At 46.9% G+C, this 71,582-nt stretch overlaps 3 protein-coding genes and 1 pseudogene across 4 annotated transcripts; 2 read left to right on the top strand and 2 right to left on the bottom strand.

The window, feature by feature from the left end:
• The first annotated feature begins 11,446 nt into the window (after positions 1-11,446).
• Positions 11,447-13,551, top strand: LOC120668585 (putative FBD-associated F-box protein At5g50270). Its single transcript, XM_039948331.1, has 3 exons — positions 11,447-12,431; positions 12,535-12,669; positions 12,907-13,551. The coding sequence occupies exons 1-3, from the start codon at positions 11,484-11,486 to the stop codon at positions 13,294-13,296; spliced, it is 1,473 nt and encodes a 490-aa protein (XP_039804265.1). The 5' UTR covers positions 11,447-11,483; the 3' UTR covers positions 13,297-13,551.
• A 20,287-nt stretch (positions 13,552-33,838) lies between these two features.
• LOC120695937 (F-box/LRR-repeat protein At2g29930-like) lies at positions 33,839-35,145 on the top strand. The gene has a single exon (XM_039979133.1). The coding sequence runs from the start codon at positions 33,864-33,866 to the stop codon at positions 35,043-35,045; it is 1,182 nt and encodes a 393-aa protein (XP_039835067.1). The 5' UTR covers positions 33,839-33,863; the 3' UTR covers positions 35,046-35,145.
• A 1,814-nt stretch (positions 35,146-36,959) lies between these two features.
• LOC120668572 lies at positions 36,960-41,040 on the bottom strand. 2 transcript variants are annotated; one of them, XM_039948323.1, is made up of 11 exons: positions 40,887-41,040; positions 40,421-40,462; positions 40,233-40,307; positions 39,612-39,656; positions 39,243-39,377; positions 38,996-39,107; positions 38,831-38,919; positions 38,583-38,710; positions 37,766-38,501; positions 37,559-37,693; positions 36,960-37,433 (listed from the first exon to the last, which is right to left on the bottom strand). In XM_039948323.1, the coding sequence occupies exons 1-11, from the start codon at positions 40,974-40,976 to the stop codon at positions 37,086-37,088; spliced, it is 1,935 nt and encodes a 644-aa protein (XP_039804257.1). In that variant the 5' UTR covers positions 40,977-41,040; the 3' UTR covers positions 36,960-37,085. The 2 variants fall into 2 exon arrangements, with proteins under 2 accessions (XP_039804257.1, XP_039804249.1); XM_039948315.1 differs by having other exon boundaries at positions 39,510-39,656; positions 40,887-41,039.
• A 1,665-nt stretch (positions 41,041-42,705) lies between these two features.
• On the bottom strand, positions 42,706-61,373 carry LOC120668561 (annotated as a pseudogene).
• Positions 61,374-71,582: the final 10,209 nt, after the last annotated feature.

Genomic DNA, 71,582 nt, shown 5'->3' with positions numbered 1-71,582 from the left:
TCTCGTATGCGACTTTGGTAAACTTCTGCGAGGAATTTCGCGTTCATAAGTGACTTAGGCGTGGGGTGGTGAGGGGGGTGCCTTATCCCGGGGGCGTAGGCGGCCCCACGACTCGGCCGGCCCCGTACCGTAGTTGCTTATGCCTCGCGTTCGTTTTTTCCAAGTGTACCAGAAACTTAGAGACGGAAATTTTTCGAAAAAACGTTGGCGATTTTTGGGGACGCTCGGGGGTTCCCCCCGTTGTAGCCCCCGAGGGAGGCTTGGCTTTGCCGAGGGTAAAGCCAGGCATACCTCAGTGTTCATGCGCATCCAAGCCCCCGAGGGTCCGGAAGGTTCCCAAAAAATAAACAAGTAAAGAATACTCCTTTATTGTTTCGGGAAATCGAAAATGCGAGTACAAATGATGTACAAATAGCTCGGAACTCTAAGGATAGAAGCGACGTAGCTGCTGTATGTTCCAAGCATTGGTGAAGACTTCGCCGTTTTCGTTCGCCAGCTTGTACGTGCCGGGCTTGAGCACCTCGGCGATGATGTATGGGCCTTCCCACGGTGGTGAGAGCTTATGGCGGCCCCTGTTGTCCTGTCGAAGTCTCAGCACCAAGTCCCCTTTGTTGAGGTCTCGGCGCCGAACTCTCTGTGCTTGATATCTTCGCAAAGACTGCTGGTAGCATGCAGAGTGTAGGAGCGCCATGACTCAAGCCTCGTCCACTTGATCCAGCGAGTCTTCGCGGGCTCGCTGGTTCTGCTGCTCTTGATAGGCCTTGAGCCTTGGTGACCCGTACTCCTGGTCCGTGGGGAGTATGGCCTCGGCGCCATAGATGAGGAAGAACGGGGTAAAGCCCGTGGCTCTGCTTGGGGTCGTCCTCAGGCTCCAAATAATCGAGGGTAGCTCTGTGAGCCATCTCCGGCCAAACTTGTTCAGCTTGTTGAAGATCCTTGGTTTCAGTCCTTGGAGGATCATGCCATTAGCACGCTCCACTTGCCCGTTCGTCTGTGGGTGCGCCACAGCCGACCAGTCCACACATATGTGCTAGCTGTCGCAGAACGCCAAGAACTTCTTGCCTGTGAACTGGGTGCCGTTGTCGGTGATGATCGAGTTCGGGACCCCGAACCTGAAGACAATGTCAGTAAAGAACAGAACGGCTTGCTCGGATTTAATCTTGCCGATGGGTCGAGCCTCGATCCACTTGGAGAATTTGTCGATTGCTACCAACAAGTGGGTGAAGCCCCCGGGCGCCTTCTGCAGCGGGCCAACGAGGTCCAGCCCCCACACGGCAAATGGCCATGTGATGGGGATGGTCTGCAGAGCATGGGCCGGGAGGTGCGTCTTTCGAGTGTAGAACTGGCAACACACGCAGGTCCGCACGACGTCGGTGGCGTCGGCGACCGCGGTGGGTCAGTAAAAGCCTTGTCGAAACACGTTACCCACGAGGGTGCGCGGCGTGGTGTGATGACCGCAGGTGCCAGCGTGGATGTCATGGATCAGCTCCTTGCCCTCGGGGATGGGGATGCATCGCTGCAAGACGCCCGAGGGACTGCGCTTGAACAACTCGTCGTCCATTAGGGCAAAGGACTTGGCCCGCCTAGCGAGGCACCGTGCCTGAGCGCGGTCCGAGGGTAGGATCCCTCGAATCATCCAGTCGAGGTACTAGGTGCGCCAATCTTGCGAAGTGGGGGCCTCGTCGATCTCCATTGCTTCGGCCTCGTCCGTGGAGGAGGTCTCGAAGTCAACGTCCATGGGCTCGGCCTCGTCCACCGGGGGGTTCCCGCCGGAGGGCCCGGCGTTCGAGGGGCCTGGCTCCGCCGGATCCTTGAATTCGATGGAGGGCTTGGTGATGTCGCGAGCGAAGATGTTCGGGGGGACGGTGGTCCTCGTTGTACTTGCGTGGGACATGATTGAGTTCTAGGCCGTCGAACTTGTCTTTGAGGCAGCATACTGCAAAGCAGTATGCCTTCATCTTCGGGTCGTGGCAGCTAGACTCCTTCATCACTTGGTCGATGACGAGTTGAGAGTCACCGCGTACGTCGAGGCGTTTGACGCCAAGCTCGATGGCGATGCGGAGGCCACTGAGGAGGGCCTCGTACTCCGCCATATTGTTAGATGCAGGGAAGTGCAAGCGTATTACGTATCGCATGTGATCTCCGAGGGGTGAGATGAAGAGGAGGCCAGCGCCGGCACCGGTTTTCATCACCGACCCGTCGAAGTACACGGTCCAGCATTCAGCCTAGATTTGTGGTGGGGGTAGCTGAGTGTCCGTCCACTCAGCCACGAAGTCAGCCAAGACATGGGACTTTATCGCTTTGCGGGGGGGCGTAGGTGAGAGTTTCTCCCATCAGCTCCATGGACCATTTGGCAATTCTACCCTCGGCTTCCCTATTGCGGACTATCTCTCCCAGAGGGAAAGACGAGACTATGGTGACGGGATGGGCTTCGAAGTAGTGGCGCAGCTTGCGCCGAGCCAAAACCACTGCGTATAGCAGCTTCTGAATCTGCGGATAGCATGTCTTGGTTTCAGACAACACCTCGCTGATGTAGTACACCGGTCGTTGGATAGGCTGAGCATGGCCCTCCTCTTGTCTTTCGACAACGACCACCGCGTTGACCACTTGGGTCGTCGCGGCTACGTACAGATAGAGGGGCTCGCCATCCACGGGTGGCGTGAGAATGGGGGCGTGAGTGAGTGATGCCTTCAGCCTGTCGAGGGCTTCTTGAGCTTCGAGGGTCCATGTGAAGCGCTCGGTTTTCCTCAGGAATCGATACAGGGGTAAGCCTTTCTCGCCGAGACGCGAGATGAATCGGCTGAGGGACGCTAGGCATCCCATGACCCTCTGTACCCCCTTTAGGTCTCGGATCAGTCCCATCCGAGTGATGGCCAAGACTTTCTCAGGGTTGGGTTCGATGCCCCTCTGGGAGACAATGAAGCCCAAGAACATGCCTCGAGGGACTCCGAACACGCACTTCTCGGGGTTGAGTTTTACCCCTTTGGCCCTTAGGCAATCGAATGTGATCCTGAGTTCGGCAACCAGGTCGTCCGCCTTCCTAGATTTTACAATGATGTCATCGACATATGCCTCTATGATCCGCCCGAGATGGTCCCCGAAAATGTGGAGCATACACCGCTGATATGTAGCTCCGGCGTTTCTGAGGCCAAAGGGCATCGTGATGTAGCAGTACATGCCGAAAGGTGTGATAAAAGAAGCCGCGAGCTGGTCGGACTCTTTCATCTTGATTTGGTGGTAACCAGAGTAAGCATCAAGAAAGGATAAAAGTTCGCATCCCGCAGTTGAATCTACGATTTGATCAATGCACGACAAAGGAAAGGGAACCTTCGGACTTACTTTATTTAAACTAGTGTAGTCTACGCACATCCGCCAACTCCCATTCTTTTTCTTCACTAATACAGGATTAGCTAGCCACTCAGGAAGGAATACTTCCTTGATGAATCCGGTCACCAGAAGTTTCTGCAGCTCCTCGCCGATCGCCCGGCGCTTGAGCTCGTCGAAACGTCGCAGGCGTTGCTTCACCGGCTTGGAGTTGGGTTGGATATCAAGGGAGTGCTCGGCGACCTCCCTCGGTATGCCAGGCATGTCCGAGGGGCTCCACGCAAAGATCTCTGCGTTGACGCGGAGAAAGTCGACGAGCACCACTTCCTATTTGCTGTCGAGGGTGGCGCTGACCTGCAACGCCTTGTCGTCGGGGCGATTCGGGTCGAGGGGCACCTTCTTGATACCTTCGGCGGGTTCGAAGCTGCCCGCGTGCCAGTGCGTGGAGCACAAGGCCTCGCTTGCCATCTTGTCAAGAGTGGCTACGAGAGCCTCATCCTCCGCTTGATCCTCCGCGTGCTCAACACACTCGACGTCGCACTCGTAGGCGTGCTCGAACGAGGAGCCGACAGTGATGACACCCTTCGGACCCGGCATCTTCAGCTTGAGGTAGGTGTAGTTGGGGATGGCCATGAACTTGGCGTAATAGGGACGACCAAGAATGGCATGATAGGATCCCCGAAACCCTACCACCTCAAAGGTGAGCACTTCCTTGCGGAAGTTGGCTGTCGTGCCGAAGCAGACGGGTAGATCGATCTGGCCGAGGGGTTGGACTCGCTTCCCCGGCGCAACGCCATGAAATGGCGACTTGCTGGGGCAAAGCTTGTTCAATCCAATCCCCATGAGCTCCAAGGTGTGGGCGTACATGATGTTGAGGCTGCTGCCTCCGTCCATGAGAACCTTGGAGAAGTGGGTGTTGTCGATGATGGGGTAGACAACAAGCGTGTACCGTCCCGGGTGTGGGACGTAGTCAGGGTGGTCCTCGCGGCCAAAGGAAATGGTGTCCTTCGACCAGTCGAGGTAGGATGGCGTGGCCTTGGGGACGGAGAAGACTTCCCGGTGCTCACGCTTGTGCTGCCGAGAGGTCATGTTCGTCGTTGGTCCTCCAAAGATGAAGAAGGTGTTCTCCACCGGGGGGAACTCGTCATCTCCACCTTTGTTGCCAGTATCCTTCTTCTTGTCCTCGTCGCAATGCGCGACGCGGTTGTAGTACTTCCTGAGCATTTCGCACTGCTCGAGGGTGTGGTTGACCGAGCCCTTGTGGTAAGGGCACGGCTTCTTGAGCATGTCATCGAATAGGCCGCCTCCACCTCGTGGGGGACCTCGAGGTCCTTTGCGGTCTGGGGCGGCGACGAAGGCCTCATCGAAGTCTTCCGCCTGCCCCGGTCCACGCTGGATTGTTGGGGGCCTGCTTCTTCCCTTTCTTCCCTCGCTTTTGTTTCTTGGTGGGGGCATTGATCTTGGTGTTGCCGCCCTCTGCGGGCGCATCTTCCTTGCGCTTGTTCGGCTTGTCGTCGAAAATGGCGCCAACTACCTCCTCGCCGGCGGCGTAGTTGGTGGCAGCGTCGAACAACTCGTTAGTGTTGGCGGGACGGCTTTGCGCAAGCTCGTGCACCAGCCACCAGGTTCCTGCACGTCGTGCCCTCGAGGAAGGCGTTGATGACCTCGACGTGGGTGATGCTGGGGAGCTTGGTGCATTGCTTAGAGAAGTGCCACACGTAGTCGCGCAGGGACTCATTGGGCTTCTGCCGACACCCTTTGAGGTCCCAGGAGTTCCCAGGGCGCACGTACGTGCCCTGAAAGTTGCCCACGAAGATCTGGACTAAGTCGGCCCAGTTGTGGATCTGGTCCGCAGGCAAGTGCTCGAGCCACGTTCGTGTGGCGTCAGCAAGGTGAAGGGGAAGGTTGCAGATGATTACCGCGTCTTCCGTCGCACCGCCCAGCTGGCATGCTAGGCGGTAGTCATTGAGCCAGACTGCGGGATCGGTCTCGCCCGAGTACTTGACGAGGGTGGTGGGCTGTCGAAAGCGTGGGGTAAAAGGAGCGATTCGAATCTCCTGGTTGAACACACGGGTGCCCAGAGGCTCCGGTGATTCGCCCCTGTCGTGCTCGGGGTCGAAGCGTCCACCCCGTCGAGGGGTGTACTTCCTGCCGTTGACGATGTAGCGGGCGTCGCCGTCGCCGGCATGCCCGTGCGTGTCGTGGAGTCGCTCCCTTGCGGGAGCCTTTCCGATGTGGTCGTGCACCGAGGGTGCCTTCGCATCATGCGCTGCGGCTGCCTTTCCCTTCCCTCCTAGTGGAGTGTGCACCGAAACCTCGTGGTCCTGTCGTGCAGTCCCACCGGGCTGCTTCGGAACTATCGAGCGCATGCGAGACGCAGAGCTCTCGGCCTGCTGCACAACAGCTTGATCGATGAGCACCTGTGCCTCGCGGCGCAGGTTGCGACCCGAAGTCGTCGACGGCTCGGGCATCACTTGGAGTAGGTAGGCCGCAGCGACGAGTTTTTCGCCGGCCGTTTTCAGTTCCGGAGATTTGTCGACGTTGTAATCGGCTAGGATCCGCTCCCGGGCAACGCGTGCCGCCGCCTGGGCATGTGCGCCACGCGCGGTGCACTGTTGCTTGAGTGCGGTGTGTAGCTCCTGAGTCTGCCGATGCTGCTCGTCGAGCTTGGCTATAAGCTCCTTGAGCTGCACCTGCTGTGCCTGCCGCGCCGCCGAGCTTGACGAAGAAGAAGGGGCCACAGCCGGCACCACCAGTTGGTTTGCCTGCGCGTCTGCCCCTCCGTTCCCGTCATCACCCGGAGCATTGTCCTCTTGCCCGTCCGCGAGCTAGACCATGAATCACTCCTGGGTTGGATCGTAATCCCCCTCACTGGAGTCCTCGGAACAGGTGAGGCAGTAAGCCGCCGTGAGCTGGAACGAGCGGAAAGCGTCGGGGTCGCGGACCCCGGAGTAGTCCTCGGCCTCCTCGGCCGTGAAGTTTTCCATGAAGAAGCTGATGTCGTCGGCAATCGAGCTCGCCGTCTTGGGGTAGGAGTCGTTAGGAGACGATGCGATGAGGTTGCGGATCGACAGGAGGTGATGACCCGGCAGATCCTCATACTCGGTGATGTTGGTGCTGGACGAAGAGGCGTAGGAGGCAGCATTGCGCATCCCGAAGGGGAAGAGCGACGCCGCAGTCGCGCCCCCCCTGGGAGGCACTAGGGCTGCAGTCGATGATGGTGCCGGCGTAGCTGACGCTGAAGCACGTGATGACGAAGCGGTGGCCCTGTCGACCGCGACGCTGAGCTGTGACATGGCAACCTCAACCCACGTGGGGGAGCTGAGGCGTGCCGCCCGGCGCCGCTCCACGCGCGCTTGTCGCGAGTGCTGGCCCGAGCGCCTGTTGCGCCGGGCTGGTGAAGTCGGAGTGTCAGGGTTGCGTCTGGGCGAGAGGAGCTCCATGAGGTAACTGTTGCCGGTTGTTCTGAACTCAAGACTCTCGAACCAGATCAGTATCCTGCTGGGAGCGGATCCGAGACGCCCAAGGGGAATGGGTTGGATCTGCTCGCCATCCCTGGAGATCAAATGGGAACAAAAGAGAAAATGTCACGCAGCGGCCCCTACCTGGCGCGCCAACTGTCGGTGCCCTGACCCGGCGGTCCGGACCCAACCAGTGATTATGCTGTGTGTTCCTCGTCCCAGATGTTGATGCAAGAGGCAATACAGTAACACACGGGTTTATCCTGGTTCCGGCCGTGGGGCCGTACATCCAGGAAAGGTGTGTGCGAGAGCATTGTACTATCTTGCACCGGAGGTGTCTGTAGTAGGGGGTACAGGCGAGGCGAGAGAGGGAGGGAAGCTCCCAAGTCTCTGCTAGAGAAGGAGTTGATTGAGGCGAGTGCCAAAATCGGGTTTCAGAGGAGCGTGTGTGCTCTGCTAGTAGTACGAAACGTTGTGTCCTACCGAATGGGCCGATCGCCACCTCCTTAAAGGAAGCCCGCCTCCTCCTTTTATAGACACAAGGAGGGACGGTGTACATGCGCAGTGGATCGTGGAAGTCATCATCTTTTCCCCGAATCGCTAGGGTGCAGTGGTCAAGCACTGTGGGAAGTACACTGTGGGGCATGGCGTTGGGCATGGCAGTCGTCCTGGGCATCGTCCTCGGCCTTGCGGAGATCGCGCCGGCGTCCTGACAGCCCCAGCAGGAGGCGTGGTCGTCGCTGTAGGGTGTACCGTCTTCCAGGTGTGGTGTGGCGGCGTTCCGTGGGCCCTGCAGGCCAGGGTCTTGCATATATATGTGCGCCAGCGGTAGTGGGGCACGTGGCTGTCCCGGGCCGCCCTGGGTGGAGTGCTAGCGCGTGCGCTAAGGGGGTCCGGCAGTCACGTGGAGGTCCCGGACCCCTCGAGGGGGGAGGTCCGGGCCTCCGGCTGCTAGTGCTGAGCATCCCTCCTTGGGGGACACGTTGGTGTGGTGAGGTGGAGTCCGGACAGCAGGACTTGACAGAATAGTAACGGGAGCTGTGCCGAGCACATCTCGTACTGCGTCGCAGGTTCCCACAGTGTTGCCACAGCGTCCGGGATGGCGGAGCAGTGACCGGAGTTGGCGGACGGGACTCCGGTCACAGTCACTGTGGGGAATGGCGGCCTGACGCCGTCTGACCTGGGCGCTGTGGAGGAGTGGTTGGCATTTAATGCCTCCGTACGACGGGTGGGTGAGCGGAAGGGCCGTTTGTCCTTTTCGTCGAGGGGTGGCCTCGAGCGAGGCGGAGACGATTCGCCTCCCCGAGGGTAGGCTCGCTACCCTCGAGCGAGGCGGAGACGCGGGGCGCAGTCGAGGGTTTCGATGGGAGCCCTCGAGCGAGACGGAGATCACCCCGCGGGTCCGAGGGGGTGCGGATGGGCCGCGTGCTGGGCTTTTTTGAGTGCTTTTCTTTCTTCCAGATTGGAAGGAGGCCGTAGGCCTTCGTGGGCTCAGTTGCCTAATATGTGTTTGCGTTTTTAAGGTGATTTTAGTACCCCGATTAGGGTGGCCCTAATCGTGGTCCCCGACACACGCCATACTAAGATTTAAATTTGATATTTTTTACTAATAATTTGAATACTATCTTTATTTTTATAATGTAAATTTATAGATTGGATTAGTAATCAAATATTATTTACTATGAATATAAGTTTATAACCATAAGTGATATTATATATGATAAATGAATGATCCAAGTGTTATTTGGAAGACCATGCTATATTATATGATATTATAAAAGTGGAAGGAAGGAACAATACACTAGTACAGAAATGTTCTTTTATTCTGGTTCCAAACCCCCATTGTCGACCAATCCCAAAGACCCGGATCTTTATGGACAACACAAAATATTTACTCCGTGTCTAGGAGTCAAACTCATGACCTCTTGTCTCAAGTATAGGTTCCTTTCCATCCCGCCTACAAAGCCCATGTAATACTAGTTGGGATGTTATCCTTTTAAAATAACTCATGGAACACCCTTTAGTCCCGGTTAGTTCCAGTTTGTGTTACCAACAGGGACTAAAGGATTTGGCTCTTTAGTTCTGGTTGAAGCCATCAACCGGGACTAAAGATGAACTTTTAGTCCCGGTTGGTGGTTTCAATGGGACTAAAGATCCCTTCCGTCCAATGGACCCGGAACTAATGCCTAAATTAGTCCCGGATCTAACTGTGCTCGGGACAAATAGCAAGGACCAAAGGTCTATTCTGCAGTAGTGGCAGTAGCGAGGTTTGTTTTATTTGTCAAACTGAAGCACTCTAGACAATTTTCCTTTCTTGAAATCAATAATAAAAGGATATTATTGGTTGAATAATGTGAGTTAAATATGAAGTTAGAGCATATGAATATATATTGTGTGGATGGCCAGGTAAAACGGTGAATGTATAGAGTTAAATACATCAGTGGTCCTTACTTGTCTTAAAATACCACTTGATCCACAAACTCGCAAAATCAAAATCTGGCAGAGGTATGAGCAAGAAGTAGGATTTTATCAATATCAGTTGACTAATAAAGTTGCGCCACTTAGGTCCATACCCCTTGACATGGCGTCACATGGCAGAATATATGCAAAAAAAACCCTTGAGTTTTATCATATTCTACATTCACATCCTTAAGGGAGAGAGATAGAGAGAGGAGGCAGGGCACGCCTGAGCGCCGGTGGCAGGGAGGGGTGTGCCGACGTGGCGTCCTCCTCCTCCACCTAAGGGGAGCACAAGTGCGAGATGGCCGCCAAGGACGACATGCTGGGCAAGTCAGAGTGCTTCTCTTCGTCCTCTACCTCCTCATGGTCATCCTCGTAGGTGGTGTCGACGACGTCGAGCTCCTGCCAGCATCAGAGCGGACCGCTGGACAAGGGCGCGACCGCGTGGATGGTGACAGCGGGGTACTCGCTCTCAGTGTGGCGATGACTGGGGTGGCTCCCCGTATCCCCCAAACCATGCTCCCCTCCCAAATTCGCGCGGGTGGCACGTTGCGTGGAGGCTGGCAGCGTCGAGGGGCCCGATGGGCGAGCGGAACAGAGGTGCCATGGGCATAGCGCAGGGGACGTGTAGAGGATGGCGGCGACACGTGTTGGTGGTGAGGAGGCAGCAAGGCTGTGTGCGCGTGGTGACGGAAGAGGCGGGCGTGCGGCATGGAGGTCGGCGGCTTGCCGGAGGCTGTCCCGCAGCATGGAGGCCGGCGGCTCGCCGAGGCGGGCACACAGCGCGCGGCACGGGCCAGGGGTGGCGATGGGAGCAAGGACGTTGTTGTGGGCCAGATGTGGAGGTGAAAGGGACGAGGAGGATGTGAAGTAGAGGATGGCTAAGCTCAAGGGCTTTTTTGAGTAAAGTGCATCACCGGTTTCTAAACTTGTTCGACTGTGTCATCCCGGACCCTAAACTCGTAAATGAATCGTTTAGGTCCTCAAACTTGTTTGATTGTGTCGTTACGGTCCCTAGACTTATAAATCATCTGTTTAGATCCTCAAACTTGTCCAGTCGTGTCATCCCAGTCCCTAAATTTGGTTTTAAGTCTCATCTAAATCCAAACCGGACGATCTAAAACCTCTATATTAAATAATAATTTATAACTTTTTCAGATGAACTCGAATGAAAACAAACTTTATACCAAAATTGTATCTCTCGACACGATCTACAACTTTGCAGTTGAAAATGTTTTGAATTAAAATTGTTTAGAGTCCCAAAATTTAATTTTAACTTTTAAATTTCAAAATCTATAAACTTACAATAATATTTTGAGACCCTAAGCAGTTTTAATTCAAAAATATTTCAACTACAAAATTGTAGATTACGCCGAGGGCTACCATTTTGATATAAAGTTTATTTTCATTTAGGTTTATATAAAAAAAATTATAAATTACTTTTTGATATATAGATTTTAGATCGCCTTGTTTGACCCATACAAGACTCAAAATCAAGTTTAGGGACCAGAATGACATGATTGAATAAATTTTAGGATGTAAACATTTGATTTTCTAATTTAGGGACAGAGATGACACAGTGGAACAAGTTTATGAACCGAGATGTCGCAAATGGACAAGTTTGTGGACCTGAATGGTCGATTTGTGAGTTTAGGGACCGGGACGACACAGCGACACAAGTTTAGGGACCGGTGATGGACTTTACTCGGCTTTTTTCATATATTTGTGCCATGTGACCCACTTTAAGATGTATGGGACCTAAGTGGCACAATTTAACAAGTTCAAGGTGCCATATTTTGATTTTGTGAGTTTGTGGACCTAAGTGGCATCTTGAGAAAAATTTAAGGGCCGCTGATGTATTTAACTCAAATGTATACATTATTTTTTGAGTTTAGTTTTTGAAAACCATATTTTTGAAGAAAACTGCTTCGAAAACTTCCTGTGCAGTGTTGACTGTGTATTTCCAAATTGTTTAAGTACATTTTATGAGCTTACGAATCAATTTTTCAATTCAAAATAGCAAAAATCAACATAAATCTACACATCTAATTTAATATAAGTATACGAAAAGAAGAAAACAAAAAAAAACTTCCGTGCCTCCTTGGGCTGCGTCCAGTCATTGGTGGGCTGCCTGGGCCGTGAGTGCGTTTCCAATTCCGAAGCAGCAGCCTTAATTGTCGTCAATGTGTATGTAGCAACTCCCCACAAACCCCTCGCATTCCTCCCCATTCCCCACCAATGGCGACGCCTTGTCCACCCATGAAACCTAGGGTAGCGGCCGAGGCTGCTGCTGCTGGCGGCGGCGGCGGCGGGAGCCAGGAACAGCCGCCGGAGTCCGGGGCCGACCTCATCAGCAGCCTCCCGGACGCCACACTCGCCACCATAATCTCCCTCCTCCCCACCGGCGACGGCGCGCGCACGCAGGCCTTGGCCACGCGGTGGCGCCACCTCTGGCGCGCCGCCCCGCTCAACCTCTGCGACGACGACATCCCTTGGCGGGCATCCAGCGGCGACGTCTTCTCCCGCGTCCTCTCGGCGCACCGCGGCGGCAGCCCCGTCCGCCGCCTCTCCCTCGGCTGGCGCAGCTGGTGCGGCGGCCGCTACCCCGACCTCGACGCCTGGCTCCGGTCCCCCGCGCTCGACGGCCTGCGGGAGCTCGAGCTCTGGCACGGGTTCGCGCACCCGGCGCCGATGCCGCCGGCCGCGTTCTGGCTCGCGCCGTCGCTCCGCGTCCTCGCCCTCAGCGGCGGCGTCAGCAACATCTGCGTCGGCGAGTTCGTCCAGTTCCCGGCGGAGGACGTGGACAGGCTCCACTTCCCCCGCCTCGAGCAGCTCACGCTGAAGTGCGTCGACATTGCCGAGGCCGTGCTCCACACCCTGCTGTCCAAATGCCCCGTGCTTGAGAGCTTGGTGCTCAGCCAAAATGAGGGCTTCCATCGCCTCCGGATCAGCTCCCCTACCCTTCGAAGCTTTGGCGTTTCGGATGACCGCGAAGAGCTCTGGGATCTTGAGAGGCTGAAACAAGTCGTCATCGAGGATGCCCCTCTCCTGGAAAGGTTCTTCATCAGGCATTCGGAAGAGGGAGATGGTCTATCGGTTCGCATAGCCGGGGCGCCCAAACTCGAGTTCTTGGGATCTCTAACCTCTGGCATTACTACACTTGAGCTAGGAAGTACTGTTCTGAAGGTTGTCCTTAGTTTCCCATCACTTAATGTGTTTTCCCTCTTGTGTTTACACAATTACTACTTCTTGCTCATACTGTTTATTTGTGCTTAATGTTTTAACTCAGGAAACTTTGCCTGTCAACTCAACGACGGTGGTGTGGACTGTCAAGGTTTTGGTTGTGCACATGTCTCCTCCTAGTATTGATGATGCTATTAGCCTTATGAAATGCTTTCCCTGCTTGCAGAAGCTATATGCCTTGGTAAAGAACAATGCGTCCAACCAAATTTTCATACTCTTATTTTTTCGATCTGCTTTGTTCCATATCATCATGTTAATCTGTTGCCATTTTAAACCAGGGTAGACTTTAATTTTCTGATCCAAATTTTCATACTCTTACCTTCATCTGCTTTTTCCATATCATCGTCGTCCTGTTATATTAAATCTGTTGCCATTTTAAACTATGGTAGACTTTAATTTTCTGATTTGTTGTGTTCAGATATTTCTGGACAAGGAGTCAAAAAGAGCACGAGTTCATGATCCAAGTGATTATCTGGAATGCCTTGATCTGCATCTGAAGAAATTAGTACTGATAAATTATCGAGGGATAAAGAGAGACATGGAATTTGCCAAGTTCTTTCTTTTGAAAGCTAGAGTGCTAAAAATGATGGAATTGGCAACCCGCCGTCAGAGCTGTGATTCGAAATATTTGACTACACAGGGTACCAAACTGCAGCTGAAGAGCAGAGCCTCTAAAGATGCCCAAGTTCTCTTTTCATGCCATAGCTATTCAAATGATTCCATGCACATCAAGCATATGCATGATCTGAGCACTGTTGATCCCTTTGATCAGTCGTTGTGTAGCTGTAAAAGTATCCAGTTTCTTTGAGCTGGTATCCTGCAAACCATAGATGGAATATTAATGGTTTCTGCTTACATTCAGAAGACTGTTTCTGCTTACATTCAGAAGACTGCATGGATATATTATCTGATGTCAATCTTACTTTGTTTCTGCTTTACCATAAGAAGACTGTTTGATGCTTATTTTCACTGTCCCATTGTGCTTCTGTTGCACATACTTGCTTGGAAACAAAGAATGTGTCTTATGTTCAAATAATTTATATTGAGTATGTTGACTTTGTCACTTAGAAAACATAGTATTTCTATATTCTCTTGCAAATTTGTCATATGAGCTTATTGATTGTGATCGGATGACTGGATCTTAGGTCAATGAGTATTATGAATGAAGATATGGTAACATTATAATACCTCCGTCCGCGCCAATTTTTTTCCTTAAATTGTGACCAAAATGTTTATTAAATGAAGTAAAATGAGTACCCTATATCTATCATCAAAAGTAGTTTAGATGTAACCTGTAAATTTATTTATTTGCACAATTTTTTATAAAAATATGAATAGTCAAACAGAAGGAAAAAATTGTTAATGTTTCTTTTGAGCGGAAAAAGTGGATAATGTTAAATCTTTAAGAACTTAGGTAGTCTGAAGGAAGTAACAAAAATGTGGTGTAGGGTCTCGTTTATTTTGGCCCTTCTCGATTAGGGCTCGCTTATTGGTGTGTTGTTGGGCCGCATGCCCATGTTGCTAGAAAGAAATCTCAGACAATTGTATAATTTCTCCACGCAAGAACTTGGTGAATTTTGGGCTGAGCCCGACAACCATTTGAGGTCCAATTCATACTCAGGCTACTTGCCGGTCTGGCCCAAGCGGCTGAGCCTCGCGGCCATCCATTCAAGCAAGGCCTAAAGAACAATCAGGCTACTTGCGCCGGCCTGGCCCAAGCTTTCAAAGGCCTGGATCTGTCTACATGTTACGTGGACAAAATATTGGAAGTCATTGCACATGCAATTTGGCATCCCAAAATATGCAAAATATAATCAGAATTAGAATAAAACAAAGAAGAAAAAATAGGCAATAATATGTCAATAATATGTCATATATGACCTTCTGAAAACGACAATTCTCTAAAATGTATGGACAAAAATTCAGGATTATAACATACCAGCAAACTAAAAATGGAGAAAAAAAGGAAAGAAAATACGCAAACATTGAATGAAAACAGTATATCATAGACACATTATAGAAGTTGGTTTCTTTCTAAGATTAGGATTGAAAATCCCATCCCGACCTGTTTCGTTTCTGCATTTTATCCAATCGATTTCGTATTTTTGGACAAATTCGAAATTGGGACAAAAAATGGGACGTCAACTACGAAAATGATCTCAGCTCATCCCAATCGTTTTTGTTTTTTTCGAAATATTCTGTTATTACTAATTCGGTATGCCACGTTTTTGCCACCGAGACAAACCCCTCGAGGCCATGCTTGTGCCGCACGCCCGCGCCGGTACGGTCTGTCCCCATGGCCGACGACTCCGCGGCACCCTGCACCACACAGACTGCCGCTCGCAGTCGTAGCAGGTCCGTCCCCACGGCCGATGACTCTAGGGCGCCCCGCTCCGTCACTCATTGTTGCAGCGGGCCCACAGATATAGGCGCTCTCCGCGAAAGGGCCTCTTGTTTATTTACAAGAGCCTCGAAGGTCCCGTGTTCGACTCTTTATGAGAGCGAATATTTTGGGATTCAATGATGTCGTTATGCATTCAGTGGTAAGCGATGTTCCCGTCGACAACGAGATGTCTGTGGTGGCTTCGTTAATCTCGAGGATTTGCCGGCTTAATTTTCGAAGATGCTCATAGGAGTAGAATTTATGTATATGTGTTCATAGGGATGTATGTGTGCGTTGTGCTGTTTGAGTAATCTTAAAAAAAATAAGATATAGGCGCTCTCCCATGGAGAAAGAGGAGGTTGGGGAATGGGGAGATATCGAGAGATGAGACCGGGGAGAGAGAAGGCCGAGCCAATCACATGCTGTGCATGCAGAAGAGGTGGAGAGGTAGAGGTGAAATTTTTATCCTGAAAACAGAGAGGGACGGAGAACCGGAGAAAGCAATTTGGAGTCCAATTTTTTTTGTGTCAACTATGAGTTTATACAATTTATTTCACAAATGATGTGTTTGCAGAGATGGATACCATGGATAACGAGGATTGCCTATGATTTGGCATTTGATGAGACTCAATTTTGTTGCTTGTTAGTTACTTTTTTTTTAGGGAAGACAACCGGCTTTGCATGCAGAGGCAAGGAAGAAGGCCGGCCTGGTTGCTTGCTCAATTTGGTTTTTAAGCAGCTGTCACATTGAATATTTGAATATTAATTTAATTTTCCAGACTCTAGACGAATATATTAAGTATAATTAATGCATGATTAGTGGATGATTACTGTAACAATTAGTGGTCAAATTATAGACTAATTAGGCTTAATAGATTCGCCTCGTGATTAAGTTCACGACTTATGAAATTAGTTTTGTAGTCTATATTTAGTATTCCTAATTGGTGTTTAAACATATGATGTGATTGTCTTATGACTTAAACTGAAAAAAAAACGAGGAGAAGGCCAGGGCATAGCGTGCTCGTCTAGGCTGGTGTGCTACGTGGTTAAGATTTGTAGGTTGGATACATGGCCGGTTAGCTCCACGTGAACAGCAGCATGCACAAGAGATAGACATGGATTAGACTAACTTGGCTGTCAGAGCACGTTGATGTTAGCTGTTAATTAATTTGCTTTTGAATCAACAACTCAAATACAAACCTCACTCATGCAATCCCAAATAAATCCAACGCACAAACGCAAGCTCAAGGTGAATGAATGAACATGCACAAATTTTATTTACTAGGAATTTCTAGAAGCAAATTAACCTTAAATTGCGACTAACTATCATGGCTCACACAAATCAAACAATTTTTTTTGAAATTCACATTCTAGAAAATTCAGTTTTTTTAAAAAAAATCACATTTTTTGACTAATTAATGTTCCAGAAAAATTCAGGGTTCTACAACATGTCAAAACAAAGAATATATCTATTCTGGTAGCTCACGGCTCGGCCTTACAATCCATGAAATGCTGGGACAGGCGGAGATAATGAGAAACTCGAACTCGATTTGTTGGAGGGGATGGAGAAAGAACACGCGGAGAGGCACTACTACAAAAACGATTTGTAGGAACGCTTCGATTTTTTTTCAGGGACGGACCGAAATTTCACCCGTTGTTAACAGGATTACTGTAGCATCTGACCTGCCCCTAGAAAAACATTTTTAGGGGCGGGTCACTCCTCACCCACCCCTAAAAATGAGCCTCATTTTCAGAAGCCGTTCATGGCGTCACCCGCCCCTAAAAAGAGCATTTCTAGGGGCGGGTGACACTATGAACCGCCCCTAAAAATGGTGGCATTTGTAGGGGCAGGTCATGGCCTCACCCGTTCCTACAAATACATTTTTAGGGGCGGGTGATGGCATGGCCCGCCCCTATAACACACAAAAAAATCATAACTTTTTCATACTATGATCTTGGATGAAGTCAAATTTTATATCAAAATTGTAGAGAATGACGAGATCTAAAACTTTCTAGTTGATAACTTTTGCATTTAAGGTCATCTAGTGGTCCAAAAAATATTATTAGTCTCTAATAGCTATAACTATATAGTATCTCATATAACTCAAGTCATACTTTGAGATTTCCACAATCTTAACCTTTATATACACTGAAATATACTTGACATATTTTTTTGTTTCTATAGTTCACAATAATCATAGCGTAGAAGTTTCACATTTTTTTAATTTCTTTTGCTATATGTAAACAATTAAATAAATTTTCAGATAAAATAGAAAATTAGTTTTAGGGGCGGGTGACGATCACCCGCCCCTGCCAATCAATCTCCGAGTTAATATAAAAGAATAGCATAGATCATAGAGTCACAAGTGCTTGTGTAGTGTAGTGGTAAGGAAGGTACACACGAGGCTGGACGTAGGCGGTTCGAATCCCAGGTGATGCAAGTGTGTATGTTTCGTCAAAAAGTCGTACCATGACACTATAGGGCTGGTTGGCTAGGATAATTTTTTTTCTTTTTTCTTTTGTTGTTTTTAATTTTTTTGAACCTTTTTGATTTTCTGAACAAGGATTTGTAGGGGAAGGCCATGGCATGACCCGACCCTAGAAATCGATTTTTAGGGATAGGTCATGCCGTGACCCGCTCGTAAAAAATCATTTTTAGGGGCGGGTGCATTATCCGCCCCTGAAAATAGCTTTTTTAGTTGCGAAAACTAGGGGCGGGTACCACATCTGCCCATAAAAATGCGATTTTACTCGCCCCTTAAAGTCATTTTTGCAGTAGTGAGGCACTCCATGGTGTCATTCTATGACGCAAGGCCTAAATCAAACTTGATGGAAATACAACGACTCCCGTGGATCCCAGTTCTCCGCTGGGCGCAGATAATGATGGCAGCTTTGATGATCGTGTTCCTTCTCCACTAGCACCATCTGCGCCCGGGCGAAGGGCTAGGAGTACTACGATTCCTTCAGCACCGGGAAAAAGAAAAGAAAATGATCTCATCCCTCCCACCGGCTGGCCCCACCAACAAGTAGCAGAAAAAGGTCGAAAAGAAAATAGGACCTCATATGAAATTAGGTTACTAGATGTCCGACGAGCGAGAGAACGAGTGAGCAAGTGGCCCACGAGGTGACAGAATATTTCAAACCTAAAGTTCCATAGAGGAGGGTGCAATTAGATCCAGAAGTAGCAGCAGAGGTCTACGCATGCTTTAACAACCCACCAGGACCGAAAAAACTGCCCTCAGACCGCGTGCTGATAAAGGCCCACAAAAATAATAAGATATATGGGAACACTGTTCCTCAGCTAGGCACACAGCAAAAGGAACTCAAGCCCCTTCTGGTGCCGAGGGAAGAAGACCAACACGAGATGGAATTTATGCATGAAACGGGATTCACGCGTGAGCAGGCAGCGAGGAAACGGATGATATCCCAATCCCTCAAGTTGTTGCTTTACCATAAATGCATGGAAAACTTTTTGTCACTTACAAGGAGGAGATCGGTCTAGGCACACAGATGTTTAGATTCCACCAATGCTGTTAGAAATTTAGGCAATTTCGGGCACAATTTAATTCCAAAATTAAATTCATAAACTAGCAATATTTCTATGACTTTAAGGAGTAAAATAAAATATGTGAACATGTTTATACTTATCACACATATAAGCATAAACAATATAAATAACCAAAGTTTCAGGGAGTACCCTGAAGCGGGGCCGTTGCCGGAGGCATTGGCTGCGCTGTTACCAACTGGAGTAGACATCTACTCGGTTGGCCTCAGTCGAAGTAGTCGAACTAAATCGGTGCAGGAAGAAGTTCGCAGTGCAGTCCCGCGAACGGTCACCAAGATGTAGTCGACGTAGTCGTTCGGCCACCAGAATGTAGTCGACGTAGTCGTTCGGCTCGTCCACCAGGAAGTAGTCGTTCAATCGGGCAAAGCCTTAGTATTTTTGAGCAGTCACGCTAAAGCGTTACCCAAAAACCTGATTGCCCGCCTATCCCGTGCAGGATCTCAAGGCGAGCAAGGTTTCGGAGGCCTGCTCACGCTAATTCTGTGCGCGCAGAAATTAGCGTTGGGGAACTCAGTTGTTGCAACTGGAGAGGGAGAAGAGAGGAGCCGAGTTGCCTCAGTGCTCTGGTGCAGAATGGATGAGTGGAATGTCACTCCTTATATAGTGACTCAGGTACTCAGGATCGTTGAACCTGGACACCATCAGAGTCATTTAGGTGATGCGGTTATGGCCATTAATTACAGATTTAATTGCACGTTTAATCGCACGATTAATTGCTGTCAACGGCAAAATAGCCATCACATCGCACCGCGCCGCGCCGCACCGCACCGCACCGCACCGCACCGCCACGTCACGTCCGGCCGCGCACGCGCACGCGCACGCGCACGCGCACGCGCACGCGCACCGCCCGTCCGGCCGGCCGGCCGCGCCGCGCCGCGCCACGCCTCGCCTCGCCTCGGCCACGGCCACGGCCATGGCCCGGCCCGGCGAGGCGAGCGAGCACGCGCGCGCGTGTGGTTCACCGTCCTCCTCTTACCGGCTTCACAAGTGGTGTACACGAAGTCCACCTTTTAAGTCGGTTGAGATCCTCCTCAATTCCCGGTACGGAATTAAGCATTGATTCCCTAGCATTAATAGTGGGCTTTAAATTCTTTTAATGCTTTAGAATAAATGGGCCAAGCCCATTACTCCAACAATCCCCACCAAGAAATTCAAGCCACACTAGAAATACCCTCATTCCCTCATTAATATACCAGTATTCGACAGAGACTATTAAGTTGAACTTCCATCTAGGACAAATGCTACACTTATTCACAACTATGCAATGGACTATGCCTTGAATTGCCAGTTTTGTGCAAACAAGTTTGACCAGAGCCCTACACTGGTACTAGGCTGCAAAAGCATCCCGGCGGTTTGGAGCTTATAAGTCATACTCCAGGCCCTTCATGAGTTTCTAGAGAATACCCAATTCTCATAGATCATGACCAGTGGTCAAACTCATATAGGTGTGTTCCTTTCAGATGTTCTGTAGGACAACATCTTTGTTTCAAGAAAACAACTCATTTATTTAAAAGAAACCACCTGGCACACATTAAGGTATAGACCAACCTGCCATAAAGATTAGAAGAGAAATGCACCTTATACACGGAATGAGCCCTTTTCACAAAGGTTCTCTTCTCACAGTCAGACTTTAGTTTGTTTCACCATCCTAATTCACGGGATCTCCGATCACATAGGACAGGTTTCCACTATAGAATGACTCACGTGGGTCTCAAGCCCAATTCCATAGATGCATTGTCTATCACATTTCATGAAAGACCCTTTGTAAATTGATCTGCCAGATTTTTAGCCGTCTGAACATAGTCCAGGGCTATAACTCCGGAGTTTCTCAATTTTCTGACAGATTTCAACCACCTTTTTACATGTCTAGATGACTTCATGTTATCCTTTGAACTATTCACCTTGACAATTACCGTTTGATTGTCACAGTTCATTAGGATTGCCGGTAACGGTTTTTCAACTATCGGCAAGTCCATAAGGAGCTCACGAAGCCACTCAGCCTCAACAGTGGCGGTATCTAATGCTGTGAGTTCTGCTTCCATAGTTGACCTCGTTAAGATGGTCTGCTTGCAAGACTTCCAGGAAACAGCTCCACCACCAAGTGTAAACACATATCCACTTGTGGCCTTTATCTCATCAGCATAAGAAATCCAATTTGAATCACTATACCCTTCTAGTACCCTTGGGTACCCGGTGTAGTTAATTCCATAGTTCATTGTCCCCTTCAGATAGCGCATTACTCTTTCAAGAGCCTTCCAATGATCATCTCCCGGGTTTGAAACAAACCGGCTCAGTTTGCTTACAGCAAACGAGATGTCAGGTCTTGTAGCGCTCGCTAAATACATTAATGAACCAATGATCTGAGAATATCTCAGCTGATCTCGCATTATCCTTTTGTTCTCTCTAAGAATTAAACTGGCATCATATGGTGTTGAGACAGGTTTATAGTCGCTATAACCAAAGCGACTTAACACCTTCTCCACATAGTGAGACTGTGTAAGAATCACCCCACCATTGATCTCTTTTACCAGTTTTATATTAAGGATAACATCAGCTTCTCCCAGATGCTTCATCTCAAAATTTTGAGATAAAAACTCTTTGACTTCCTTAATCACATTAAGGCTAGTGCCAAAGATCAGTATGTCATCCACATACAAGCACAAAATCACTCCTTCAGCCCCACCATAGCGATAGTACACACATCTGTTAGCTTCGTTCACAACAAAGCCGGCAGAGATCAAAGTTCTATCAAACTTTTCATGCCACTGCTTAGGCGCTTGTTTCAGACCATATAAAGATTTTAACAACTTACAAACCATTCCTTCTTGACCCTTTGATACAAACCCATCCGGCTGATCCATATAGATCTCCTCTTCTAACTCTCCATTGAGGAAAGCCGTCTTAACGTCCATCTGATGAACGAGAAGACCATAAGAGGCTGCCAGGGAAAGTAACACTCGAATTGTGGTCAATCGGGCAACTGGTGAATAAGTGTCAAAAAAATCTTCTCCTTCTTTTTGGGTATAACCCTTGGCCACAAGCCTAGCCTTGTACTTTTCAATAGTACCATCTGGCCTAAGCTTTTTCTTGAATACCCACTTGCATCCAACCGGTTTACATCCATAAGGACGTTCAACGACCTCCCAGGTTCCATTAGACATGATAGAATCCATCTCACTCCTTACTGCTTCCTTCCAATAGTCAGCATCTGGAGATGAATATGCCTCTTCAATGGTTCTGGGTGTATCATCTATGAGGTATACAATGAAATCATCACCAAAAGACTTTACAGTCCTTTGTCTCTTGCTCTTTCTCGGAGTATCATTGTTATCCTCCTCAGGATTTTCTACAAGTGTATGTTCATTGTGTTCTATCGGCTCAGCAGAGCCATCATCCTCGATGAACTCTTGCCTAGATGAACTTGTTTCATCTCTCATGGGAAAAATGTTTTCAAAAAATGTAGCATCTCTTGACTCCATTATAGTACCAACATGCATGTCAGGTACTCCAGATTTCACTATTAAAAATCTATATCCAACGCTGTGAATAGCATAACCTAGAAAGATACAATCCACAGTTTTAGGTCCAAGCTTACGTTTCTTGGTTATTGGCACACTCACTTTTGCCAAACAACCCCATGTACGTAAGTATGACAGTGTTGGCCTTTTCTTCTCCCATTCCTCGAATGGAGTTATCTCTTTATTCTTTGTGGGAACACGGTTTAGGACATGACATGCAGTCAATATAGCCTCACCCCACCATTCCTTGGAAAGTCCCGCTGTATCTAACATGGCGTTAACCAAATCCGTTAGAGTGCGGTTCTTTCTTTCGGCAATCCCATTTGACTGAGGTGAATAGGTAGGCGTCCTCTCATGAATAATACCATGTTCCTCGCAGAATAAAGTAAATAAATTTGAGAAATACTCGCCACCACGAACTGACCTAACTCTTTTGATCTTTCTCTCAAGTTGGTTTTCTACTTCAGCTTTATAGATTTTAAAGTAGTGTAAAGCTTCATCTTTTGACTTCAACAAATAGATGTAACAAAATCTAGTACTATCATCAATCAAAGTCATGAAATATTTTTTTACCACCTTTTGTCAACACTCCATTCATTTCGCACAAATCGGAATGAATTAATTCTAAGGGTGCCAAGCTCCTTGCCTCCGCGGTCTTATGAGGCTTACGAGTTTGTTTTGATTCAACACATACATGACACTTAGAATTTTTGACAAAAGTGAACTTTGGAATTAAGCTCAAATTAGCTAAGCGCATCATACAACCAAAATTAACGTGACAAAGCCTCGAATGCCAAACATTTGTTTCATCAATGTTAATAACATTGTATGCAATTTTATTACAAACATCTGACAAAGAAAGACGGAACAAGCCTCCGCTTTCATAACCTTTTCCAACAAAAGTACCAAACTTAGACAAGATACATTTATTGGACTCAAAGACTAATTTGAAACCATCTCTACACAGTAGAGAGCCGCTGACTAAATTCTTCTTGATGGTGGGGACATGCTGCACGTTCTTCAGCTGCACAGTCTTTCCCGAAGTAAACTTCAGATTTACCGTACCAACACCAAGAACACGCGCATGTGATCCGTTCCCCATCAGCAAGGAGGAAGTCCCGCCGGTCTGGTAAGAAGAGAACAAAGAAGCATCAGCACAAACATGAATATTAGCACCAGTGTCAACCCACCACTCGGGTGAACCAAAGATTGAAAGAACAGTAGGTAATAAATTACCGTACCCCGAAGTTCCTCCAGGCTCGCTAATAACCATGTTGGCGGAGTCGTTGCCTTTGCGGTTCGGACACTTTGCAGCAAAGTGATCCGTACTAGCGCACACATAGCAAGCTCCCGTCTTCTTCTTCTTCTTAAAAGTGGTTGTCTTCTTAGTCTTTGGTTGGTTCTGCGGTGGCTTTTTCTTGTTCTTGTGGGAGTTGTTCTTCTGAACAAGATTGGCACTTGAAGCACCAACAACTCCTTTCCCACGTATGTCCTTTGCTCTCGCCTTCTCCTCAACATCAAGAGTCCCTATGAGTCCATCTATTGTGAACTCCTGTCTCTTGTGTTTTAGAGAAGTAGCAAAGTCCCTCCAAGAAGGTGGCAGCTTAGAGATTATACCTCCAGCCACAAACTTATTGGGTAATACACATGGGGACTCTTTGCTGCAATTTTTGAGATCTTTTGCCAGAGTATGTATTTCATGAGCCTGTTCCACTACAGAACGGTCTTCGACCATCCTGTACTCAAGGAACTGCTCCATGATATACAACTCACTCCCGGCGTCAGATACTCCATATTGAGCCTCAAGAGCATCCCACAATGCTTTGCCAGTTGGCAGCCGGATATAAGAATCCACCAGGTTATCACCGAGAACACTAATGATCAAGCCTCGAAAGATGATATCAGCCTCATCGAACGCACTCCCTTCCTCTGGAGAGAATTGTTCAGGCTTACCCTCTTTCACATGGATCACTCTCGATAGTGTTAACCACAGTATAAGCCGCTCTTGCCAACGTTTGTAATTTGAACCATCAAAAGGTGGTGGTTTGATTGATGCAGTAAAGCTAGATACCGAAAGCCTATTAACACAATCAGGTTTTTGGATTGTTAGAAATTTAGGCAATTTCGGGCACAATTTAATTCCAAAATTAAATGTATAAACTAGCAATATTTCTATGACTTTAAGGAGTAAAATAAAATATGTGAACATGTTTATACTTATCACAGATATAAGCATAAACAATATAAATAACCAAAGTTTCAGGGAGTACCCTGAAGCGGGGCCGTTGCCGGAGGCATTGGCTGCGCTGTTACCAACTGGAGTAGGCATCTACTCGGTTGGCCTCAGTCGAAGTAGTCGAACTAAATCGGTGCAGGAAGAAGTTCGCAATGCAGTCCCGCGAACGGTCACCAAGATGTAGTCGACGTAGTCGTTCGGCCACCAGAATGTAGTCGACGTAGTCGTTCGGCTCGTCCACCAGGAAGTAGTCGTTCAATCGGGCAAAGCCTTAGTATTTTTGAGCAGTCACGCTAAAGCGTTACCCAAAAACCTGATTGCCCGCCTATCCCGTGCAGGATCTCAAGGCGAGCAAGGTTTCGGAGGCCTGTTCATGCTAATTCTGTGCGCGCAGAAATTAGCGTTGGGGAACTCAGTTGTTGCAACTGGAGAGGGAGAAGAGAGGAGCCGAGTTGCCTCAGTGCTCTGGTGCAGAATGGATGAGGGGAATGGCACTCCTTATATAGTGACTCAGGTACTCAGGATCGTTGAACCTGGACACCATCAGAGTCATTTAGGTGATGCGGTTATGGCCATTAATTACAGATTTAATTGCACGTTTAATCGCACGATTAATTGCTGTCAACGGCAAAATAGCCATCACATCGCACCGCGCCACGCCGCGCCGCACCGCACCTGCACGTCACGTCCGGCCGCGCATGCGCACGCGCACGCGCACGCGCACCGCCCGTCCGGCCGGCCGGCCGCGCCGCGCCGCGCCGCGCCTCGCCTCGGCCACGGCCACGACCACGGCCACGGCCACGGCCCAGCCCGGCCCGGCCCGGCCCGGCGAGGCGAGCGAGCACGCGCGCGCGTGTGGTTCACCGTCCTCCTCTTACCGGCTTCACAAGTGGTGTACACGAAGTCCACCTTTTAAGTCGGTTGAGATCCTCCTCAATTCCCGGTACGGAATTAAGCATTGATTCCCTAGCATTAATAGTGGGCTTTAAATTCTTTTAATGCTTTAGAATAAATGGGCCAAGCCCATTACTCCAACAAATGCTACCTACAAAAGTCTAAGAAGAAATAAGAATGCTCGGAGTTAGTATCGCGACCAGAATTTCTTCCCTGGGGAGGACGATTTCTGGGTGGACTTCCAACTTGTGCATGCAATATATCGTCAGGATGTGCCCTCGACATCTCTATCCTTACCATTTGGGTTCTGTAAGTATCGACTAATATATATATTAATATATTTTGTTGATCAGCACCATCGTATTTTTTGTGCACTATCTAATTTATATTATATCATGTAGTACAGAGATTCAAAGATGCAGAAAAGAAGGATGACAACATCATGTGGGTTCACGATCCTCTTGCCAATCAATGAGGAAAATTTGAGGAAGAAATATAAGGAGATATGTACAAATATGCACAATTCCCTGACTGTGCAATATTAAAAACCCTATATAATGACACCCTGCCTTTGAGTAAGTCTTGATTGACTCGTACCTCTTTTATATTCCTAAATAAATGCTAAGTTTGATGCATGTATATCTATATCTGCAATTTTCATTGGATTTTGCTCATACTTTGCATGGAGAGCGGCAGACTTATAGCATTCGACTCGATGAGGAGGAAAAATGAGGCAATCCAACATATCATAGACCCATTGAACAGATAAGTTTAATTTGCACAATCAAATACTTTTTATTTTTAGATCAATTAAACATCAAACATATTTTTAAGTGTAGGGTGTGTGTCGGTACCCTGCAACTGGGGTACCCACTCCTACTGTGCCAAGACTCGCGTAGTTATCCGTAGCTACGCCCTAAGGAGCTGAGCAGCCGGACCCCTGGGGTCCGACTCCATCTCACCGGACCAACGGTCCCGGACTCGCTTCCCGCTCGGGGACGGGTCCGGTGTCACCACGTGTCCCAGAGTTGGAAATTCTCAGCACCTGTGGCCGCGGACCCGGACCCCCGCAGGTGGATCTGGGACCTCCGCGTGCCATCCGGACTCCCGCAGATGGGTCCGGGACCTCCACGTACCTATCCGGACCCCTGTGAGCTCTCGGCTCAGCTAGCTGCTCGGGAGGGGTCCGGAGCCGCCACGTGTCACGCAGACGCGGACGCGGGCGCAAGCCTTCCGCTGGAAGCTCCCTCACCCACTCGCATTAAGTGCGAGTGGTTGAGGCGTGCTCTGCTACCGCTGGGCACGGGGCAGCTTTTGTCAGTCCACACTGTGGATCGTCAGTTACCGAGGCGGCTCGTTAGTTACCAAGGCAAGCATTAAAGACTCCGCGCCGCACGCATGGGCGACGAGTCATGATGACCAACTACTGACTGGAGCAACAGTGCACGCTGCTACAGTGGACTGAGTCAGTAGTTCGGCGCTTCATCATGACCTCGACGCGCGGCTGCAGAGGCTAGACTCTACTCCGACAAGACAGCTCAAGACCATCCCTGGTCAGAAGCTACGCACGAAAGCCGACGACTAGATCTCCGGATCTGTAGCATTTAAGGTTCCGCTGTGTACAATATCAAATATATCGCCGGGCCCACCTGTCGGGGCCCCGCTCAGTGTACGTGCTCCCCTTGGACATATAAAAGGGAGAGCACGCCCGCTAGAACACAGGTTCACACAGACACAAGGTTCACACAGACACGAGGTTCACACAAGCTCAGATTCACTCCGAACAATCCCGTTCTCAACCTCTTGAGAGCACAAGCAATACAACACACAGTGGACGTAGGATGTGCTTGGGGGCAGTCAAGGAATGCTCGATCTAGAGGCGTAAGAACACGATGAACACAGCAGGTTTTAGAGTGGTTCGGGCCGCCGGAGCGTAATACCCTACCCTCCAGGTTTTAGGGTGGGAAATATTCTTCGTTCGACAAACATCGACAATTCCTCCCTCTTGACCATCCATTCAGATGCGATAAGAAGAACTTCACGAAAGGTGTCGAGGTTCTGCACCCTCCCCCTCATATTATGATAGGTGCTGATGTTCGTGCTCAGTTAGATAGTCTTGTGGCCAAAGAAGGTGGTTTTGAGAGATATGGTGAGCAACATGTCTGGGCGCAGAAGTCGGGCTTGTGGAGGCTTCCCTACATGGAAGATCTCCTCCTTCCACATAACATTAATATGATGCACTCTGAAAAGAATGTCGCCGAGGCACTATTCGGAACTTTCATGGACATTGTAGAGAAGACAAAGGACAACGTTAAGGCCAGAGTGGATCAAGCAACATTATGCGATAGACCGAAGCTAGACTTGAGGCCTCCTGGGTCAGGCAAGGCATGGAAAAATCCTAAGGCCGATTTTGTCCTGACGAGGCCCTAGAGGAGGAAAGTGCTAGAATGGTTTCAAACCTTAATGTTTCCTGATGGGTATGCAGCGAATCTGAGGAGGGAAGTCAAGTTGTCTACTATGCGAATCAACGGGCCCAAGAGTCATGACTACCACATATGGATAGAGAGGCTTCTTCCGGTGATGGTTCGAGGATACCTCCCTGATCAAGTCTGGCAAGTGCTGGGAGAGTTGAGCTTTTTCTTCCGCCAGCTTTGTGCTAAGGAGTTATCTCTGACCGTTATTGAAGAAATGGAAAGAATGGCGCCTGTGTTGCTCTGTAAGTTGGAGAAGATATTTCCACCCGGCTTCTTCAACCCGATGCAGCATATGATTTTGCACCTACCGTACGAGGCACGAATGGGGGGGGGGGGCGGTTCAAGGTCGTTGGTGCTACTCAATTGAGAGATGTCAAAAAGTCCTTCGAACTAAATGTAAAAATAAATGCAAAATTGAAGCTTCCATCGCAGAGGCATACATTCTATAGGAGGTGTCAAACTTCACATCGAAATATTATACTGAGAATCTTCCTAGCATGCATAATCCACCCTCATGTTACAATGCTGGGGAAGCTGACTCGAACCTCAGCCTTTTCAAAGGGCAACTCGGAAGTGCAAGTGTTGCGACCATCAAGACCTTGAATTTTAAAGAGTGGCGCAGTATCATGCTATATATGTTGACCAACCTATCCGAAGTGCAGCCGTACATACAGTAAGTTCTCTACAGTTACTTAGTTCTCGAGTACTCCCTTTTTGACATCCAACCCGTTCGGTTCTCTTTCGAACAGGGAATTTCATGTGCAATTCTGGCGTCGATCAAGGACACCTACCCTCCAGGAAGCTGAGATCCTTCTTAGACAGGGTGCGGGAAATGGAAGACCTGATTTTATTTCTTGGTTCAAATAAAAGGTAATATCTATGTCGTGGCTCTTTCATAGTATGAAATTACAAGTTGCTCGTACGTGTAAATAATTTGGCCTGCTTGAACTTGCAGGCCCAAACTGATGCCTCAGTGAGTGCCGAGCTGCGTCAGGTTGCCAATGGTTGTGACTATAGGGTCAAGTCATTTGGAGTTTATGATGTGAATGGATATTGCTTCCACACAACAAGGCACGAGCAGAGTCGGCTGAACAGAAGGACCACAAATTCCGGAGTGTTTACGCTAGGAGACGATGTGCTTGAGTACTATGGAAGAATCGAAGAAATATACAAACTCATGTTTCATGGGTCGAAACCCCTGAAACCTGTCATATTCAAATGCCATTGGTTTGATCCTCATGCTGTGAGACGGACTCCGAATCTTGGGCTAGTTGAAGTTCAACAAGCGTCCATGTACCCAGGAGACGATGTCTATATTGTGGCTCAACAAGCCATGCAAGTTTATTATCTCTCATACCCATGCCAAACCGACAATCGTCTCAAGGGTTGGGATGTTGTGTACAAGGTATCACCACACGGTAAATTACCTGTCCCGAACAATGAAGATTACAACATTGACCCAAACACATATGCCGGTGATGGGCTAGAAGGGACTTTTCAGATAGACTTAACCGAAGCGATGGGAATGGAACTGGACAATGAAAGAATTGATAACGACGATGCAGGGGATGAGGTTCCCAATGTGAAGGACTTAGAATTACTAGAGCGATTACACTTAGGCAATGACAGTGATGATGACAGCGTTCCTCCTATGGAGATCGACGGTGATTATATCGACACATGTGATAGCGATGATGAGACATATGATCCGGCTAATCTGAATCATGATGACTATTTCTAACATATGTAAGAACTGTACTAATTAATTTTTTGTACTATTTTGTTCATTTTAGTAATTGTACTTACTTTATATACTAATTGTACTACTTTTTAATGACATCTACTGATTGATTTACTCATTTTAATTTCAGGAGATTGATCGAAGATGACGGGGCACGGTAGAGGTCTGATGAGGTCACTCACATACCTGTTGGACGGCAGATCTATCGAGGCAGGTGAGTCCTCCCAGAGGACTCGACAGACAGGCAAGAGAAGTCGGAGGAGTGCAGCGGGTTCGTCAACGTGCGACACCGCTGAGGGCTCCGGCATGGCTGCAGGGAGGAGGGCTAGGAGGAGGAGCAGGAGAGGGGCTCCTCCTGAGGAGGAGGAGGAGGAGGGGGGGAGGAGGAGGCGGGTGCTGAGGTGGAGGAGGAGCAGGAGCAGGAGCAGGAGGGGGCGGCCGAGGAGGAGGAGGAGGACTTGGGCGTACCTGCCATCTGGCAGCGAGGCCCCTCGAGGCTCCTAGATCGTCCGATACCTCTAGAGCACCGACCGGTCCTCTGGCCTGACGGAAAAAGGTAAGTAAGTTTAGAAGATTTCAATACGTTTCCTTTTGATATATTCAAAATCACAATTGACACTAATATTATCTCTCAATAACTTGCACAGAAACTTTGTGATAGTTGTTCTAGGTGCTGCTCACAACCGCATGGCCAATGGCATCCCGGGACTCCTCTGCAAGCGACACTACCCAGGCGCCATGGATATTGCTGGGGTATGTCAGCCGGCGTCTTCATGGGAGCACTACATCGCCGCACCGGATGCACCAGATGAGCGAACTATGGGTAAGTCTTCATGGCACTACATTTACGAATACATCATATTCATTACACATTTTTGAAATAATGACTTTGTTCACGTTTTTGTGTAGGATTTCTACAGATGTGAGGAGGGAATGATGCCCAGGGCGATGCAGGTGGCTAGCAAAGTATGTTACAAGCTGATGGCGGATATGCTTTACGAGGCGTGCATCTAGGCCGTCATCGACTACAAGGCTAAGATCGAAAAAGTGAGGATCTACAAAGGACCTGCGAGAGACATCAGACTCACCCGGGAATAGTACTTGCGGGTAAATACTCAATCTTACTTAAATCAACTATGCTCCGTTTATTCTTCTTACATGTCATAACTTGATGATGTGTAGGTGCCTCCGTGGTGGATTGCCAATGATTATTCGTGCTGGGAAATGATAGTGGACCGGTGGTGCACGCAAGAACGGCTGGAGATGCACGAGGCTGCCCGGCAACGGCGTTTGATGATGCCAGGTGCATCGCACCATCAGGGCAACCGTAACCTCAAGGCGTACGCGGCTAGATATGTATGTGAATTAATTTCTTTATTCTAACACTCAATTCTGCATAATTTCTAATCATCTTCCTTTTTTCGCAGTCAGCGTCACATGGTGGTGTGCCTTGCACCCAAGTCCAGGCATATTGTTTGGCCCACAAAGGGAAGGCGACGTCCGATGTCACCTTCAACCCGCAGGATCCGCCCGAAGTGTACAACAATGCAAGCGTCCACAGCCGCCTCAGTGGGTATACCTCGATGGCACAAGAAGTACATGGGCCGGAGTTTGATGCGATCAATGATCCCATTGATGGAGAAGTCGTCATGAGGGCGGGAGGAGGTAAGAAGCATGGACGTACTGGTTTGGTGACAGCTTAGTCGACACGACGACTTCTCCCACTCTCTCGCAGATTCGAGCCAGGAGTACCAACTCAAGCCCGGCCATACGCCCATGGCCAGACACTATACAGACTCAGATTTAGGCTGTCAAGGTTATTTCTATTTCATCCGTCGTTCCTCCATTTTTACATACATTTGCTTTGAATTCTAACCCTGGGATCTAATCCTTTAGGCCCAGATGGAAGCAGCCTTTCAAGCACGGCAAGAGGCGGCAGAGGAGAGGTGGAGGGCCGAGCGGGATGAGATGCAGCAAAAATTGGATCAAGCTCTAACATTTATGCAAAGCCTGGGCTCGGCGATGGGTGTTTCGCCTCCACAATTCCCTTCGGCCCCACTTGTTCGTCGGGCAGAAACTCCTACCGTAAGTGGCTTTGACTCCTATCGAGTTTCATTCGTCTTAGTGACTTAGCATTAATCTAGAATGAATGCCTGTAACTCAATTCTTATGCCTAAGTTTGAATATATATATATATTCGCTTATGTGCAGAATCAGTCGGCGGCATCCAATTATGGGCCAGTGAATCCTGACTTCTCGCCTCCGGTGCAGCAGCCTCAGCAGTTTGTGTGGCCACCGCCTCAATGGGTGGCTTGGATTCAGCAGAAGCAGCAACAGCACCCGTCACCACCATAGCAAGGTTAGTCGTAGATGACTACATGGCCGCCCCCGCCGATGTGGCCGCAGCATTCACCACCGCCGCCGCCGCCGTCGGCCCCGTGAGTTGTATGGACTTCATTTCTAGGGACAAGCTTTGCACTTGAACTTGTATGGACTTTGCCATATGAACTTGTATGGACTTGACTTAAACTTGTGGTTGTTGATGAACGATACTAGAGTTTATTTGTATCTGTGCATTTCTGAATAATATTGAATGCCTGCGATGCTTATTTGAAATGCATGCGATGATTATTGTGATATATGTGAAATGTTTGTATTATTTGGGGTACCACATACGTAATAAATAAAAAAAATACAGAATCAGTGATCTTTGCCGTGTGCATTGGCCTAGGCACACGACAAAGTGACCATCTTTTGCCGTGTGCAATGGCCAAGGCACACGGCAAAGATTGAGCCTTTGCCGTGTGCCAGGCCCATGGGACACACGGCAAAGGGCAGCGCCACATCATCCTGCCACCCGTCCATGAAAGATTGACGTGGGTCAGCTAGGGCACACGGCAAAGCCTTTGCCGTGTGCCCGACATATAGCACACGGCAAAGCGGGCCTTTGCCGACGACTGTTTGTCGTGTGCCCTTTGCCGTGTGTGGCACACGGCAAACCCTTTGCCGTGGGTATTTTGGGGTTTACCGTGTGCTTCGGGCACACGGCAAAGTACCAGCCTCCCGTAGTGCACCCGTGGTGAATCGAGGACTCAAACTCGGGTGGGTAGATTTAACCACAAGGATCTTTACCAGTCACACTCAGTTCGCCAATTTTCACAGTCACTTTCTAAAATTTCCATCTAAAGCCTGAAACCATTTGTTTCATAGCATAGTTTGTTGCAAGTGTTACATAAATTCATACCCTCTTTGTTTAGAAATAATTAATAGTTGTTTGAGATAGAGATGGGCTAAAGAGGAATCTATTTTTATTACTATCTGCTATTTATAAGATGCATGTAAAATATAAAAATTATAATATTCTGAAACCGCTTTTGAAGAATTTTTTTTTACATTACCATTTTCATAAGTCATATTACTATATTAGAGTATTGGAAGAGATATGGATAACCAAAGTTTATTCGTACATGCAACTCAAACCGTGCTTGGTTTTTAACTAAAATGAATCTAGCAAATATGGAGAAGTCATCGCAAGACGTAAGAAAAGAGAAGTGAGTAATATATCTCAACTATGGCGTCATTGCTGCTATCAAGTGAGGACCATAGTCGATCTGGACGGTTTGCTAGGGATGAGTCTCCTCTGCAGTACTGCAGGGGACTCACCCGCTGATGTGTGGGCCCAAGTGCTGTGGAGCCCACACAACAATGAGGGAGAGTCCCTCTGCAGTATTGCAAAGGAACTACTTTCCGCTTGCTAGACACTAGGCACTTTATTGGACTATATATAAGCACAACCTCACATTTTTCCTTCTATGCGCTGTCCACATTCATTACCCAAAGGTCAGAGCATGTAACGGCCCATAGGATGCAATACACCCCTCGAGTACTTACCTTTTATTCTCCCACCGCAATTCCTTCCCCTTCCCCACCTAACACCATCATGCCGTGCAGCCTTCCCCCTCACTCCGCCTTATAAGATACATCTTCGGCGGTGGCGTGGCCCGCCTCCAGATTCTCCCACCCAATTTCTTTCTCTTCCCACCAAACACCATTATGCTGTGCACAGCCTTCCCCCTTCCTTCCACCTCACGAGAGACATCTTTGGTGGCGTCGTAGCACGCCTCCAGATCCACTCCCCCCACCCCTTCCCTGCTCCCAACCCCCTCTTCAAGATCTACCGATGCCCTTCTTCTTCCAGTTCGGCCTGAGCTCTCCTGCCTCACAACCGCCGCAACACTAACCACGTCAACTCCTCTGCACCGCCGCCAACCACACCCACCGGTTGTCCTCCACCACCTGACCGGCGACGTTATCACCACCTGCCGCGTTCACCCCCCTAAGTAGGGCACTACCGAACCCTAACCTAGATCCATTGCGGGACAACTCACTGGAGGAGTTGGTGGCTGTCGAAGAAGCTCGCGGGATCGAGTAGACACTGGTCTTGATTTGTTCCTTTATTCTCTTTTTCCTTTTTTTTTCCTCCCTTTGCAGAATTTTAGAAATTGATTTGGCTGAGCACGACGGTGCAGAATCCCCCACAACTCACCGTGCACCGAGTGCGAAGATGAAGCCATCAGGTCCCGGTACTAAGAGGAGGAAGAAGTTAAAGGTGACCATGCCAAGAAGTGAGTCCTCGCTACAGGTGATGGATGTCGTGGAGGTAACCCTCCCCCGATCCATACCTCCAAGGCAGCAAGATGCTGCGCCACCACCTGATGCTAGGGGTGACGAAGAAGAAGAAGGTGTTGATCACATCAGCAGCCTCCCAGATGCAATCCTCGGCGACATAATCTCCCTCTTATCCATGAAGGAAGGTGCGCGCACCCAAATCCTGTCCTCCCGGTGGCGCCACTCTTGGCGCGCTGCCCCTCTCGTCCTTGACGGCTCCGAGCTCGTCACTCCAATGGACCTTAGAACTGATGAGAAGGTCCTCGCCGCTGACGACAAGGCCCTCACCAGCACAGTCTCGCTCATCCTCTCTACCCACTCGGGCCCCGGGCGCCGCTTTTGCATCCCGGCGCACCACCTCTCCGATCGAGCCACCACAGTCGACTCCTGGCTTCGCTCTCCGGCGCTCGACAACCTCCAGGAACTTGATTTCTGGGATGATGGGATATATGGGTATCTTCGGCAGTTTGCACCGGTACCCCCACCGGCATCTGCTTTCCGGTTCTCCGGCACCCTCCGCGTTGCTACCTTCGGCAAATGCCAGCTCCCAGATGGCTTGGTGGAAGGGATTCACTTTCCCAACCTCAAGCAGCTCGGCCTTGAATATGTCAATATCTCGGAGGGCTCACTGCACGCCATGATTTCCAGCTGCCCCGTTCTGGAATGTCTGCTCCTTCACCTCAGCTTTGGGTTTAGCTGCCTCCGGATAAGCTCCAGCAGCCTTAAGAGCATCGGTGTGGGTACTAATCGTTATCGTAACCAGCCCCAGTTACGGGAAATCATCATTGCTGATGCGCCGTGTCTTGAAAGGTTGCTTTTTCTTGAACCATACATGTCGATCAGTGTATCTGTGATCGCAGCACCTAAACTTGAGACCTTAGGCTTTCCCACTGATGGGATTGATGGGTACGATCCTTTCAGAATCGAGTTTGGGACGACCACCATTCAGGTAGCTGCAGAATTCTTGTTTCTTTGCCATCAAAGGCTGCTAACTTGCATTTTCTGGTATAGACCATCTGCATTTGCTGATAGCTTTATGTTTTGTTTAATGCTTGGTTTAGGAATTGCAAGTCATTAACATGACCACGGTGGTGCGCAGTGTCAAGATTCTAGCTGTGAGATCAATGCATATAAATCTTGATATGGTGATTGACTTGATGAAATGCTTTCCATGTCTGGAGAAGTTGTACATAAAGGTGATAGTTCTCCACTAAACTAGAGCCTGTAATGTTCAGCTTTTCTTCTAATTGACATGCCGTTGTTCCAATCCTTGTTCCAGTATGGTTGATTGTTTTTTCCCTATTTTTTTCTGTAGCGTTGTATTTCAAGGGATATGAATCGGTGGTGCCGCAAGCAGAGGCAATTCATTAAGTGCTTTGACATCCACCTAAAGACAATAGTGCTGAAGGAGTATCGAGGCACCAGATCACAAGTCAACTTCGCCTCGTTCTTTCTACAGAACGCAAAGAAGTTAGAGTTGATGACACTTGAGGTTGACAACAGAGTTGCCAACTGCGCGTTTTTCGCAGAACAGTATGGGGTGCTTCAGATGGAGAAAAGGGCTTCGAGGACTGCTCAGTTACAATTTACAACAAAAAGATGTCGCCGTGATGCACATGTCAACCATGTTCGTGATTTAGCTATAACCGATCCCTTTGAGTGTAGATGTTGAGACATTGGCATTGGCTTTTGCCCTTCCAAGATTTTATTGCCTATCTCATGTTATTGTGTTTTGTGCAAACAATTACTTCTGGTGCATATGGTGTTTCAGATATTTTGTTATCCTCGAACCATGAAATACTTTTTTTAGAAGAAATGCTCACTGTTTGCTTTAAGTATTTCTTTTCTATAAATAATAAAGTACAGAACTATGCACAGTAAAAGAAGATTGCTTGTCCTTCTTTTTTTTTTAATTCAGATGCCTTAAGAGCAAGAGCAACAACACTACTAGATTTTTCTGTTGTAATGAATCATCCAATGTGCCTTCGTAAGTTCTCAGAAAAGTCTTGCTATTAACAATCATGATTAATTATTATTGTACAGCAATGCATAATTATATAAGTGAATTGAGTTCTTCTAGTTACAGGTACAGTCTTACAGATTATCATGGTGCTTTCTACTGTGGTGCGGCTGATAAGTTTATATCTCAACAAAAGAACCAGAAAATGATGTATATTTCTCGAAGTTTACAAAATGTGAATATCGCATTTCATGTCAAGCTAACATGAAAACAATTTACATTTAACATTCTTTAAGTTTACACGCTTTGACACCTCCCACATGAGGATACCACTGCTACAAAAACGATACGTAGGAATGCCCATTAGCTGGCCCGCGAGGGGATGTTACACTACATCTCCAATCAATACTCGAATAGATGGCAGATGCAGCCATGTATGACAAAAGTAGCGGCACCTTTGCAAAGCCACCTCACGAAAGGCCATTACATTGGGAGGAGAAAATGTCTGCGCAATTCTGAGACAGCATTTGGGGCATGACCGGCAAAGCAGGCTCCCGACGGCCAGGCTTGTGAGGTGCAGGAGTTGTTTGTTTAGTTTCCGTTTTTACGCAGCCAAACCAACAAGCGAATTTGTTTGGATACCTGCACAACTAGCGCGCGCACTTGCTTTTTAACTATCTGCACGCTTGCCAAGTGCTCATCCTGCAGCACGCCAGCCTGGCTCGCCGGGTACGACCATTTTCTACGTTCCTCCGGAACCAGTCTCGTGGGCATCTTTTTATGGATGGCAGCGGGTCAGGTTCGAGGTGGGTATCCGCAGGTTTCGAGTTTGCAGGTTTCGCATTCCATTTCTAGTTTAGACCCGCATATTTGCGAGTTCGGGTACCCGAAATTGTTCGGTTCGGGGCATATCCCTAAATTAATCCGCGAAGCTTCTCACCCCGACACCCCCATCCTCCCTGCCTCCCTCCAGCCCGTCGCCACAGTGGTGAATCAAAATGAGCACGCCAAGAAGTTGTATTCTACAGGTAATCTGGCAATTCAAAGGCAAGTAATATAGCTCAAAAACGTTGTCCAAATATTTACAAGCAAGGTGAACTAAAAAAATTGAATAAAGCAACACAAAGTAGAGTAACTGGAAGAGCTATTTTTGAAAATTTAAAGTACATATTCAAAGGGGTCTGACAACTCATGGATGTCTCTGGGGCAACTGAAATAGTGAGAAGTTGTAAATTCAATCTGAGCAGCACTAGAAGCCCGATTCTCTAACTGGAGATGCTTGCACTGATTTTCAGCCCCCATCTTGTTTCGCACTTGATAAGTTTCAGCAACAAGTTTCATCGACTCCAGCACCCTCGAATTCAAAATAAAGAACGAGGCAATGTCAACATGTGATTTATTGCCTGTATAAAAGCCCATCACTATCCTCTTCAGATGGAGGTCAAGGCATTCTATCCGATCTAGGGTTTTATCGGCCTTCGTGTTTTCCATGCCCGACGTATTTGTCTGAAAAGAGAAAAGGTTATAAAAAGTTGATCTATCAACATTTCTTCATATGAAGGAAGATGCAACAGTAATGCAGTAAACAATAGTGAGTGAAACTTGAGCAGCGAAGCCGAAATTGTTGTTACCTTTATGTACAACTTCTCCAAGCATGGAAAGCACCTCATGAAGTTAATAATCACATCCAGGATAAGATTAGAATTTAAGAGGGCTAAGACCCTCACGGACCTCATCACGGTTGCCAGTCTAATGAGGTGCAGTCCCTGAATTGCGTACGGGTCAATAAGGATTATAGCACAACAGACAGAAAAGGGCACGTATATAATCACCAATACCTGAAAAACAGTGGCACCGAACTCAAATCTGCCGATTTTATCCGTGAGGCGACCCAGCATCTTCAATTTCGGCGCTGAAATTACTGAGACACGCATGCCATGATCTCCAAATGTTCCGCAATGGAGCAGTGTTTCAAGACACGGGGTGTCCTCAAGAATGAGTTCCTGCAGCATGATCTGAGTGCCTGGGAGATCAATGTAATGCACGGCGAAACAGCTGAGGCTCCGGGAGTTGATCCGGAGACGGCGGAAGCCGTAGTTGTATCTGAGCACCAGGCTGGTCAGAGCAGGGCAGCCAGCGAGCATGGCGTGCAAGGAGTGCTCGGAGACGGTGACGCCGCGGGGTGTGAGATGCCGGAGGCTGGGGAAGTGGGCCTGGCCGGCAGCCGCGTCGGGGAACTGGCACCAGCGGAGCGTGAGGTGCCGGAGGGTGGGCGAGAAGCGCTCCAGGGCGGAAGGCTCCTGGAGGCGATCGAGGGCCGGGGACCGGAGCCAGGCGTCGAGGCCGGCGAGCGCGAGGTTGGAGACGGCGAAGCGGCGGGCGGGGCCCCGGTGCGCGGAGAGGACGCGGGAGACGGCGTCCTCGTCGGCGTCCTCCGCGCCGCCGCGGGTCGCGAGGTTGAGCGGCGCCGAGAGCCAGAGCGGGCGCCACCGGGCGGAGAGCGCCTGCGTGCGCGCGCCATCCTTGGTGGGGAGGAGCGAGATGATGTCGCCGAGGACCTCGTTGGGGAGAAGGCTGATCAGATCGGGGCCGGGGCAACATCATGTCACAACTTCCTACCACGAAGCAACAGTTGACAAAGGCTGTCCTCTCTACCTCTTGTGTTTAACTCTTCTGTATCTGTTCATGGACAAGCCAGATCTCCTTGCAGCCCGATCATGACCCTCCATCTTGTCTCCATCATGTCGCATGCTTCTGGGCCTCTTCCAGCCATCAACCTTTACCTTTAATGCACATAAATAAAGCTTAGTTTGTATAAACACTTGCTAGTTGCTACCTTAGTTTGTAAATGCTTTGCTACCAGGAGGTACAAAAACAACTCTGTACAGTCTATGGGTGCATACCTTTAATGCAATTCTCCTCGAGTCGCATACACACTCCTTTAGGATCTTGAGTTCACACTCATCTACCTCATGCTTGCTAATTTCTTTGCCTGCAAAAAAGCAGTTAGTAAGAACCTAGCTTCATAAAAAATGCAAACTACCAAAAGAAAAGAACATGCGGAATACCAAGGAGCTCCTCCATGTCCTTAAACCGCCCAACGTCATACTGATTCACCAAGGACACTGCATATCCAGACCGTCCTGCACGTCCAGTCCTACCCACCCGATGTACATATGACTGCATTCAGTGTGGCATAATAAGATATAAAGCCAGATGAAATCTAAAGAGTTGAACTTTTCGTACATTCATGCTACAAGCTATAGAATACACACAAACTTGGTCACCTAGAAGTACAAAAGAACCAAATGATACCTTAGGACTGGGAATATCATAATTAATGACGACATCAACTCCTCGAATGTCAAGACCACAGCTTGCAACATTTGTGCAAGTAATGATGTTACAACCTTTTGATTTGAACCTATTCAAAGCACCTAGTCTCTTATCCTGGCACAAAAAATAAACAAAGATCATATGATTTGGAAGGATTAATTCAAACATATAATATAACTATGAAATAGAAACATTACAAAACTGAATGAGCAAATAGATTTGCACATCTACTCAAATAAAGTGAACCTGACTCATTTTGCCATTGATGAAGATGGCTTCAAAACCAAGATTTCTTAGCATGAGAGCAAGAAGCCTTGACGTGTAACAGGTTTCTGTAAATATCATTACCATGCTCCCTGGCACCTTGTTCAGAATGTAAACAAGACAGCAATCCTGAAATTCGCATAAACAAGATAATTGATAAGGAAAAACTACAGGAAACACCGAATTTATAGCAAATATGGAATGAAGTCATGAAATACAAGAACTTGATCACATTTAGCAGATCTGGATAATTTTTTTTGGACAAAGTTCCAAAAAGATAGCATGCAAGAACTAAACATGACTCTTTACTTTCACAAGTAAAATAATATCTAAATTGATTTTCCATTATTAATAAAGGCAAGAGCAAGAATTATATCAGTAGCAGTTTTCAGATAAAGGAGAAAAATATTACATTTGCTGACTGCCCACAAGTTTATTCTTCAATAGTAAGCATGTAATTCTATTTGTACAATAATAAATGCTGTAGAACAGCACTAAAACTTAAAATTCAGGTTGTAATAGTATGGGTAAAAGATACATAAAACAACAGATAGCAAGAGCAGAAACTACTTAAAGATGATAGATCACAGATATATGCTTGCAATATGAATAAACAAGTACAATTATGATAGTGTACAAACCTAATATATGAACCACACGAAAAGGATTGATAACGTGAACTGACAAAAGAAGAGGCAAAATCACCTTGTCATCTGCAGGAACTAAATAAAACTCTTCTCTAAGTGTATCCACTGTAGAGTATTTGGAAGATACTTTGAGCTAGTTTAAAAGAAAGTTGTGACCATTAGTAACAAAGAATAAAATGGAACATCAAAAGGCCAAAATTTACTGATAAAATGAAAACTGAATGAAAGGAAAAGATACAATACCACCTTAACAGGATTCCTGAGACAAGCACGTTGCAGTTTCTTCACCTAGATACAAAGAAAAATACACTCAGTCTATTAAAAACAAATATTAAAGTCAAGACTAAAAATTTATAAAACTAGGTCATGATCATATAAATCTGGCAAGAAAATATTACCGTAGAATAAGCGTTTCTAGTTTTATCTGAAAACCAGTTTTAAGCAAGCATATTGTTAGGATAAACATGAGAAAATCATTTGTTACCATAAAAAAAATAATGCTGTGTAACGAATCGAATCATGAGCACAAGCTGAGAACAGTGTTGTAACAATTTGGAGTACTTAATGCTCTTAAAACTTTTAAAATGTTGTGTCATCCCAATCACGAGTACGACCCACAAACATTTTTTGCAACAATTTGGTGTGCTAGCCTTTGGCTCGCCAATTAAGAATAATAATCATAATTCAAGCGAGCAGTTTCATATGTACCCACCTTGTCAGTCATTGTCGCTGAAAAAAGGAAAGTTCTCCGCTCCTTAGGTATAATTTTTAGAATGTCATCAAGAGATTTTTCGAACTCCATATTAAGTAACACATCAGCTTCATCCAATACCTACCAAAACAAACAACCACACACAAATTAGAATCATCTGAAAATTTCAACAAGACAATTTAAGTAACCCAAAATGTGACCGATGTTCCAAGGAAGCAAGTATGTAGGAAAATATATCAGTAGAGCAGGTCAATCAAAAATTAGAATTAAGTTTTTCAACACTATGTAGTTAAAACAGAAAGGCCTATACAAAATTAATCAAGGCCCCAGGGAGAACTGAAGCTAACCAATAAGATAAAATGGATTCTGACCCTTACATGATTTTACAAGTTGCTACAAAAGCCTTTGTTACTGTTTGTTTAGATAGAGTTAGAGCCTCTGAGAAGATTTCATGAGATAGATACTAGGAAAATATTGAGGAGTGCGCATATTTCCCATAACAAGTAGGTATAAGAGCATCTCCAGCAGTCTCCCAATAATCCTTTTCCAATAACTGGTACCGGGAGATGTCCCAATAGAAATTTTAGGATTATTGGGGAACCTGCTTCCCCAAAATTTTTTTGGGGTGGGGGGCGGGGCGGGGCTCCGTTGATTTTTCGACAATAGGGGAGGGGCTCGAGCTCAGCAAATGTTAGGAGTCGTTCGGGTTACTGGCAGTCAAATCATCGCGCAAGGCCCAATAACTACTTTTGTTCTGGAACAAAAAAATTTTTGTTCCCAAACAAATTTTTTATATTGCTAGAACAATTATAAAATGGTTCCGGAACAAAATAACAAATTTGACTGTAGGCCAGTTTGTTGGACCAGTTTAGACCCAACAACATAAAATATGTAGTAGGTGGCAAGTCTGCTGGGGTCACCCGCGTGACCCCAGCAGCGCCCCTCGAGCCCCGCCCACCCCACCGATAGATCCGCCACTGGATGCTGGAGCGCTCAGCAGCTGGCTAGAGGTATCGCGGTGGCAGCGAAGACAGATACATCTATCTCGAGGACGCCGGGGCAGTCATTATTTATATTAAGGCCAAATAATAGTCAGGCTGCTTGCCGATTTGGCCCAAGCAGCTGAGCCTCACCGGGGCTCCTATATGTCTTCCGAAAGATGAATAAACAACTTATCTATAAAGCCTACTAAATCTCAACTGATAACCCATTTAATATTTTACTGAAAAAATGTTGAACCAACATCTCAAAAATATTGAACCAATATTGAACTAGCATCTAAAAAATATTGAACCAACATCTCAAAAATGTTGAACTAGCATCTCAAAAATGTTGAACCAATTTTAAAAATGTTGAACAAATATTTTTCCTCTATCTTCTTCTCTGGTGCCGGCGGCTGGCGTGCGGCGGCCGGCGTGCGGCGGCCGGCAGGGCACGCAATGTGCGGAAGGGCGCCGGTGCCAGCGACGCGCGGGAAGAGCTGGGGAGAGAGGAAGCAGGAGGAGGGAGGGAGAGAGGAAGATATGGTTTGGTTGGATCCAAGGACTATAATTGTCTGTATGAATCTCAAAAACTATAAGGTGGATATGAAAAAATCTTGTGGAATATAGAATTCACCGAGCCTCGCAGCCACCCGAGGCCCAAAGAACAATCAGGCTACTTGCGCCGGCCTGGCCCAAGCTAATCCAGAACAACGTCCGTCCTGGCCCAGACCAGCGGCGGCACCCAGCCAGCATCGTCCAGCGGCGCACAGCCTCCCGGACGCCATGAGCAAAACTGTCATTAAATTGCAGGGAGCAATTGCATTGACATTATTCAATTTTGGCAGTATTAAAGTATTTTTTTAATCAGACCAGCTTAGAAAGGGTGAATGATAGAGGTTACACACTGGTGGGCCACATCATTCATCACAAACAGTAGTTGCTACGAATCTCCATTGTCAATTACAGTTTTGTTTGCAAAGAAGATGCACATAGTGCGTGCACATATGCTGGTGTTGATAGCCTAACATTATGCTCAACTTGCTGATTCATGGCTGATAGATTCTCAAGGTACTTCTCGACAATATCGAAACCACATAATTCCTTCACTACTGTCATTGGTGCTGGGACATTGAGCTGGAATATCAGAGGGGAGGTTCCAGATTCAGTGTTGTATGAGAAATCCTTCCTCGCTGCTCGGATCGCTTCCCTGAGTGCACAGTGAACGGATGATGCAAGAACCACGGCAAGCTCACCAGAAGCTGCACAAGTAATAGTTAGTTGCTTTCAAACATTGTTCTTTGAAATTTGTAAAATTCTTATTGCACTGTGATCACATAATAAGGGGTTACCTTTTGAGGAAAGCACACGGTTCTTGTGATGTCCAGTGTTGAGGACCTCGACATTGAACTGCTTTGGGATAGTGTCGACACTTGGGATTTTGTAGTCCCATGTGCTGTTGCTGACCACTAGGCCGTCACTGTTAGTCTCGTGTTCTTCATATATGAAGAAACCAACTCCTTGTATAAAGGAACCCTCAATCTGTAACAGATTACACGGATCAGATATTAGCCATCAAAATTAGGACAACTCTTCAGTGGATTTGTAAAACCAAAAGGACAAATTTAACATAATAATTTTATCAAAAAAGGGAGGAAAAGTTGGATTTCATTGGCCTTTATTAGTGCGATTTATTTCCAAGATAAATATATTTTTCTTGAACATCAGGAGAGCAGTGTATATTTGCATTAATGAAAAAGAAAATTTAAAACATATGTTAAATGAACAAAATATAAAACTTTTGTAGTATAGAAGGAACAACAAAGAAAAAACTTTCTTCATAATATAATGATCTGCAGCTCTCGTGCATGTTCGAGAAAAAACAAAGAGAAAACACAAGAAAACCTGGCCCAAGTCCACTGCAGGGTTCAAACTCATGCCACAATCATATACAAGATCACTCCTTAGTATTGTAATCGCTCCTGTAATAAGATCAATCTCAACCTGTTTTTTTCAGAAGAATTTGAACAAAACGAGTTAAAAAAAAAGAGAGTATTCATACGCGGTGAACCAAACTCAATTTGAATATATGATTAACATTTGGCTTGAAATTTGACGCACCTCACTAATTCCAGCTCCATAATTCAAATAGCTATTGGACCCTTGTTCAGGTACCCAGAAGACGCTTGCTGACAAATTCACATTTTCCTGAGAGGCCTGCATGTGAACGAGAGGTTACAGCAATGTGAAGTACTAGAAACATAAACTTTTTCAAAGATCAAAAAGACATTCTATTATTTATCCTAACCAGAAACATCAGATAAATAAAATTACTTGAGAAATCAAATTATCCCACGAGACAGTGGCTTATTGCAGTCGCAGCTTATACATGATAGGATTTAATCTGCTAATCAGCAGCTTGCAGGCCTGAAGGGTTGCTGCACAACTAGATTCAGAAGTACTGCTGCCGCCGGTAACTCCACTCTGTATTAAATTCAATGTATCAGCCTGAAGAACGCGCACTCTCTCCAGAAGGTCTTCACAACCCTCAGGCCACAGCTGCCCCAAAGCGAAAGCTGTCATCTGCTGGACTTTCGTCCAAAGTCCTTGTCCAATTTCAATTCCTCCGACCTGAACCACAATAGAACCATCCTTGAGTACAGACACTCGGCCAGGTGCTGGCCTTGGTGATACGTTGAAAATTAGGGGCACACAAGAGATACCCCTCTTCCGCCACTTATTGCAAATGTTAAACTGCTTGACAGTATTAGCTCGATGCCGGTAGCTTGAAGTCAGTGCTAGTCTATTGAAAATAGAATGTAACGTGTATGTTGATTATTTGCCTGCACTAGCTGGGTAGAACAATAAGAGACTATCATAGGTGTGAAAATTCATTTCCCTCACACGGTTAGCATCGAGTGATTACACTGAAGCAACATGCTCAATAATAGCTTCAGCAATTAAAGAACCTTGTGTATCTCCTGGAGCTCGCATTGTTGATTTGGATGTGTTGTTTGTTTTGCAAAGCTTGATGTCAAACGAGAGAGCACCCCAGTTGTACTTCTTTAGAGCTGATATAACACCACTAGGTATTATAGGGCTTAAATCCTCAGATATCCCAGCATCAATTAGTAGATCTAGGTGTAAGGCTGTAATTTTTCCATCAGACTTGAAACCAACAGAGTAATGAGCCTTCATGGGGTGCCTGCTGCCAACCATGATCATGTCAGTATTACGATTGAGATACATCTGCACAGGACATCGTAACTTGTATGCACAAAGTGCCGCTGCTGTTGCAACCTACAAAAGGATATTTGGCATTAGTCAGCAACAAAAAATATGCTCAATGTGTTCCACTATCCTAGAATTCTTTCTTACCAGATGAATAATCACATTTTAAAATTCTTTCAACAATCATATTATTTGTATCCTGCCCACTGCAGAATAAATGCATTGAGAAATAAAAGAACATGTTCTTGAAAATTGAAATGGATGCTCATGATTTTACTTCTCGAGCAATCTACTATCTTCTTGCCTTCCTAAAGTTCGTAGCTCTTTGGTTAAGACCTTGAAATATTTATGTACTAATATATTTTATGCCACTAGGAAATTATCCTGCCACTCTTCTATCCTGCCACTCTTCTTAAAAAAGAAAAAAAAAACACTGGTATATGTAATTTATAAGCGTAGCATGTTTTCTACTCATATTCATTATTAAGACACAAGCTAAAAATAATTATGCAATTTGTGATATGCTCAAGTGTAAATATAAAAGATTGGTAATGTTAAATATAAAAGTATAATAATATGTTCAGCCAGCACATGATATCTTGTTCTTTCACAAAAAAAGCACATGATATCTTGTTGTGTTTTGTCATTCTGAGTATCTTAAGAAGCAAGCCTTCAAATACGAAACAATAAGAGTTGTGAAATGCAGAATAATATTTAGCGGACAAGAGAAGATACAAAAATTGCAGTCACAAATATAACATAATCACAGTGACACTGGTTTAATTCATCAGATTCTCACAGGGAATGATCGATATGCCTTTCCACCGAAGCCTCCTCCAACCCTTCTTGTAATGACACGCACATTACCAAGTGGAATACCAAGGCACTTAGCAATGACAGTCTGAGCAAGCTCAGGGTATTGTGAGGAACTGTAGACAACAATGGTATTATCTTCATCTGGAATTGCCAATGCTGTTTGTGTTTCCATGTAAAAGTAGTACTGAGAAGCAAGTTTTACCTGCAAATACCAAAGCCACACAAATTACTATGGGACAAAGTATTTGTAGGAGAGAATAATGAGATGTATTCCTCAAAACTCTAGAAGGGTGGGATATATAGTTCCTATACATGGGCCCCTAGATGCCTCTAGATGGGTCTCTATACATGGGCTCAATATACACCAATACCCCTCCGCAGTCTGAACTACCGGCACAGCGGTGTTCAAGACTGGACAACAAGAAAGCCAACACCCCCCGCAGTCTGAACTACCGTCGCAGCGGTGTTCAAGACTGGACAAGAAGAAAAGAAAGTACAAAGGGCAAATTACCCCCCGACACAACTAGCCACCTGCTACGTTGAGGCTGGAGCAAAACTCCGAGAAAGTCGAGGAGGATAGTCCTTTGGTAAAAATGTCGGCAAACTGGGAGGTGGTCGGGACATGGAGTACCTGAACATCGCCGATGGCGACCCTGTCGCGCACGAAGTGCAAGTCGATCTCCATATGCTTCGTCCGCTGATGCTGAACAGGGTTGGTGGAGAGATACACGGGGCTGACGTTGTCGCAGTTGACGAGCGTGCTCTTGGCGAGCGGGCTGTGGAGCTCCGCCAACAACTGTCGTAGCCAGGACGCCTCCGCCACGCCGTTAGCGACAGCACGGTACTCCGCCTCGGCACTGGAGCAGGAGACAACCGGCTGCCGCTTGGACGACCAGGAGACCAGGTTGCCGCCCAGGAAGATGACGTAGCCGGAAGTGGAGCGGCGAGTGTCCGGACAACCAGCCCAGTCAGCGTCGGTGTAGACAACCAGCTCAGCAGAGGACGAGCGGTGAAGCACCAGGTCGAGGTCCACAGTGCCACGGACATAGCAAAGGAGACGCTTCAGTGCAGCAAGGTGTGACTCCCGAGGATCATGCATATGGAGACAGACCTGCTGAACAGCGTAGGTGAGGTCCGGCCTAGTGAAGGTGAGGTACTGCAAGGCACCGGTCAGAATCCGGTAGGCAGTAGGATCAGCCACAGGATCACACAGATCAGCAGACAACTTCGCCTGAGTGTCGACAGGAGTGGAGCAGGGCTTGCAATCAGTCATCCCAGCCCGCTCCAGAATATCGAGTGCGTACTGCCGCTGGTGAAAGAGAAGGCCAGACGGGCGAGGCTCAACAGTGACGCCCAAGAAGTGGTGGAGCTGACCAAGATCTTTCATAGCAAACTCCTAGAGCCTCCGGAGCCGGAGGCGGCGCCTGTGTCGGCGCCGAACAACGCCGGTATACCTGCACCGGCTGAACGTACTGCGGTGGCGCCGGTGTCGGCGCCGCCGGTACACCTGCACCGGCTGAGCGTACCGCGCAGGTGCAGGGAAAGGCACCGGGGCCGCACGTGGCGCAGCCGGAGACACCGGGTCCGCACGCGGCACGACCGGAGGTCCGGGCGCCGCGCGTGGCGCGACCTCGGGCACCGGGGCCGCGCTCAGCGCAGCAGGGATCACTGGAATGGTGCCGGTGTACCGAAAAGACCTGCAGGGAAAGGACAGACAGATAACGGTGGCTGAACCACCTAGTCAGTTGAAAACAGTGAATCCAACTCGGGGTCAGGGGAAGGTGTGGAGGAGGTGGAGTAGGGGAAATCCGACTCGTCAAAGACGACGTGTCGGGAGATCAGGACACGGCGAGAGGTGAGGTCAAAGCATCGGTACCCCTTGTGGTCAGAGGAGTAACCAAGGAACATACAACGAGTCGAGCGGGGCGCCAGCTTGTGAGAAGTTGTGGCGGAGGTGTTAGGGTAACACGCACACCCGAAGACCCGAAGGTGGTCGTAGCGAGGAGGGGTACCGAAAAGAGCGTGGTGTGGAGTGTGAGCAGGAGGAGCAGTGGACGGAAGACGGTTGAGCAAGTAGGTGGCGGTGTGGAGGCTTTTAGCCCAGAAGCACGGGGACAGAGAGGCTTAAATCAGAAGGGTGCGCACGATGTCGTTCGTCGTGCGAATCATCCGCTCAGCCTTGCCGTTCAGAGGAGAGATATACGGACAAGACAAAAGCAGCTGAACACCCCGAGAGAGGAAGAAGGAACGGGAGGTGGAGTTATCGAACTCACACCCGTTGTCACACTGGACGGCTTTAATGGTGAGGCCGAACTGAGTGGACACCCAGGCAAAGAAGTAGAGGAGGGTGGGGAATGTCTCAGACTTGGCGCGCAAAGGAAAAGTCCAAGAGTAATGAGAAAAATCATCCACCACGACCAGATAGTATTTATAGCCAGATATGCTGAGTATAGGAGATGTCCACAGGTCACAGTAAACAAGATCAAAAGCATGCGCAACATGCGAAGAAGAAGAAAAAGAAAGTCTAACATGACAACCTAACTGGCACGCATGACAGAGGTGCTCAGCAGAAGCCCTAGTACATGGAACATCGGTACTACAACTGAGCTGAGCCAAAACGTCGTGGCCGGGGTGTCCAAGCCGGCGTTTCCATGTGGTGGAAAAAGGCGTCACGACAAAAGCAGCAGACGAAGAAGTCGAAGGTGGAGCAGCGGAAGCAGGAAGCCGAAGAGTGTAAAGGGGCCCCGGGCTGTCACATCGGAGGCGGGAAGCCGAATCCTTCACAGTAAGACCAGAAGAGTCAAATTCAATGGAACAAGAATTATCAGCAGTAAATTGATGAATTGAAAGAAGATTGTGAACCATCTGAGGAGCAACAAGGACATTGGGAAGACGAAAAGAACCAGGAGCAGAACCCACGGCGGTGACAGAAAGGCAAGACCCATCACCAACCATGATGGAAGAAAGAGGGGTGTGGGGGTCGAACAGAAGAGAGGATACCAGTATCTGGGGTGGTGTGGAAGGAGGCACCCGAGTCGGCGATCCCCTCGGTGCTGACCGGCGGCGTCAGCCCCATGGTGCTGAAGGACTGCGCCAGTGCGGCCTGGTCCCACCCCACAGGCCAGGTCGGCTGCTAGCTGGGCTGAGCGGGCGGGGTCCAGGACAGCGTGGGGGCAGCACCGGTGAACATAGCCGCGCAGCTGGAGCTGAGCACGAGCCCCCCCCGGACCCTGAAACGGCCACATCGAGATATGCCCTGATCATGGGTTGCTGAAGGATGGCTAGGGCGTACCTCCAGGGGCAGTGGCAGGAGCGGGAGCCGGAGTCGATGCGCCCCGACGGCCCCCACCGGTACCGGTACCGGTACCCCAAAAAGCAAGGCCACCAGTACCACCACCACCCCGTCCCCCGCCGCCGCCAACATCCACGCCCCCCCTCCCCCCCCCCCACCTCCGGTCTGCCCGGCGGGAGCAGCACCAAGGAGAGAGGTGGCAGGAGCGGCGGAGGAAGCCGGTGGAGCAGCGACGAGCGCGGTTGGGGTGGACAAGGACGATCCGGGCATGAGACCCCTGGTGATCTCCTCGAGGGCGATGTCGTCCCGGACCTGCAGGAAGGAGGGGAAGGGCCTCTGGCGGGTGATCCAGGTCTTCAAGTGGTCATAGGTGCTGCTCAAACCCCACAGGACATTGAGCACCAAGACCCGATCGGACACCGGACACCCGAGGTCGTGAAGAGTATCAACCATGCTCTTCATCCGCCGGCAGAACTCACCAATAGAGAGGTCCTCCTGCTCGAAGGTGCGGAAGGTGGCGTCGAGCTGGAGAGCGCGGAACTCGGCGTTGCCGAGGAACTGCCCCTCGAGTGCCACCCAGGCCTGTCGTGCGGTGCCGCCGTGGGTCCTGACGAGGTCCTGAAGATCTAGGGAGATGGTCCTGAAGATCCAGGACATGGCGACGCTGTCGAGGCGCAGCCACGCCATGTCCCGCGCCTCGATCGGCGTGTCGAGGAGGACGTGGTCGTTGAGGGCGTAGCGACGAAGGGCGAGCAGAACCTGGTCCCGCTAGCGTCCGTAGGAAGAGGATGTGGTGTCGAGGAGGACGGTGACCAGGGCCCTAATGTTCTGGATGCCGGTGGCCTGGAGGTGGAGCTGACCGACCATGGGGTCGGTCGGGTCGTGCCGGGGCCCAGATCCAGCGGGCGGAGCCTGGTGGAAGGAAAAGGCGCCATGCTCGGGAACGACGGGCAGCTGGCCGGAGGAGACACGAAAGAAGTGCTCCGCCTCGGCGATCCGGAGAGCGAGGGCGTTGGCCGTGGCGCACTCGCGCTCCCAAGCGAGGGCAGCCACGCGGACCCGTTCCTGGGCCGTCGAAGCCTCCGACTTGGCGGCGAGGAGGGCCGCGGTGAGAGCGGCGTCGGCCTGCTGCCCACGGAGGGCGGCGGCTGCGAGTGGCGTATCTGCGGGAGACATCCCGAGACCAGACCACGCGGGATCGGGCGCGGCCTGCAGGGAGGCCGGATCAGCGCCCGCGGCCTGCAGCAGCTGCGCCACGACCCGCAGGGCGGCTGGAGCGGTGGCGTCGGGCAGCAGGGGGCCCTGCTGAGCGGCGTCCTGCAGGGGGCACGGCGGCGCAGGCTGCAGGATACCCTGGGCGGCGGCGGCCTGCAACACGGGACCTGCGGCGGCCGCGGTGGCGCCCACAGCCCCGGCGGCAACAATGCCCGCGGCCCCCGCTGCGGCGGCGCCACTAGCTCAAGGATGGTCAGGGCGGCGGCGGGGGGCGCCAGGCCGGCGCAACACCTGGGGCGGCTGCAGCAGAGGGTGCAGGGGCGGTGGCTGCAGAGGAGGAGGAGGGAAGGGGAGGGAAGGAGGAGAGGGGGGAGGTGCCGGCGGCCGGCCATGGCTGCCGGTGGCGGCGGCGGCTGGGAGGGGAGGGAGGAGAGAAGAGGAACCCTAACCCTATGCTAATGATACCATGTAGGAGAGAATAATGAGATGTATTCCTCCAAACCCTAGAAAGGTGGGATATATAGTTCCTATACATGGGCCTCTATACATAGGCTCAATATACACAAACAGTATTCTCTGCTGGCATTCATAGAAAAGGAAATTACTACCTCCGTGTTAAAAATAGATCAAAAAAGTGTGTATTCTTATAATATGGAAATGATATTAGCATATTCTCATCAAATATTTGTTCACACTGATATATTTGTAAGTTCTCTAACACATGGTGATAAGAAGTAAAGGTCAAAGATTTGATTTGGAAGTCACATTGACTACCAAAAACATCAGTTTGGCATGCAGGTGCTAGCATTTGTATAATGAGAAAAATTTATCTATATTTAATAGAAAGTTGCATGATTCCTTTTAAAAGTTCCACATATAGTTCCTAAATGTATTAGTGCACAAACAAAGTACTTTTATTTTTTTGACGGTTTGTTTAACAACAAAGCAGTTAATACTACATACACAGTTATATCATAACGGTAGTTTTTAAATTTATGAACTATATTGTGAGAGAAGGTAAGTGGAGTATGGTGTGGGAGAAAGCCATTCAATTTGGTTTACACTTGTATATATAATGTGCAGAAGATGGCTGCACAGCATGACTTCAAAGGGACTTGAAATTCTAGATAGACATACTCTGTGATAAGAGAGCTAGAGGGAGTTAGATATAGCAAGAGGAGACGAGAGAAATATAATTCTTTCATGATCCACTGCATTGGATCTCTTTTTAGTATATTGCTAAACTTTGACAGCTCAGACACACCTGTCATGACTTGAATTCTATTCCATAACAACATGGACTCAGTTTTCTTAACTATCTGGACATATTTCCTAGCCAGCATCAATTAACCCTCTAGAATGACTGTACTACTTGCAAACCTTCTGTCCCTCTATCCAACATTGACGGCAGGAGTTCCAGTCAAAACATGTCCTCGCTGCTTGGACCTTTGTCATTTTAATTTTATCAAGGAGGATCTATGTAAATATCTTACGAACCCTGCTACTTGAGTGTTTATCAGTAGCATTATCTCAAGAAGGTAATGAGCTAGTGTTGATGTTATGTTCTTTTTCCAGTTTACTGACAACATGGTATTTGCTGCCTATATTGACAAAATTCAAATAAAAGTATAGTTCCGTGCAATACAGATTCCAAAATGAGAAATAACATTCAAAAGTGAGGATAGCTAAGTATCAATTGTTAAAGTAAGAGTCCATAGTTTCATTCATTCTATTTTTAGGAACGTAATTGTGATGACATTAGAATAGGTCTAGGAGTGTATTAAGTAAACATACTTCAGTTGACAGTATCTTGTGATCAGCTTCAGCCATGCCCATAGAAAAATCACCAACTTGCTTGGGATAAAAAACAGAAGGAACATTGAAGTAGCAATTGTTTTGCACTGCTTGTTCCATGGTTAAGATTGGTGGCTTCAAATCCAGAATATCATACTCAACAACAACTTGTTTTGCTGCCATGTCAGCATATCTCTGTGTTTCTGCAATCTGATGTAAAGATCATGTTTTAGGCTTTTAGCTAATCTGTCCTAAACTCTATTTCTAAAAATGCTAGAGGTTCAGGAATAGAAATCCCTTAAGAGAGTAATAAAAAGATGAAATAGATAACTACCACAACACCAAGAGCCTGTCCAGCAAATTCAGTAATTGGATCACCAAATAGTAGTTCATCACCAAACATGGACATTGATCCAATATTTTGTCCTTCCTTTGGAATATCCTTGGCAGAACAACTGTGATGATCTTCTGTGACGATAATGAAGACTTGAATGTAATATTCTTGACAAAAGCAAGAGGTTGTGTGCTGTAAATAAATTCTCCATGGAGGCAATTCTTTGGAGCTGGAATGTCATCCACATATACAGCCTCACCTATATCATACAAAAGAAAGTTTGTGTAATGTCCTTTAAGAAGGATGCTTGGGCAAAGTATTGATGATTGTATTAGTTTTTTTTTTCGAAAATCATGGTTGTATTTGTAATTGTGGTGATTTATTGAAACCACCAACCTGAAGCTTGAAGCTCAACTCCATACTTCTTCATTGGCTCACCAATGGGTTTATATTCATCACTGGAAATAGTTTCCTGATGTGAAGACAGTGGGCTGTCATAGACATCAATTATATCCACAGAATCATCAGAGCTTGTGCTAAAAGTTTTTCCAGGATCAGCAATGCCTTTAACATGTACAGAAAGAAAACTAAGAGAAATCCAACAGCCACACTGATTCTATATTCAGGATGTGATGTTCCCTTCATTGGTACAATCGTTTCTTTAAGTAACTGAATTGCTCCATGTATAGTGGATGCAGTGAGTAATTTACCAGTTAGGAATTTCTCCACTTTCCTTGCTCTAATAGCATGTTCTGTTCCATATGCACCGAACGCCAAGTGCAGATTACTTAAAACATGATCACCTGATGATTCATCAAAACTAACATGTCCCAGGAAAGCAGAGTTAACATACGAAATTGCATTTCCAAGAGGACGAGATGCTGCTCGGTAAGTTTGAAAGACCAAACTTGTTTCTGTCTGAGAATCTAAAATCCAATGTGGAATAAATATGCTCAAGAGTAAACTGCTACGATCAAGAGGAGGCTGCTCCAAGAACTCCTCTAAAGTAATATGTCTCTGTTCTCCGACAACCTGAATGCAAACAGTTGAACCAGCACCAAGAAGTATGGTTGCAATATCAGAGGGAAATGGATTTTTTTGTGCTAAAATTATGTTTCCTCCAAGGCTTGCTGTGTTACGGACAAATGGTGAGGCCACCTTGCTCATGTGGTCAGCAAGTTTTCTGAAAACCACACTTCCATTTGGAGATGACATGGGCTTACTTTCTTTCTCAAGTATTTCAATGCTCCTAGAAATTTTTATTGCTGCTCCAATTTCAATGCCTTCAGCTTTCCTCACAATAGACAAAAGTTCTGGAATTCCTCCTATGTCAATATACTTATTATAAAGGTCATAATCCTTGTATACACCAGCACTAGTGTTCCCAACAACCACTTTGACAGAACACTCACTGAATAGAGTAGAATTTATTAATTCATAATACTGTTTAATACTTCTAGGGTGATACCAGCCATCCTTGGAGACTGTATTATTAGCATCATTCATATGGTATCGCTGGTATTTAAGGCCAGACTTTAGAAAATCCAGGCAAGTGAAGATTCCACTGCAAAGAGTGTAATTTTGCAATGTAGGATGATACAGGCTCCCCTTGGAGGTTGTAATGTTAACATCATCCACATGTTGTAGAGTTTTGATCTCAGACTTTAGGAAGTCTGGGAAAGTGCAGATTCCACCACCGAAAGTGTAGCTTTGTAACTTGCCAACATCTGGCTTCTTATCACCTTTTTTCCAGAATACATTAAGGCCCAAATCTTCCAAGTCAACATCTGATGCAAAACTTTTGCAGGCATCAACAATCGGTCGGTAACCTGCGCATCGACACAAGTTGCCTGAGAAAGCCTTCTCTGCTTCTGATACTTTTAGTTTTGAAAACCCATTTGGCGGTTGAGGCCTCTTCGAATTGTCAGCACCGACAAGTGAAGAGAAAATGGACATGCACATGCCTGGAGTGCAGAAACCACACTGAGATGCATGGAACCCCGACATTCTTTTCTGAATAGCATGGAATCCATTTCGGGTGTTCCCAAGACCTTCAGTGGTGATAACAGAACAAAAGTTTAGACTGTAAATGAGCGTGAGGCATGAACTGGCTGAAAATTCAGTCACCTCGTCTGTCTTGGGGTTATACTTTGCTATAAGGACGACACAAGCCCCACATCCACCTGCAAGGAAACACAGTAATTGACTAAGTGACACAACATTACTCTCTAACTCTGGTTAGTGCCACATTATGTACATAGGCATGGTTCACAATGATTTCCATAGAAATATGTGCCTAGAACCTAATAAAAACAACAATATAAAAAACTGAACGTACAAATTCCATATGGCCAATCTAAATGCATAAAAAGACATGGCAGATCAGAATTAAAATTGTCCGGCTGCATGCATTCTCAATGTCAATATTTTTTTTGTATCACTGAAGGTTGTATATTTTCTTCTTATCAATAAGCGTAACTGGAAAACCAAACCTCAACTGGTCCAAAATGGCAGCATTTATTGGTATTTTCTTGTTCCATTTTGGTTAGGAATTTCGTACTGAAATCTTATGTGGCAAGAAGAACCAAATAGATAAAAAAAAAGGTATCTGTACTATATGCAAATATTTACACATAAACTATAGGATTCTGCGAATGATGCAGTCACAAGCCAGTGCGTAGACGACAATAGTGCTGAACATTGCCATTGGAATGACAGATCCCCAACAGAAGGCCATTCAATTAGCACATAGTTGCAGCATTCACACTCACAGTGTCCGTGCCAAATTAACAAATTATCCTTATTTCAAGTAGCTAGCCTAGTATGGCAATGCCAACCTGCCCCGGGGTCATAGATCCGGCGGTCTGGTGGGCTGGGTGGGACCTGAGGTGAATCTGTGTCAACAGCTTTAGAGTAACATCACAATGAGATGCTAGTTGGTGGTGGGGACTGGAGGCGCACACTCAAGATATCCGACTCCCGCAATGCTGCAATAGTTTAGAGTTTACATGACCCCCAAAATCCAAGCTTTGGGATCATGCAAATGCAAGACTAAAATATTGATGAATATTACGACGACGGATCCCCAACAGACGGAGGGGGCAATATGTTTAATCCAGATTAAAGAAAGGCAAGGGCTACTTATCTACAACCTAGGTCTCGCAATGCGGACACTGATTACAGAAACTTGGTCTCAGTACTTACCTCGAGGATTAAAGAATTTGGTAGGGGAGGAAGTCCCGGAAGCACGAAGTGAGGGCGCCACCAGAAGAGGACGGCACCCAAGGAGACCAGTGCGCGCGGCGGCGGCGTGGCAGCGGCCAGTCCCGGCGGGCGCATTGCGCGGAGGAGCGGCTGGAGCGGACGGCGTCGACACGCCGCACGCGGGGGCGGCGGGCGGCGGGCGACGGGCGGCGGAGATGGGAGCGTGGAGCCGGCAGTCTGTTTTTCAAATCTTTTTTCTCCTTTTTGCAAATACGAGTACTCAACTTGTTCATTCAAGTTTCTCAAAACGTGTCAATTTACACCCTCACAGTAAAATCTCCGTCTCCTCTATCTCTGTATCTATTTTTACCCATTTCAAAAGTACCTAATATTTTTCCTAGAAATTTTGGTGTGATCCAACAACACCACCAAAAGGTGGATCAAAATTTATACAATGAAAATTGAATAACAATACTATATTATAATTTAGATGGATTCAAAATAATTCGAATATCATGCGAACGTGGAAATACAATAAAATCCGTGCCAAAAATCCACCCCAAATAAAAAATAACCATACTAAATACTGAACATTCGACCATAGCAACACAGGAAAAATAGTAGCTAGTGCTACCTCCGTTCCAAACTATAGTTCGTTTGGTTTTTTTAACCTCAAATATGATTAGTCGTCTTATTAAAAAAATTGTGTAAACATTATCAAATTTAAGTTATTCTTGAAGACCATGTATTGATAAAGCAAACCACAACAAAATAAATGACATTTTGCACAAATTTTTGAATAAGACGAGTAGTCAAATTTTAGGTAAAAAAGCCAAACAAACTATGATTTAAAACAGAAGGAGTATTTGCTGTAAAAATAAAATGGAACAAATTTTTGTTGCGTGCTTGATCGGGTTCTGCATCTACCAACTACATAACTAAGTTGTCCAACTTAAATCTACGGACATCCTCACCCCACCTCTCGAGCTCGCTCCACCCCTCGCTTGCAAATCACTAGGGCTGAACGGCGAGCTTAAAACTCGCGACTCGATTGTTGCTCGGCTTGACTCAGCTCGGCTAGATAGATTTCTTTAGCGAGCCGAGCAGCTATTTTTGGTCATTTCATCGATCAGCTGGCTCGAGCCAGCTCACGAGCTACTCATGAACAAACTGAATTAGAGGGATCAAAGAAGCCAAGCCGAAACGATCCAATGTGCTCGCTCCAAAGTCCCATCCGTCCATAGTTGGAAGCTAAAATTCAATTCTTTATGCCTACTATTTTATGATTTTGTCTTTGTGCTATTAAAATCTGATAATTAGAATTAGCATAATTAGAAAATTGTTGATCGGTTGTATTTTGTGCATGCTCAATGTATGGTGCGTTTTCACCCGTAGCAACCCACCGGCATTCAACCAGTCTGATCCAATTTACATGTTAATCTATGTTCAAATTGCGTCCTCTGGCATTGGAGCTTGAGCAATTAACCCTCCAATTGTGATTTTGACGGCTGTTTTGCCGTACTTGCTGTTAGTGTGTTACGTTAGCAATGCTTTCTTCATAGTCTAGAAATAATTGCCTGTTTGCACGTAGCTGTTGGCTGATTGGATTGGATCATATGGCAATTGATTTTACAATTAGCCTATATTTAATTTAATACTCTGTCCAAATGTCTGATGTGATGGAATGAAAGCTTCAGCCCTTGGGATCCAAACGGTCCCATAGATTTTTTACAGGGTCTGGAAGAGTAGTTTGGCTATGCGAGTGCGACGTGGAAAGGTACTCCTATAAAGGAGAGAAAAGAAACATGCCAACTGTACCGTGTTCATATCGAAAGGGCCACGAACAAGTATCTAAAATTCAAGATACTAGAACATTCGGCGCGCGATGCGCGCCCTACAGTTTGAACAATCAAATGCAAATAACCATAGAGTAATAAAAATTGACAAACTATATGCAGAGTATTTCCTTGGACTATAGCATTGCTTGTTTTAGGGTTGCTACATTGTTTTTGTTCATTGGTTGTTGATACTTCTTGCATGCCTTCGTACTGAATTATTCTCTCTAGTGCCGAGTTTGTGTTCTCGGCCAAGCGCAGCTCCTCCAGTTGGTCATTTCCTGAAAGCAAAGAAGATTATTAGCTTCAGAGAGACTTTTTTTCTATTGTTTCAGTGTAGCTGTTCATCACCTGATAGTGCCTGAATAATACAAACAATTCCAGCAAGTTCAAGGTTGCATCTGTCCGGTGTGAGTGCTCTAATACTGCATGGAAGATTCACAAGCATTGCCTGAACAGCATCACATCCCTGCATTGTACAACACAACACAGCGGATTATGGCTCCCGAAATATGGTAATACATATTACCAGAACATCTAAGTAGGAATTAAATTTCCAGTTTAATTGAATTTCCTCCAAAGTTTAAGTCAAGAGTATTGATACGAGAGAGATTTATACAGATTTGTGCAAAATCAGGTGCTGTAAGACCATAGTTAGACAACTCCAGCCTCAGCAAATCTTGAGATATACAAAATAATGCATCAGTAAGGCTAATTGTCCCAACATGCATAAGAGTAGCACAGATAAGATAAAATTTTTGCGCACAGCCTGCAAATATTAACCGTAAATGGCAAGCAAAGCCTTCAAAAAATTTAAAAAAAGATGGGCAGAAAATTTAGCAGTCCAATGGAAGTTCCACCTAGCAGAAGTCCAGATAAGCGCAAGGATTGTGCAAGCAGGCACAACTTATCAACTGTTAACTTATTCAGTTTTATACCAGTCAGTTAGTTCTGAAAACCTGCAGGACTTAATGTTATAATTGATCTATTATTTCGCTACATGTTGGTATCTATCAATAAATATGGAGAAAACTTATGCTAACCTTGTCAGAGAGGCAAGTTTGGATAGAAGGTTAGCATTGCATTGCTACATATCAGATTGATCTTTCCTGTCGAGAGTGTGGAATTTGTGAGCATTTGCACATGAACATTGCCAATAGTTTTAGTTAAACACAAATCATAAGTGTCGTGCAAAAGAAATACCTAATGAGAGGTGTGAAAGGACCGACCCTTCATGCAGTGCATCTGCCATCTTCTGAACAGTTCGTGGTGTGATAGAAGTAGAACACTCCTCAACATTCAAGCTATAAAGAGGTGCGACATGGTATAAATTGGTTGTTTGCGTTTCGATAGTTGAAAATGAAATTTTTGAGCATACTAACAAGAACATGCATCCAAAATGCAGGCTTGAAGAACACTAACCCTATGGGAGCACCAGAAAAAATACTATTAAGCCAGCATCCAGCAGGGGATAATTTTTTTCTAAAAAAACTGTTCACTAAAAACAAACCATATCCTAAAGAAAACTCACCTGGTGCGTAAAAGCTAAGCATTCTGTTGGCATGATATCTACACAACAAAAGGCAAATGATATCAGTATCCTTGAGTTCAGCACGTTTTGCCTACCAGTTCACAAGAAATATAAGGGATTTAGGGTTTAACCAATGGCATGTGAGGAATTTTTCCCAAATATTACTTTCCTTCATGCATCTACTGATTGAAATAGACACATTATAAAGTGAGATCAAGTGAGTAACAGAAGATGCCTAAACTCTGCACAAACAACCACTGCTCATTCTACTGGACAGAGTAAAGCTTGAACATATGTGCACAGTTGTACGTGAACCAACAAGAATTTGCAACCATTATTTCATTACAGTGATATATTTCCCTCACACATGCTGCAATCAGATGCTGGCCATTGATGTGAAGTGACCAGATTATTTTCTGAATGAGGAAAAACGGAGAGAAAAGCTAGAAGGATGGCCTGGCCAGCTAATTTATAGCACCACAATGTTTCAAGGAACTTAATACACTAATCTAAATTAGCCTACAAAATCAAACGGATAAATGAACACACATGCACTGGAAACGTATGACTTAAACCATGCACTTACAAATGAGATGCTAGTCATCTTTAGGTACCTCGATGGTAAATGAGATGCTCTACCTTGCCACTGATTCAGCAAAGGAAAATCCATAAGCAAAAATATATATATATAAATATACCTTGTAGGCAATTCGTCGAACAGATCTTGTGCATCAACCATGTCACGGAGGTGATTTGAAACGTACACGCTGGGGCAGGCTCATCTCTTCTTCAGCTTCTTGGCCCTAGCTGACCCTTCGACCTCATCTCCTTCCGGCAAGAGGCAGGTGCCTGGCTCTTGCCATCCTGCCCAGTGCAGACGGCGTTGGATCGGTCAAGCTCGCCATGATAACTTGTAGTGCGTGAGGGTGCCGTCGAGATCGAAGGGCGCCAAGCGTCATGATGCCCGCCGCCACAGCCATCACCAACCGTCTGCACCTCCGGCTACTGCCTCCTCTACAAGTAGCAACCTTTGGTGCCCTTCGGGTGCCAGGCGACGGACGAGAGGAGGAGGAGGCGGAGAGAGAGAGAGAGAGAGAGAGAGAGAGGGAGAGAGAGAGGGAGAGAGAGAGGGAGAGAGAGAGGGAGAGAGAGAGATGGAGGGTGCTCTGGTCGGCCCGCAGCCCCTCCCTCCAAGTCATGCCCCGGCGGGGAGGGTGGCGGAGGAGGAGGGATGGAGGATCTGTGCGGAGGTGCCGATGAACTCGGAGCCAGAGGGGAGCAGCCGTGGATGGACTATGCGGCTCGTGCCCCGGCGTCGTGGCGAGGGGTTGTGCCGAGCATGGCAGCCTCAACCCATGGTGGAGGAGGCCCTGTGCCGCGGCGGAGGAGGGGGTGCCGAGTGCGAGAGGCCACAACTCGCGGCAGAGGCAGTGCGGTGGAGGGGCTGCTGAGCGCGTGGTGGAGGAGGGAGCGCCGAGCGCGTGCCGGGGAGGGAGAGAGGTGGTTGCGGGGAGCCTGGGAGGAGATGGGATGTGGGAGAGAGAGGGAGGGAGACGGCGGTGGGGAGGAGAGTGGAGCCGGGGAGAGGAGGGGTTAGGGTTCCCTGTTGCGGGAGGGGCTGAATGAAAAACACCTAGGGGGGTTGTAAAGATAGCAGTACTATCGAATTTATTCTTCTTGTGAGGGTCTATGTGACAAATAAACGAACGTGATCACTGTAGCACCGTGACGAGCTGGATTTAGTTGTAATTGTTATAAAATAGGAGGGGTTTTATGCAAAATTGCCAGAGCTCAGGGAAGCGCCACGCGCCCCTTTTCTCGCGTGAAACGCGGAGGGGAGAGCAAACGGGGGCAGATTTTAATCAACCTGATTTCATTTTGATGATGTTTGCAAAATGCCCTCATCATCAGTGAAAAAAAATGTAAATGAAGAACGAAATACACAGTAAGAACGAGTTTTAGCATGCTGGCAGGGCACATGTACGCATGAAGAGCTCGAGAAACAAAATAAGGAACTACCTTCGCCGCAGCCGAGCTTGGGCCCCCTGAACGGCGTCCGGGTCCGGATGAACTCCAGCAGCGTCGTCGACGGGTCCAGCTCGTCGGCGGCGGCCTCGAACCGCCGGCCGTTCACCGCGAGCACCAGCCTCTCCACCCGCAGCGCGTCGCTCGCCGCCGCCATGGCTCCGCGCTGATCACTGCTGCAGCTGGCTCGATGGCTCTGCTGTGACTGAGAGGCCGGTCTCAGCTGCAACCACCAGGGAAAGTCAAATTTATTTCGACTGATATTTATGCGAAGACAATCATCAAGTTAAACTTTGAAGGTAAATTGAGTCGAAATAATGTGCCTTGTATTTATTCTTGAACAGAGGATGCACATGTATGTATGTTTCGAAATCTTGAACATTCAGATAACGATAAGTTAATTACTCCTACTTGCCGGTAAGTAATACCTAAAAATAACAGTATTTGTTAAGTACGAAGTAGGGACACCGGCGGAGCTACGTTAGGGCCATAGTGGGCTACCCCCCTACCTTGGAGTAATTTTCAAAGGACTATGTGGTAGACTGAGCTCACACTTGATAACGATGGTTTCATGAATACATGGAATTGTTGATTACTAGTCATTTATCTCGAATCGGCCCCTGCTTGACTTGCCCCCTAGCTCCGCCACTGAGTAGGTAAGTTTCTTTCCTTGGCAATACAAGTAGATAAAAAGTTCAACTGTAGCAATGCATGCATGTGACCAACGTACCAATTTATCAGTTGAAAAAAATGACTCTTTGATATAAATGTGTGTAGCAGACGAAAGCAAGATCGGGTAGTGCCATAATTTGGGCAAATAAATATGTGCAAACAAAGTTAATATTTTGGGCCGAGCTAAAGCTATGCCCAGCTAATCTCCGGCCCAATTGTTGCTGTTGCTGCCTAGGCTGCGCTGAAATTGGGCCTTCGCATCAAGCCTTTTGTCTGAACTGTTTTAAACTTTAGTGATAACAAACTTGTTAAAGAAGATTAGGATTCGACATGTTAAATTCATGCGTAAATTACTATCCAAAAATAATTCAGTAATATTGCAGTATTTTCATAAATAAGATATAATAGAAAATATGATTGAAGTACCATTCTTCGATCACTACTTTTTAGTCTCATCAAAAGATCACAACTTTCCTCGATATTAACTGAGGTCTAGTGGCAAATTTTATACGGCATGACGAAGGGGCTTAGGGTACGATGGACAAAAAAATGAAACGCAAGCAAATTCATCAATGTTGGAGATGAAAATGGAAAACTAAACACAAGTAAGGGTATATCAACAATGGTGCCTCGCTGAAATTATTATACCATTATCAGCAAGAGTTTAATACCTGATAAATAATGTACCACATCAGCAAATATGATGACATAGTATAATATTTATAAGGAGGGATAAGAGATGGGTTCCATCATGATGAAATTGGGTATACAGTGTTTCGAAGACTATGAAACATATCGAAACTTCACTTGAGGTATATAGAGTTTCATTTCATCCAATTTCTTCCAATCCTATGCATTGCATTTAAAGTCTATATCTTGCCTATGGAACTGTGATATGAAACTATGTATTAGAGCTATGGTTTCATTCATCAACAAAAATTAGTTTGCACTATACCACAGCCCTAGATCCGCGACTCCATTGTGGTCGGTATAAGTCGTTTCAATGATTGATCAGATCGTTCAGTATAGAGTAATATTGACACTAATTTGTTGCTGAAACTGGCATCGGGATAAATCTATACCGACCGACTGTCGATACGCAGGAAAGAAATACCGACCAATGATCTAACGACAACTATTCAAAAGGACACACTATAATAAAATTGTTATTCAGTATATATGTGTGAAGATTATTCTGTTAACAGTGGAATCACAAGATAAATCAACATTTGGAACATTCATAATGATTCATTGAAAATGAGCATATATACTTTCCATTGAGAATGGCCTTAGCCACGTAGAAATCTATATGAGTAGTTGAGAGCCTCCTGACTGTGGCCTCTGTTCGGCCCCATGCCACCCCGATGCCGTCGCCCCTCACTCCATTCCACCCCGCGTCCCCACCGCCGTTCGCCCCCAGGCCCCAACCCCAATAGGCGAAACTGTGAACCCGCAGGTGCGCGCCGGAGACCGGCGTTCGGCGAGCCGGTGACGTGGCGTCCCGCCACCACTGTAGCAGCTCGAGGTGCGGGCGTGCGGCATTTTGCGGTGGCCCGTACCTAGAGCTCCGCTCCCTCCACGCAGCAATCTCCGCCCGCCTCGATGATGGCGGCGGCCGCTCCCGGCAGCAATTGCGCTCTGCGCACCACCGACTAGCGCCGCCTGCTGGCTGGACGCCCGGACCTGCAGCCTGCACAGGCGCACAACGAATCTCCACCAACTCCTTCCCCAGTTCCCCTAGGCTAGAATCTGGCAATCCGTCCCTTTCCTCTTCGGCGGCTCGGCCTCAGCGCGGTGCTACAGCATCTCAGCCCTCCACGTCCGTGGATCGAGTTCCAAATTTCCAAGGTATGCAAATTGCAAACCCTAGCCTATATGTTGTAGGCTGTAGATATTTGATGCAATTGACAGGAATAAATATTGATTATGTAACTTATAGGAATCAAGGATTTGGACATTTGGTTTGATTGCTGATGCATTAATTGTATATTTATTTCTGAAGAATTTCTGGACCATGAAGGGGAATGGGGACATTGTATCATTTTTTTCAGAAACATGCAGCAAAGAAGCTTGCTGCAGCTTCATCTCCTTCACCTGCTCCAGCTGCAAATGTGGTGGAAGAAGAAAATCAAGAACAAGAGGGGCTAATTGATGAAATTGTGAATCCTACTGGTCCTATGCCATCTTCTATGCTTTTGGAAGAAATTTAAGTTGGAGATGTCTTGCCACTGCCACCGTCACCACCACAAGCTTATGATATCAATCGTCTTCCTCATGATCCAAGATTAAGGCTGCCCATTGCAAGTTATCATGTTAATGATTGAGATGCAATTAGAAGATCATATATTCTTAGAGGTCCATTCAAACCTATTTCACATCAGTTTCCAAAAAGAAAAATTGGAGATAGAGACCGTTCATGCTCTCCTTTATGGTTATACAAACACAATTGGGTTGAATATAGTATCAAGGAGGATTATGTGTTTTGCTTTTATTGCTACTTGTTCAAAGACAAAGAAAGCAAGGGGAAGGGGGCAAATGCATTTACTATAAAAGGTTGGAGAAATTGGAATATAGGAGAGCAATCACTTCTTAAACATATGGGTTCTAAAGCACACAAGGCAGCTCAACAGAAATTCATTGGCTTTATGGATCCTCGTGCAGCAATTGATAATAAAATTGAGAAGTGGAGTGATGAGGATCGTCGTCTTTATAAGATTAGATTGAAGTATACACTTCGATGTTTGAAGTTTCTCTTGCATCAAGGATTGGCATTCCGGGGACATGATGAAAGCGAAGAGTCTAGCAACAGAGGGAACTTCATTGAGCTTTTGAAATTTCTTGCAGCAAATAGTTACTTTCTTGTATGTTGGCCTTTGATCCTTCTAACTCATATGCTTCATTTGATGCACAGAAGGTATGTAGACTAGCTGAGTTCTACCCTCATGACATATTCAGCTCCGATTTGAAAGGGTATTTTCAGCTTTGAGCTTAGTTAAAACCAAGAAGAGGAATAAGATTGGTGATAGTGTTTTCGATGATTGTCTTGTCACATTAATTGAGCAGGATATTTTCTTTGAAGTGGATGAATATGATATAATGGAGACTTTCATGGCCATTAGACATCGTAGGCCCGATAAGCACAAGTAGTATTAAGTAGTATTGTAATCTTCTTTGGACTGCTTTTAGTTGTTGAATTCAAGACAATATGTTATTTCTTACTTGTATCCCGAAATGGTTTTTGAATTTTTACTGTCCTTTACCGAATTGGAAAATGGATTGTACCGTTTTGTATGTGAAAATTTTGGCACGGCATACCCTATATCAAAAACCTAGGTCCGCCACTGGACTGTGGCCACGCGAACCACAGCCTAGTAGCGAACCGCTGCCACCATGATCCACTATTTAGTTAAGACTCCTCATGTCTCACTACAGTGTAGGTGATACATGCTTGGTCAACTCCCAAATTGTGTACTTTCACATTTGCTTCTGTAGTCTGTATTGCTCATATATAAAGGCCAGTTTCCTCAAGACAAGAACCAACAACATATGCATGCGCTTCTAGCACTGGAGCTTTGAGTTGGTTTCTTGCTAAACTTCTTGGACCACTGCATGTGTTGCCAAACATGCCTCGACGCTCAAGGCCACACCATTTACTTCAAAAAGTGTTAGTTGTGATCGATAATGTTCCTTTGTCTAAATCATCAGATTGAAGATAAAATTTCAACAAAATTAACAAAATATACCATGAAATATAATTTGATCTCCCGATTCATCATTTATCAAATGAGTTCCAATTGTATTTCTCAAAAATGACATAAGCTGAGAGGCACACTTCTGGCAAATTATGCCATGTTCCTTTCTATCTCTCCTTGTTAGTGTTTCTTTAAAGGTGCTCATCTCTTGGAGTGTCTCAACAAGGTCATTAAAATTGTGGATGTTCACCAATGCATATGCACGCTTGTTGATGGTCCATAAGTGCAAAATATGACCATCAACTATACTCAATAACAAAGGAAAACTATGCACCTTACTAGCATATTTGTATCACTAACCTAGTTCCATAGTTGTTTTGGGTATCTAGCCATTTCAAGGATGCAAGAGTGAAATAAGATGAAAACACAAAGAAGACGCCACAAGAATGCACAGAAGATCGTATCTGGCGTCACACTTATAAAGAGGGCCCACCTATCAGCCTTCCAGAGGAAGATGAGCCTATGGGAGGCTCACCTGGGGTCGGCCTCCCCCTTGGGTTGGCCTAACCTAGACTGCCTCCTGTCCAGGTGCATCTCGGGGAGGAGTAGCCCCTACTCCACCTTGATACCTTCCATACGTGGAGATGGCGGGAACCGGCCTCCTTGGGCTATAAAAGGGCCTCTCCACCCTCTCTCACAACACACACCACACCTCAAGCCTCTCTCCCTCTCTCACTCTTGCTACTTGTAACCTTAAGCTAGTGGAGCTAGGCTAGAACCTTTCATTAGTGAATTCAAGTCATCCTTGAGGTCGGAGAGCAGTCCTCGGCCTTTGGTATGACTTTGTATTCTTTTTGTACGTACTCTATTCATAATATAGATTTTATCCATGGTTGTTATACTATCTCGATAGTTTCTCAATCCATGCTTAGTTTTATCATGAGTTATGTGAAGTATATGGTTAGGCCAGATGATCAGGGTACGAATATCGGTTCATTGTGCTTTCAGGCTTGCTCTAGCATTTTGCTCGTACGGACGAAGGGTGGGAGTCCTGGGGACGCTAGAGCAGTGACCTCATACACGGGTGTGGTGCCCGGGTATGCGGGATCCTTCGGATATGACCGTGCTCCACGGTGTGACTGGGGTACACGGCAGGTGGTGACAGCCCTGTCCATCGGCCATGACAGCTTTGCCGTGGTTAGTGCACTCCCCAATGTTCGGGTTCGGTATAGGAGTTCGTGCAAAGATGTAACGACCCTAACAGTACCTGAGTCAGGACATTCTCCCTGATATTCCTATTTTCCTGGCACTTGCAGCCCTAACCGTATGCGTAGCGTAACCCTTGCTACCATGAATAGATGCCTTAGGACCCTGTTGTTTGCCTGAGCTCCCGCTAACCTTAGTGTTATTCTTTTATTTGGGCTATGCCTATAGATTAATGTACAATATCATGCTTATGTACCAAGTAAAGTACCTTTACAACATGCCATCCTTTGGGAAAATATAAATAACGACACCCGAATACTCTGCAGGTGAAATGCTACAACGGTATATCCGTACGCCTGCGGATCCTTCTGTAACGTTAAGTTATACCGGGCACAGGCATTTCGTGGCGCCGTTGCTATGGACTAACAATCCTAGTGATGATGCTAAGAAATGTCAACAAGCATTTCTGGCACCGTTGCAAGGGATGACATTTGTAAAGATATTTTACTAGTGTATAAACTTGACTTTGTACTAAAGATATAGTCGCTGCTCTTACTGGCTAAATGTCACCTTTTGTTTTCTCCTTTCTTGGAAGAAAACAAGGGTAGTGTATGACCGGTTCCTCCCTACCGGAAAACTACACAAGAAATCCAGAGAAGCTCGTGAGAAGGACACAACCTCACGTCGTCCCTCCTTCGATCTCTCTCCTGGCAGAGGAATCAGTCACCAAAGTTACTAAAGCACCATCTGCTCTTGAGCGATGGCCGAGAAGACTCTTCGCGAGTTCTCCGTCCCCTCCACCGCCAATGTGGCTGTCGGACCCAACATCAATGTTGGGGACGTGAACTTTGAGCTAAAATCGAGTCTGATTAACATGGTGCAGGCTAGCCCATTCTGTGGCAAGCCGAATGAGGATGCCAATGCTCACCTGCAAAATTTTCTGGAGCTCTGCAAGACCGTGGTGATATGGGGTGTCGCAGCTAATGCAATCAAGCTTCGTCTGTTTCCCTTCTCCTTGCTAGGGAAGGCAAAATAGTGGTTCTACAAGGAAAAGGACATCAGCATGTGGGATAAATGCTCCAAGGCGTTCCTCACGAAGTTCTTCCTGCTGGGCAAAACAAATGCCCTGCGTGGAAAGATATCAAGTTTCCAACAGGCAGGGATGGAATCCATCCCAAAAGCTTGGGAGAGGCTGTAGCCTGTCCCTACCATGGAATGGACGAATGGCTCATCCTACAAAGCTTCTACAATGGGCTAACACTGACATCAAGAGCCCACATTGATGCTTCAGCTGGAGGAGCCTTCCTCGACCTCACAATTACCAAGGCCAAGGCATTGGTCGAGAAGATGGTCTCCAACTAGGGGTGGAGCGAAGAGCGACTCCAACCCCACACAAAAGGCATGCATACCATCAAGGAGACGGATATGATCGTTGCCAAGCCGGACCTCCTACTGAAACAACTCAACGAAAGGGCCGAGTTCAAGAAGCACAGGAAAAACTACGCCCAAGCCATGAATTCGCATTCCGGGTGCGAAATCTGTGGTAACGATGGACACTCCTGGAACGACTACCTAAGACCGATGAAGACGCAGCCTACATCATCATCATCATCAACAATAACGGGTTTCGTCCACATCAAGGAGGCCAGGGGTGGAACCAACCGCGTCCACCATTCCAGGGAGGTAACAATTTGAATTCCAATTTCAATTCGAACCAACCTTCCCTGTGAGACCTTGTTCTAGGCCAAACCAAAATTAACAAAAATATAAATAAAAATCTTTTGGCCAATGATAAAACCCTGGAAAGTCTTAACATAAAAATTGAAACTTTGTCTTCATCGCTTAAAAACCAACTAAGTTTCAATAAAATGATAGAAACACAACTTGCTCAAATTGCTGCTTTTGTACCTGCTGTTGAAAGTAGGAAGATCCCAAGGCAACCTGAATTGCCCGTGGAAAATGTTAGCATGGTGTCCACCAGATGGGGCAACCCGTCTCGGAGGCCACCACGCACTAACCATGCAGGTAGGACCATCCATCCATGCCACGACTCGTGGGCCGGTCTGGTGGAAGCAAGACGGGAAGATCGAGGGGTCCCCATGATTAGCTGCTCAATCTATGATCAATACTTCGAGCATGCACTTTGCGATCTGGGGGCAAGAATGAACATAATGCCCAAGGTAATATTCGAGCAACTCCAATACCCTACTCTTTCCCCAACATATATGTGCGTGTAGCTCGCAGATTCTTCAATTTGATATCCCGAAGGGATAGTCGAAAACATTTTGGTGTGAGTCAGAGACTCCTTCGTCCTCGCCAACTTCACAGTGCTAGACATAGAGGGCGACCTTGGAATGCAAATCATTCTTGGGCGACCATTCATGAGGGCCGCCAGGACAAGGATCGATGTCGGGAGAGGAGAAATCCGATTCCGCGTCGGAAAGGAGGACATGTTTTTCAGGTTTAAACATAGGGAAGAGCAGCAATTCCTGATTCGTCAGGATAGCGAAAGGCAGGCGCTATGGGGTGAACCACTACCCCAGTCAGAACACCGATCGACCGCACCAACATGGAAGAAGAAAATGAAGAAGGTGTGGCAGAAGGTGGAGAGCGTGTCTTTGTCTACTTCTCCAAGACGAGGCGACCAATGGTAAGAGCGTCGAAAAAAGTCTTGCACGTCGGACTTAAAATGACGGGACCTTGCCAAAGGTAAATTGATATTTATATCATATTTGATTTTCCACCATTTTGGTTTTTGCCTCTTTTTGATTTTTTCCACTGCATGTTTAAATTTTGAAAATTATTTTTTGCATGCTGTAATTTTTTTAGCACTTTTCCCTTTTTATAAAAAATGTAAAAATATTTTCTGAGTTTGGTAATCCTTTGAAAAATAATTTTGGACATCTTTTCGAGACAAAGTTTGCCCGGGCACCCTATTTTCAAAACTTGTGACCGTTGGAGAAGCACTTGGCCAAAGTTGACTGGCAGGGGGGCCCACATGGGGCTGGCCAACCCCATGGGTCGGTCGACCCAGGAGCAACGGCTCTTGGGCCCACCTGCTGGCTTCTCCTCAGGTGCCCATGCCATTTGGTCTTTAAATAGAGGCCGAGAAGGGGGTGTGAAGCACTCATTCACACTTCACTCACTCACTCCCTCTCAAACTCTTTGCTCTCGGGTTTTCATTGGATTTTTCCTCAAGTTTGATTGCAAGAAACCTCTCTCTCTCTCATTTCTTTGCTGCAAGATTGTCCACTCATTTGGAGGAGCAACTCTCGGGTAAGAGTTCCTTTTCGATTTCACTAACATAACCCGATTCGAGTTGTTCGTGTTCGTTCTTGTTCAAGCATGAAGGGCGTGGGACAGAAGATTTCTGGAGCTCTCAAGAAGATGACGGGTGGAAGCTCATCCCGTTCTCGGGGTGGGTCAAGCTCCCATCACTCTTCCGAACCTACGCCAACACCGACCACGATGGACTATGAGCAAGAAGAATAAGAACAAGTTGAGGAGCAAGTCGGTGAACCGCAAGCCGAGGACATGAAGATATATGATGATGATGTGCTGCACCTCAACTTGCAGGATGACCGCGAACGTCAAGCCTACGCCATGCTCAAGCACCGAAGCTTTGGTCGTACCAAAGCCTTCGACCCGGACCTCCTCGAGAAAACATGTATGGACATTGACTTCGCTCGCGTTTGGCATGTGGTTAGATGGAATGGTTTTGTGCCCGTTGAGGAGAATGATTCTCGTCTCCTCACCATCCAGTTTCTTTGCACTCTTTGAGAGGTGGATGACAGTGTTTGTTTCTAGTTATTTGGGAACGAATACTATCTTACTTGGAGAAACTTCAGCCACCTCCTTAGTTTTAATGTCTGCTTGCCAATTTCCCTTGAAAAAGCTTGCCGCGGTTTTAATCATCATGAATTTTGGGGTTTGATTTTGGGTGAAGTTTTTCATGGCAAGTTTGCACCTCGGTGTAAAGACATTCAAAATCCGACTCTTCGTTTGATGCACAAGTGGGTGACCGTCACTCTCTTCCTAAGGGATGACGTCCCCACCATGCGCAACGATGAGATGATAATATTATACGCCATGGTCGACAAGATCCTGTTGACACCGGATTTTGGTAAATCTGATGTACTCTGACTTACGAAGCAATCGGCTATTTGTGTTAATATGAAAGCTGATAGTCAACAGCAGTTGCCGATAGAACCGGAAGCCTGCTAATTGGGAATTCACACGTGAGGGCAAGGGAAGCAAAAGCTAACAGGAACTTGCATGCAAGTGCATGAAATCACGTGCGAACGGGGCAATATGATCTTCATTAGCAAACTTGATTAGCACCCTGGCCGGATTATTTTATTTGATGGTGAAGGCGAGTGGGGTCTGCACGTGCACGTATCCATTAGCTTGTGTTGTAGATGGCGCAGAAGTTGTTTGGCTTAATCTGGCTGGATAATCATGTGTTAGCATGCAAGACAAAACAAAGGAAGCTTCATGTACAAAAGATGCAAGGTGCCGCACGAGAAGGAGTCCAGAATAATTATGCATGGTGATCAATCTCTGCACGGACGGGTCGGCAAGGAGTTTCATTAGCAAGGATTCTACGTAAGGGAAATTAGAATCTGCGTGAGATCCAAGCCGCTCCTATAAATATAAAGGGATGACGGTCATTGTAATCTTTATCACCTCTCGATCAATCAAACATATTTACCCTTTATGTACCTTCACCTTTTTGCCCTAGGAGTAGGAGTAATGTAGATTCCCGATGAGTTCTTCAACAAGCTGGGCTGCATCGCCTCGATCTCCAGTTCACCAGAGTCTTCGTCTACCAGGTGTTCTAGGCTTTAACCACCGGGCGCATCGCTGTAG

This window comes from Panicum virgatum, chromosome 2K (assembly GCF_016808335.1).
Source record: "Panicum virgatum strain AP13 chromosome 2K, P.virgatum_v5, whole genome shotgun sequence".
NCBI classification, from domain to species: Eukaryota; Viridiplantae; Streptophyta; class Magnoliopsida; order Poales; family Poaceae; genus Panicum; species Panicum virgatum.
The sequence above is the reverse complement of the archived record's forward strand: the minus strand, read 5'-3'. Positions and strand labels throughout refer to the sequence as shown.

Bases quoted from the DNA above. Each gene is read 5' to 3' on its own strand.
- LOC120668572 (XM_039948315.1), bottom strand. From the start codon at position 40,976: ATGGAGTTCGAAAAATCTCTTGATGACATTCTAAAAATTATACCTAAG. The intron at 40,308-40,420 runs GTGGTATTGTAT...CTTTTAAACTAG, and splicing joins GTCTCAGGAATCCTGTTAAG to CTCAAAGTATCTTCCAAATA. The intron at 39,657-40,232 runs GTGATTTTGCCT...TGCGAATTTCAG, and splicing joins TAGTTCCTGCAGATGACAAG to GATTGCTGTCTTGTTTACAT.
- LOC120695937 (XM_039979133.1), top strand. From the start codon at position 33,864: ATGAAGCCATCAGGTCCCGGTACTAAGAGGAGGAAGAAGTTAAAGGTG.
- LOC120668585 (XM_039948331.1), top strand. From the start codon at position 11,484: ATGGCGACGCCTTGTCCACCCATGAAACCTAGGGTAGCGGCCGAGGCT. The intron at 12,432-12,534 runs GTTGTCCTTAGT...GTTTTAACTCAG, and splicing joins TAGGAAGTACTGTTCTGAAG to GAAACTTTGCCTGTCAACTC. The intron at 12,670-12,906 runs GTAAAGAACAAT...TGTTGTGTTCAG, and splicing joins TGCAGAAGCTATATGCCTTG to ATATTTCTGGACAAGGAGTC.